The following is a 69,212-nucleotide window of genomic DNA, read 5'->3' as shown; positions in this document are numbered from 1 at the left end:
GAGCCCTTGACAGGGAGGTCGGGACAGAGCTGCCCTGACCGCAGGGCCTGGGGTCTCCTGCTCTGAGCTCAGCACAGCTTGGAAGAGGGGCTGCACACTTGCCGTCAGTGGACTTTGGTCCTGATTCCACCTGTGAAAGGCCTCAGTCCCCAGCGGAGCCCCAATGGGGGCCCCGACTCCAGTGGAGTGAACCTCCGCAAACAGGACTGTGATGTAGGGGGCAGACGGCATCGTGGCTTGCTTCTTGAGTGGGGGGAATCCCACTGGTGACAGTGACAGGCCTCCAGAGGCAGCTGTTGCAAACCAGACATCCCACCCCCCCCTCACTGAGGACGGTGATGCTCTGGGCTGCACTCCTGGGTGACCACGCTCCCAGCAGCCCACGGTGGGAGCACAACAGACAAAGGTGGACACGAAACATGATGGGGTGATGGGACCCACTGCACTTGTCCTGCTCCTTCAAACCTCAGCCTCGCCTGAGCCTCGGACAGAGGCCATGGGGTCCAGCCCTGCTCCCCACCTGCCTGCCTCCCACGGCCACAGGCGCCCTCCTTTCCCAGGTTGTCCAGCAGGGAGGCGGGGCCGGGAGGGGGCGGACAGAGACCCCCCACTCCACTGCAGGGACGAGTCTCCCACGACAGCCCCTCCACCTCCGGGAACCTCCTAGTTCTCCCAGCACCGTGGGGGTGCTCGAACCCGGGGCTCACCTTGAGTCCCCCAACTCTCTGTGAACTAAGAGCCTCCCAACCAGACTGCAGCCTTTGCTTACACTTAAGAACGTGAACAAAGGACAGATGCAGGAAAATGTGAATGGCCAATTTTCATGGCACAGTAGTAGGAGTTCTAAGGTTATTCCCATCCACAGAACTGCATTCTTCGGAGAAATCTCTCTGGATTGTTTTTAGAAGAAACACTATCGAGACTGAATACGTTAACAGAACTCCGTCCATGCCCTGTGAATAGGGCTCATCCCAGGAGCACAATGCGCATTGTGCTTCCCCAGGCGGGCAGTTCAGGGGCCCCAGAGCCTCCTAAATCCTCAGGCACACACCGCGTCAGCCCTGAGACAAAGCCCAGCTGCCTTGTTCGTCCCTGTCCAGCTACTGTCACCGCCTTTCAGGCCGTGTGTTTGCTCTGGGCCTGGCCTGATACTATTGATCACCAGGTAAGGTGGGGCTCCAGGCAGGGCTGGGAGGGCAGTGGTTTTGAGGCCCAAGGGGACCCGGCCCACCTCCAGTATCCTCGGCCAGGGCTCTGTGGGCTTCTTCTCACCCCGACATGTTAGCTGCGTGAGCTTCCCGTCTGGGGAACTGTGTGTGTTCCCCAGAAGCAGAGAATGGGCTGGCACACCTGCCCACACCTGCTGACCCTGCCCCCGGTCATTCTGTTTCAGGGACAGGGACCTGCCACGGTGCACAGCGTGGGGTGCAGACCAGGTCTCCGGGTCTAGCTCTGAGCCCCGTTCACATCCGTGCACTGAAGTGGGTGGCCGCTCGGGGGAAACTGAGGCTTGTCGATATAAGCAAGATCTCACCCAAGGCAGGTAGGGGTCTGGGTCCAGCAGGCTCCAGAGCTTCCATCTCCCATATCAGGCTTCCGATCAGAAATATCTGGGGGCTTCCAGGCTCTTCTGGTTCAAATGGAAGCACGGAAAGCTTCCATTCCAGAGGAGGGGGAGCATCTGAGCTCTCCTCAGGAGGAAGGATCCGCATCCAGGAGAGAGTTAGGCCTGGGCAAACAACAGCCTGACTAATTGATTCCTTCCTTCTCTGGTAACGTCTAGGGAGGCAGAGTGAAGGGGACTTGGAGGGCAGACGCCAGCCAGCCAGGACCCACTCCTGCCTCCCACAAAGACAGGCAGGAGTCGGGGTGGACAGCAGAGGCAAGAGTAAGGCTGCTGGCGGCCCCCACACACCCCCTCTGAGCTCAGACCAGCATTCTGCCCCGGACTCATCCTCCCCATCCGACCAAATGGGATAGGAGCCCCGTGTGTGGGGGCAGGGCCTCCTGAGTCCCCGCCCCCAGCTGCTCGGCTCCACCCCTAGATGTCTCTAGGGGTCTAAAGACCTTGGGGTGGGCAGCCTTGGGGTCTAGATGAAAAGCCACTATGTTGTCTTTAGGGGTGAATGAGCCCTCCCAGAGGGTGGGCCTAGCAGGACTGGGAGCGGGGCCAACAGCAAGTCTCCTGGAAAATGGGCAAGTCCAGGATGAGGCAGATCCAAAGGCTGAGCCCAGCAAACTCAGCTGTGTCGGCAGAGACACACCCCAGAGCTGCCGGGGCCTTTGGGCCTGGGAGGAAGCCCGAGGAGGAGACCTGGATGGTCACTCAACTGTGAGAAGCTGCAGGGACACCAGCGACAGCTGACTTCTGCGTGAACAGGGACTGGGAACGCAGTAATGCAGAGAGGTGAGCTAGCCTGGATCATGGGACCGCGGGTGAGGTCCCAACCGTGGCCGCTGCCTCCTGGACCTCTGCTCTGCATCTCCAGGCTCACGTCGCAGTTGTGCTGTTCTCTGACACTGACCGACGAAGACCCACCTCCCACGCGATGCTGAGCACTGGAGGGCGTGTCTGTGCTGCCCGCAGAGCCCAGCGGGTCCAGGCAAGTCTTTGCTGAGGGGAAGTGAATCTCAAAGGAAGGCCTGGGGAATTAACGAGGCCCCGGGCAGAAGAAAACATTCGAGCACATAGATGCAGAGCAAGTTTATTCTTCTTTGAGCGGATTCTGACAAAGTGACAGAGCAAACTGGAGCTGCGTCCCTGACAGGGACGTTGTAGGCAACGAGAATACACACCTCTGCCGCTCACATCCAGAGCAAGGGGCCCAGCTGCAGACCAGCCAGCTGTGTGTTACTGTTACAAAGAGACGCAGGAAGACAAATCACCTCAGACCTGGTGAGAAAAAAAACTGCACTTTAAATGAATGTGAACATCAGACTTCAGGCAGGAAGTCTTACGAGGGATAAAGAGGGACATTCCATCATGATAAACAGCCAGTTCAGTCTGAAGACACAGCAATCCTATTAACTTGGCTTAAATCACAGAAAACAAAAGCTAACAGAACTAAAATGACAGACAAAGCCCCCATTGCAGATGATGATTTTAACATCTCTCAGTTACCGAAATTAGTAAGAATAGAGCAGGTTTGAACACAATTAACCAATTTGACCAAACGGACAACTGCAGAATACACACTCTTATCTTACTTGGAATATTTACCAAAATAGCCCAGATTCTAAATTACAAAGCAAGTTTTAACAAATGTGAGAAGACTGAAATCATACAGTGTGTGTTCTCTAGCCATGGGGGAATTATGTGAGATCTCAGCCACAAAAAGATAACAGGAAAAATATCCAAATGCTGGGAAATGAAGCAAGTGTCACCTAAGCAACACCCTTCCAGGTGACCTGTGCCACAGAGGGAATCACCATAGAGACGGGAAGACATTGAACTGAGTAAGAAAACTACAACAGACTTCAACCACTGGGATGCACAAAAGGAATTATCAGAGGGAACTTTACAGCTTTCGAAAGAGTCACAAACTAAAAAAAAAAGAACACTGAAAATCAATGATCTCAGCTTTCAGTTCAAGAAGCTAGAAGAAGAACATCAAAACAGAAATGAGGAAGGAAGGGAAGCAGGAATGAAGAAGACTGTGAAACAGAAGACAGAAATACGACAGAGAAACTCAACAAGACCAGTCTGGTTCTGTGGAAAAATTAAGAAAATGGATAAATCTCTAGCAACATCCACCACCACTAAGGGAGAAAACAAAAATTACCAACATCAGGGATAAAAAAAGAACATCACAGGGCCTCACTGACATAAAAATGAAATTAAAAGGATATTATGAATTTTACATCAATACACACGAACTTTTAGATGAAATGGGCAAATTCCTTAAAAACACAATATACCAAAATGGACACAAAGAGAAACAGAAAGTCTGAACAGTTGTATATTTATTAAATAAATTAAATCCATCTTTAAAATTTTTCCATTTAGGAAAGTCCAGGCCCAAATGGCTTCACTGGAGAATTCTCCCAGAAGCATCTTGCACACCTTGTTAGATTTTTTTTCAGGTTTTTTGTCACTTTGATGCTGTGTAAATAGTATTTTTAAATTAACTTTCACTTTCTGGAAAGTGTGTTGCAGTGTATGGAAACGGAACTGACTGGGAATATTGATTTTGTACCCAGCAACCTTGCTGACCCAACTCTCATCAGTTCTAACAACCTGTCTGAAGTCCTGGGCATTCATGCAGGTGACAGTCTCAGCGCTGAGAAGAACTGCTCCTTCCCTTCCCAGCTGACACTGCCTCTCTCTGCCTGGAGCATTGGAAGCGCCTGGTCCCCGGGAGACACCTGCCAGCGCTTCGTCAGGAACCTTCACAGCTCACCAGGTCAATGACATCTGCCTCTATTCTCCATTTGCTAAGAGTTTTCCCTCTCGTATGTTTTGTCATAAGTGGATTTTTAATTTTACCAAGGCTTCTTCCACCTCTGTTGATACATGGTTGACATTCTCCTTGAATCTGTGAACCTGGGGAACCACAGAATAGCTTTTCTAACACCAAACCCCACTTCTCTCCCGATAAGCTCAACGGGTAGCCTGTTACCTTCTCTTCTCCTTGCTGGGCTCAGCTGGTGTCCTCGTGCTGATGGGGGTTCCACTTTGCTCCTGAATGGGGGTGCTTCTCGTCCTGTTCAGCCAGGCCTGGGGGGCTGGGGTCCACACGACCCCATCTGATAGGTTCTTATGGGGCCTCCAGCGAGGAGCTGGGGTGGGGTCAGCATGGGGGTCCCAGGCTGAGCTTACTGAGGGACCTTGGGGACGTCGGGGGGCATGGGCCGTGTGTGAAAGGTGTTCCTCTGGGATCAGGAGTCGTGCCTCCAGAAAGGAGGGGGGCGGGGCCCAGAGAGTGGGGCTTCCACGGAGGGGTAGCCTGCTGGGGGCTGTGACCACATGGCAGGGTCCCCGTGATGACAGTGGGCAGGGTGCAGGGCTCCTGTGGGAGCTCAGTGGAGTCTGCTGTGTCACGGTCGCCAATGGTCTCCAGTGTCCCCAAGGGTGGAGGGGGACAGGCGTAGCCTCGCCCTGGCCAAGTGGGCGCAGATGCAGAGGGGCGCGCAGATGGGGTCCCCTATACCAGGGGTCAGGGTACCCTATATTGGGGGTCACAGTCCCCTATATCAATGGGGTGAGGGTCCCCTATATCAACAGGGGTCGGGGTCTGCAGACAGCCCAGCTCCCAGAGACTGGACTGCGAGCTGCCCTCCTGGGGCCCTCAGGGGCAAAGACTCTGCGGCACCGCCCCCAGCCCTTGCCCCCGCCCGGGCGCCTCGCCTCACCAGGCCCACGACCCCGGGACCTTCCTGTCCTCTACAAGAGCCCCCATGCACTGCCCAGGGGTCTATGGTCCGCCTGCTCCTATCCCCGCCCAGCCACCCTGGCAGTGGACAGTGTGTGGGGGGGGTGACTCCGACCCAGGCCAGGGACTCCACTTCGCAGGATGGGGGACACAGCCCTGGGCTGGGGTCTGCTAGGTGGATGGCATGTCCTGGGGACATTGTGGGTTGAGGTGGAAACGCGGGAGCTGAAGCTTGATAGAGGCCCTGCCTCAGTTTCCCCAGACGCTCCTTATCTGCAAGCCGGCTTCAGGCTGGAAAGGCTCCAGGCCCACCTGAGGTTAAAAGGCACCGAGAGGCAGACCCCAGAAGAGTGACACTCACAATCTGTGAGAAATGTGATTGCACTCTGGCAATCAAATAAGAAACGGTCAGTCTTCCACAGTGGTGACGTCGTCAGCTCCAGAGGCTTCGGATCTGGGTAGGACCCGGCGCACAGCAGGTGCCAGCAGGCGCCAGCAGGCAAAGGAGGAAGGGAGAGCCCAGGGTCCCTGGCTGGGAGCACTACAAACCAGGTCCTTCCCTCTTTAAGAAGAGCTCACGTACGACCACTTCGGGTTAAAAATAAACTTGTGGGAGGAGAGGAACACCTGTGTGTGCACAGTAAACCTCCTAAAGTTACATTAAAAACTTAACCTTCATCTCTTGCTGTTGTTAGCAAAAGCATGAACAGACTCTAAATCGTTTGCCTCTTTATTCACAAGGTGTTTTTCGCAAACTGTGCAAATCAAATGCACAACAAGAAATTACCATGATGGACTAGATGTCATATTTTCCACTTTATTTTCCTAAGCTTGAAGTTCAGAGGCTCCCCGCAGGTCGGGTGCATTGCAGTTCTTTTGGGACTGGTTATTCACATCATTTTAACTTTTTTGAGTGTATCGTACAGTCATGGCTCTTCCACTGGTGCTACGGACTGAGCTGTGTCCCCTCAAAACCCACTTGTCAAAGCCCTAACGCCCACTGCGATGGTGTTTGGAGATAAGCCTTTAGGAGGAGATTCAGGTTAAATGAGGTCGTACGGGTGCGCCGGACCCAACAGGATGGGTGGCCTTAGAAGAAGAAGAGAGAGCGATCCGATTCTCCCCTCCCGCCTGCGCTCCGAGGAACGGCGTGTGAGGCTCAGCGGCCGGCCACAAGCCAGGAGGAGCCTCACCAGCACTGACCGTTGGAGCCCTGATCTGGGACTTGCAGCCTCCAGAACCTTGAGAAAGTAGATTTCTGCTGTTTAGGTCCTGCCTGTGGGATTTTGTCCTGGCAGTCCAAGCAGACTACGACAATGTGTGTGCAGGCCGCCCTCTGGCCTCCCCATCCAGGCCACTGCGGGGCAGCGCTTCTGCAGTTCTGCTCGTACCTGCCTGACGGGCAGTTGTCAGATCATCACACACCCGCAAGGCCTCAGGACACTTCCAAGACATCCCCCGCACACACAACCGGGCCTCTGGGTACATTTGGCCATGTGGCTGTGTGGGTTGTGCAATGCACAACTCTGGGGGGTGCTGTTCATAAGTCTGCTTGATATGGATGGCAGCCCTGGAGTCATGGATGCCACAGCCCTGCCTAAAACCACAACCTGGTTAGAGGCAAAGGGGCCGTGGGGGCTGCCCACCCACCCTGTGGCCCAGTCCATGTTGGGGAGCTCTCACTGGAGAAGTGGGTCAGTGGGTGGTGCCAGTGGCTAGCCATGGGTTTCAGGAGGAGTGAGGCAGTGCACACACTCCACACCCCCTCAGCTGACTTCCACTTGTAAGGGAGGCTGGTACCCTCCGCACCACACAATCGCAGGCACAGGACTGAGCACCACAGCTGCCCCAGAGTCTCCAGCAACCGGGAACACAGACGCTTCATCCTACAGATCCCGCCAGACAGCCAAACTTCTCACCCGAGCAGTGCGTTCTCGGTGTGGTCACACCGTGCTCTCACCTGTGCGGTTGCAGGGGCTTGCTTCCTTTCAACTCTCTTTGTCCTCGGGCATCCTGCGGCCACCTCTGCCTGCAGCACACCGTCTAACGGCCAATGACCCGCATTGGCATTCATTCCGAATCTGGGAGTCCACACACAAAGCTCTGCTCTTCTGCCCTTTGAACTGCTTCCTGGGTCTCAGAAGCAGCCCCTCCCAGGATAAATGACGTGAGCTCTTGGGACAGGCTCTTCCTGAAAACCCCCGAGAGTGAGGTGACCAGAAGGTCACTGGGCATCACGGCACACACTGGTCTGGTGGGAATTTGCCCTTCCTGAGGAATGCAAGGGCACCATCTTCAAAGAGGACAGTCTTCCGAAAGGCTTCACCCAGGAACCATGAGAAAAGAACAGGGAAGTGTGTCTGGGCTGGAGGTGACCTCGATCTTGTCCAGCCAGCTCTGTCTCTGGGACAGGAGGCTGAGAATGGAGCCAGGGACAGAAACATGGACACGGTTGAGCTGGGAGCGACTCCACAGCCCTCCACGGCAGCCAGTCACATACTCCCACTGCCGGGCGCTATGTGCCTGACCTGTGCTCAGCTCGGTCCTGCCCCCCGAGGGTGCTCACAACAACCCTCGAGGCTGGCCCTCCTCTGCCTACCAAGGATCCCTGGGCCACCGCAGAGGCCCTTTCAGCTGGAAAGTCCTCAAAGGACGCACAGTGAAGACTGAAGCCCTCTGCAGCATCCTCCCAAATGGTCGCCCAGCTTCACCCGCCATTCAGCGCTCAGCCACTCAGCCGGGCCACTCAGCTGAGCACGATTTGACCCCACTCTCCCCCACTACACTACTGATGGCCGCCTCCCACCAGCAGGAAACTGGGGAGAACCCACGGAATAAAGTCACCCAGCTCAGCACTGTCCTGCAAGCCTCTGGGACACTGATGTGTACTCAGATATTAGAAGATGCATCCATCTGTCCACCCGCCCATCTGTCCATCCATCCATCCATCCATCCAACCAGTGCTCCCGTGTGCCAGGCACAGTTTCAGGGATGGGGATGCAGCCATGAGCCTCCTGGGCTTTGTGGAGCCTTCACGCCTGGAGCAGACACTCCACAGAGAGGGCAGTCAATCAACAGAAAAATCGAGGGGCCGGCATGTCGGGAGGAGTGGAGGACCACCAGCTGAGGGAGGGGAGCGCAGATATCACAATTGTGAGCTGAGAGATCAGCTATGTGACGAGGAGAAGGTGACATTGGAGCAAAGACTTTAGGGAGCCGAGGAGTGTGCGAGCAGAGGTCCCCAGAAGGGAGGCTGGGAGGGGGTCAGGGAGGGGCCTGAGTCCTGGGAGGACTTGGATCTTCCCTCTAAATTGGAAGGTCCAATAGGAGGGCCCAACAGGGCAGGTGAAGGCGGTGAGGCAGGAGGCCTTTGTAGTAGCCAGGGGGTGCCAGGAGGTGCTGAGCAGTGGTGGGGTTCCGTTTGTATTCTGAAGGTAGAGCAGAGACATATGCTGAGAGATAACGGGGGAGCTGAACAAGTCAGGCCTGCCTCCTAGGTTTGGGGCAGAACAGCTGGAAGACGGAGCTGCCCAGGCTGAGGCTGCAGGGTGGGCTTTGGGGGGAAATGAGGGGGCGCGTTTACCTTGTGCAGCCTGAGATGCCCTCGTGAGCCATCCCTTGAAGGCAGCGCAGGCAGGAGGGGGTTGGGGACAGAGGTCCCACCTAGATGTCCATCTGAGGCCAAGCTTTTGGGGAGGAAGGGTATTCCAGTCCCAATGTTGGCCGCCTGAGTGGCACCGCTGGGCACCGAGGTCAGGGGAGGAGGGGTCCCTCACAGAAGGAACAGGGGCGACCCAGCCTGGGCAAGGGATTCTTCTCCACCCGAGGCTCAGGAGGTGGGGCCCTGGTTTCTGACAAGTTGTTCCATCCTGTTATGAAATGCAGGTTCAGTGTTGAACCTGCCGGGCAGGAGGCTGGCAGCCTGGCCCCCTTTTGGACCCTCAGGCTCCTGGTGGGGTCTGCACAGCCCCAGGTCCTGCGTTTACGGATAAGGAGCGGCCGGGGGCCAGTGTGCCCACAGCTACCCTAGGCAACTCCGGAGCTGAGCCGACGCCACCAAGGGGCGCCCGAAGCACCGGGAGCCCACCACCAGGCAGCCGAGCCGCAGGGACCCCGGCGCGCAGCCACCCCCAGTCCCGGTGACGCGCTGAGCTGCGCTCCCAAGAAACGCGGTCGCCCCGGCCCACGCCGCGTCCCAGGGCTCGTCCATCTGCTCGCGGCCGCGCGGACCTCCAGGCCTGCGCCCTCCAGCCCCGGGCTCCAGGAGAGGGCCGGCGGGAGCGGGCCGGCCAGTGGGGGAGGGGAATAAAGGGGACTCCGCGCGCGGGGGTGGGAGGTGAGGTCAGGGGTGCGGGTCAGGCCCGGGGTGGGCGTGCGCAGGCCGGGCGGGCGTGCCAAGAGCGTGCGATGGTGTCTGCGGTCGCGTGTGCGCGGCGGGGGCGGGAAGGCCCCGCCCCGGGGCGGGAGGGGGCCGCCCGATTAAAGGCCAGCCCGGCGGGCGGGGACCGGGAGGGCAGCCCGCACCCGGAGCACGCTCGGCTGAGCGCCGCCCGATGCGAGTCCCGCCGGCCCAGCGCGTCCAGTGGCCCCGGCGCAGCGCGTCCCTCCGAGCGCAGCAGGACTCACACGACATGAGCGTCTGGACCGGGCGCTGAGCGGCGGCGGCGATGTCGGGGCGCGGGGCCCGGGGGCCCGGCTGGGGGCTGCTGCTGGCGCTGCTGCTGGCGCTGGGCGTGCTGCCACGGGCGCGGGGCGTCGAGGAGCAGCCAGACGGTGCGGTCCAGGGCTTCCAGGTGGTCACCTTCAAGTGGCACCACGTCCAGGACCCGTACATCATCGCTCTCTGGATCCTCGTGGCCAGCGTGGCCAAGATCGGTGAGCGGCCCGGTTCGGCGCGGCCTCCCTCCACCTGCGCGTCTCCGCCCACGGGGTCTGCGGGACTCCCCTGTGCCCCGGGGCAGAGCTGGGCGCCGCGGCCGCCTTCCTCCCGGTCTGCGCCGGCCCGCGGTTTTCCCTGCGGAAGGGGCGCGTCCGGCCCCCGTTGCCCCGAGGTCGGGTGCGAGGAGCGCCGCGGTCAGCTCCGGGAGTTGGGCCTCTGGTCAGGCAGAGCGAGGCTCGGGGGCCGCCAGCCTGGCCGGGCGGGAGTGGCCGTGTGGGGCGCCGAGGGTTGCCGGACCCCGCTGGCCGGCCAGCGCGCGCAGCCTCCAAATCTCCGCGCTCTGGCGTCCCCGTCTCCGCGCTCGGGGCTCCTTCTGCCCCATCCAGGCTGCAGACATCGCGGGCTGCTCCCGCTCAGGGGCTCCTGCAGCCAGGTTTTCTGTCTGTCGGGCGAATGGGCGCCGTTTAATGCACCGAGAGAGGAAATGTTCTTGCTGTCAGGCACTGGAGTGATATTTTGTTCCCAGTGCAGAAAGAAAAACTGTGCCACTCAAGATTAAACCCAGTAAAATCCTATTTATAGGAGTGATTTCTCTTTTAAAATCTTGGTCTGTCAGATTTCTCTTCTCTTGCCTTGCTCCAGTGAGCCAGCAAAGTGGGAATTGCCGGTAACTCCCGGGCAAGGTGATAGGAAGGTCAGCTTTCTTAAGAGCTTGCAAGGAACAAAGTTTCAATGTGCTGGTCAACACCAGGGAGGGTCTTACTTGAGGGAGCAGAGATGTGATGGCATGTGTAGCATACTAGGTGGAGCCCGGGGGAGGCCGATCAAGGGTCCTGAGGACCCCCGCCCCGGAACAGCAAGTGGCAGGGGCAGTCCGCAGTGGTTTTGGAATGGAGAGGGGCAAGGCAGAGCAGAGAGAGCCCCTCTGGGGCCTTGGGGGTCACTGATGTCCTTAGCAGGACGGGGAGGGACAGGCTTTGAGGAGAGATGGCTAGAGGACTTTGGACCTGGCTTTGGGGTTACCTGGTGTACCTGGCAGCGGTTTGGGGGTACCTGGTGTACCTGGCAGGTATACCTGGTACCTCTTCCCTCCAGCGCTGCCTGTGGTGTGTCGATCTCCCTTTGAGTTCCTCTCATTTCTGCTTTCTGGTTCTTAAAATCTCTCCAGGTCCCTCTGCCTCCTCCTTTTTCCTGGGCATGTTTCGCTCCCTGGCCCTGCTGCCTGGTCTCCATGCTCAGTCTGTCCCCCGCTGGGCTTTCCAGTGAGGGTTTGTAACATCAGGAGTGAAGTGCCAGCACCCATGGGGTCTCGTGTGATGTGTCTCTCGGGATGCCTCTGTGATGGGGGAATTGCCGACACTGGCCACGTCCTATGGGTCGTTGACTGGGCAGGTCCAGCCTCAACCGGGGCTCTGGGAGCGCCCCGACATGACACGCATGCTGCTCCCCTCAGAACTGACCGGTTTCTGGGCGCCGTGGGGGTCTCCTCCTCTGCCACCTTGTCTCTTCTGTGAAACCACTGTAAGGGTGGTGACATGTGCAGGGTGGACGTGCCACACTCTGGGGTCTGCGCCTGGGGCGTGCAGCGCCCCTGTTGTGTGAAGCGAACGTGTACTTTCTGTGCAAGCTGGGCTGCTCCTAGTCCAGCCCCGGCACACAGATGTGGAGCCTGGCATCTGAAAGTCCAGTGACGGCCTCAAGGGCACTGGCCGGACAGCCCTGCGTGGGGAGGCACTGACCTGCGTACTTGCCTGGCCCCAGATCTGTTCCTCCCCCGGGAAGACCATGGCCTGCTGGGCTCTGGGCACTCGCACTCGTCCCCAGAGGACCTTCTTCAGGGTGGGGTGGCCACTTGCTCAGCCAGCTCCATCTCATGGGCAGGGCACCCCCACTGTGACAGCACTCTCATACGTTGCTGTAATCCTGGGGTTGTTGGCTCCCCTTGAGGGGTAAGAGGTGAGCATTGGTAGAGGCTTTGGGGGGACTCTGAGGACAACATGAAGACGAATCTGGAGACAGAACCTTGGGGCTGACCACGCTTCCCCTGGATGTCCTCTGCCCTGAGCCCGGCCTTGTCCCCACCCTGCCCACACTGCCCTTCTGCATGTGGAGGCTCCCACCGTGATGGCATCGGGGTCTCGCCCATGATCAGGTGGCACGGCAGAACGACTCGGTCTCCTCAGTCTAAAAAGTAAGCCGACCCTCCACATGCCTGGCCCGCTCCCAGCCTTGTCTTCTCCCTGTGACTCACTGCCCTCCCTCCTGTCCCCTGGAATCCACTGTGCTGACCCTCCCCAGGTCCCCAAGGCTCTCCTGGTGGCTCAGTGTGGGCCTCACGTGACCCCACCTCTTTGCCCCTCCCTCTGGAGTCCCCCCACCCCCTGTCCCTGTCCCCGTAGCCCCTCGGCTGCCCCTTATCCATCCACCTCGGCCTGGGTCCTAAGCCTCCCCTGACCCGCTCTCCCTGCTGTGTCCCACGCCCAGCACCTCCAGGTACCTGCCTGGTTCCTGGGGTCCCACACCTCCAGCCAGGGGTTCTCCGAAAGTGTGGCTGCCAACCAGGCATCTGCATGGACCTCCTCCCAGCTCCTCAGGTGGACCCCTGCCCCTCCCACCGCCTCTGGGCCCTCTAGGTCTCAAAACTGAAGCTCAGCCAACAAGCCTGACCCGCCTGGTCACTCAGCCGCAGTCCCTCATCCCAGTGGTCCAGACACTCTCCAGACCAGACCCCACTGCGCTCCAGCCCCCTCCACAGCTCAGGGCCCCCCAGATCCACTGTCCAGTGAAAAGTAGAGATCTGACCTGGTCTCTGCCGGGTGAACCCCAGGGGTTCCCCACTGCCCAGCCCACCTCCCTGCCTGGCCCTCTGCAGTGTGGCTTCCTCCTTCCTCCCTATCCCCTGAGAACTCTGGACTTACAGCCAGGTCCAGACCCACGGAACTGGACCCCTTGGACATCTCCCAGACCCTCCCTGGGCAGGCAACCCTAGTGCCCCGTCCGGCCCCATCCAGCGAGCCACCACAGAGCACTCTTACCCAGGCCTCACCCTCATCCCGGCCGGGCCTGGGGGCTGCGTGGGCAGGGCGTCCAGTCTGTGCACCTCCTCCCTGAGCTCACTGTCCAGGGTTCACACTTGTTTAGGTCGTCCGTCATTTAAATTGGTCCGGAGAGCCCAGACGACTTCAGTCTCGAGTTACAGGCACAGAAGAGCTGGGTTTCTGTTGTTTCCAAACATTTGTTGAGTGTCTTACGCATGGGTCTGAGTGTTGAATTTGCACACCCACCTTGTGCTGAAGAGGTCAGGTTTCTTCCAGCCATTTCTAACCTGATTGCGGAAATAAGATGCTGGGACCCTGAAACTAAGGCAATAATTCGTCCCAATGTTTCGAGGTGGCTTCTCACCTCAGGCAGCTTGGGACAGAGAAAGGCCAGAGGGCAGGGTCACAGCCACTAGCGAGGTGGCCAGGTCTCGCCACTGGGAGCTGCTGCTGGAAGCAGCCCCTTTGCACAGGTGAGGAACAGGTGTGGCAGGCTCAGCACAGGACTTGCTGTGAGCTCCCCACTTTTAGGCGTTTGGGCCTCCAGGGGTCCCCTGCCTGGCACTGCATCTTTAGGAAATTCGGAAGGGGAGGACGGGGCTGCTGAGGCCAAGGAGCCCGTCCACATCACGGGGCCGGGTGGAGCCTGCAGGGCCTGACAGGTGAGGACCCTCCTGCAGTGGGATGGTATCTGCCCCTGGGTGGGGGGTCCTTCCTCTGGACCAGCCTAGGACCCTGGGACATGTGCTCCCCTGGGGGTCCTGAGCCTGCAGCCACCCACACCAGGATCACTTTAGGCGTTGGACGAGGCTGGCCTTTCTCACTCTCATCGTGTTCTCTCTCCTCGGGCCTCCCCTGGGGGCCACAAGCTGGGCCAGCACAAGGCTCAGTGGACCCATATTAGCCACGCAGAGATCATGAGACTGTGGGCAGCTTGAGGGAGGGCCCACCTGGGGGTGGGGATCCAGGGACTTCTGGAGACAGAGCCCTGGAGGTGACAGGGTGACCACGGAAGGCGCTCCTGGCGGAAGAGGGAGATTGGAGTGTTGGAAGCCAGAGGGGAGGCCGGAGGGGAAGCCAGAGAGGAGGCCAGAAGGGAGGCTAGAGGGGTGGCTAGAGAGGAGGCTGGAGAGGCCAGAGGGGAGGCCAGAGGGAGGTGAGAGAGGAGGCCTGAGGGGAGGCCAGAGAGGAGGTCGAAGAGGAGGCCAGAGGGGAGGCCAGAGGGAGGTGAGAGAGGAGGCCAGAGGGAAGGCCAGAGGAGAGGCCAGAGGGAAGGCCAGAGAGGAGGCCAGAGAGGAGGCCAGAGGGGAGGCCAGAGGGGAGGCCAGAGAGGAAGCTGGAGAGGCCAGAGGGGAGGCCAGAGAGGAGGCTGGAGAGGCCAGAGGGGAGGCCAGAGGGAGGTGAGAGAGGAGGCCAGAGGGAAGGCCAGAGGGGAGAGCAGAGGGGAGGCCAGAGAGGAAGCCAGAGGGAAGGCCAGAGGGAGGCGAGAGAGGAGGCCAGAGGGGAGGCCAGAGAGGAGGCCAGAGAGGCCAGAGGGAGACCAGAGAGAAGCGAGAGAGGAGGCCAGAGGTGAGGCCAGAGGGAGGCCAGAGGGAGGCCAGAGAGAGGCGAGAGAGGAGGCCAGAGGTGAGGCCAGAGGAAGGCGAGAGAGGACGCCAGAGGGGAGGCCAGAGGGGAAGTCAGAGAGGAGGCCGGAGAGGCCAAAGGAGGCCAGAGGGAGACCGGAGAGGAGGCCTGAGGGGAGGCCAGAGGGAGGCCAGAGGGGAGGCCAAGCCAGCCCAGCCACAGACCTTGGAGGACTTTGATCTCTGCCAAGGTGGCAAAGAGGGTGGGACTTGGTCAGATCTGAGTCCTTAGACTATTGCCTGGGCGTGGGGCAGAGAATGGACAGGAGGGCACCAGAGGGGATGCTGGGATGGGGGTAGTTCTAGGCTAGCTGGGTCCATTTGTCCCCAAGCACTGGGCCGGGGACACTCAGAGGACAGAGGAGGCTCAGGTGTCCAGCTGACGTGCCCATGAGTCCCAGGGTGAGAGGTGGGCACTGAGTCGGTTCAGTGAGGAGGCTACCGAGGGGGTGGGAGCAGTGATGGGGGGTCGAGACCCTGCCAGGGAGGAGGCCTGAGCCACATGTAGGCCCCTGCACAGAATGGGCTGGAGCCGATGGAGGCGTCTGGTGTGACCTGGTGAGACACCCAGCTTGAGGACGTGCTCTGGAAGTAGAGCGCTCAGCGCTGAGGGGTGGGGGTGAGGGCACCCCGACTGTGGCCCGAGCCGCTGGGGAGTGGTGATTTCACTTCTGAGCTGGAGCGGCCGGATGGGGGGGCAGGTGGGATTTCGTCATGGAGCCCTGGAGTCTCTGTGGTCTTCACCGCACCCTCTCTCAGGAAAGAGGGCAGCTCCCCACCCACAAGGAGGGAGGGGGCTGCCCCCAAACCCCGACAGAAACACCCCGAGGTGAATCCAGTGCCCACGGGCCTGCCTGGATTCGAAGGACGGAGGCTGGGGTGGGTGGCGCGGTGGTGTCCCCCTCCCTGTCAGCGTTGCGGCCTGCCCAGCAGCGGTGGGGCCTCTGAGACCCTCAGGCCCTTCCCGCCTTGCCCCTGGGGCTGCAAGGCTCCCCATTGGTGCGCTTGGCCCCAGTCTTGGAGGAAGAGATCCCCAGAGAGGGCTCTTGCGTAACCAGCAGGAGCCCAACACCAGGCGACCCTGGGCCCGGCGAGGAGCAGCCGGGACTTCAGGTCAGGCGTGCGACGTGGAGAGCCTCTCACCAGGTCTGCGCCTTGCAGCCATGCCAGACGAGGCTGCCGCGCCCCACTTCTGGAGACTTAAGGTTCCTCTCTCCCAACTGTGCTCCAGGGGGAGCGCAGCCTTGGGATCACCCCCTCTTCTTCCCACATGTCGACAGCTGCCTGTCAATCCAGACTTTCCCATTGCCAGGCCTGGACCCCAATTCCCGTCATTTCCAAAGCACCCTCCCCCGGGCTTCTTGTCTGGTCAGCACGATCACTGTCCAGCCCTGGCCCTTGCGGGGGGCACAGACCCCCGCGCTGGGACGCACGCCCTCTGTGGTCTCACTCAGGGCGCTTGGGGAGCCTGGGCCACTGGCTCTGTGACTTCTGTCTAGATCTCTGCCTAACGGGTACAGCCGTCGCTGGGCACTGGGCGTCTGCCCTGAGCCTTGTTCCCAGGCTACAGGGAAGCCATGGGGTGGTATTTACCTCCTGGGGTTGAAACCAGAAGCTCGTAGTTTTTATTTTACATGCTCTGATCCTAGGACCAGGAGCCCCTGGCACTGTGCCCGACCTCTGTCCTCGCTCTGTCCTGTGGGCTCCTGGGCATTCTCTACCCTGCTCCCGCTGAATTTCCTTACTTCCCTTGAAGGAACGCATGAGTGGATCTGGAGGGCAAGGATGACTTAGAAGGGTGGGATGAGTATCAAGAGTCCCCAGTGGACCCCAGTCCTCCTGGGGTAGATGAATCAGTGGACCCTAGTGGACCCCAGTCCTGGCAGGACAGATGGAGTCAGTGGGCCTGGAGTCAGGACCCAACGTCCAAGGCCTGGAAGCAAGGACTTTCCCAAGAGTCTCTGTGGGAGGGAAGATTCCGTGCTGAAGGAGTCAAGTCTCATTTTCAGGAAGTGCCCCTGGAGAATTAGCCGCCAGCTGTAAAACAATCCATGGGCGTTTGGAGCTGAGGTATTGCCTGGAATATCCTGAGACAGAGGGGCAAAGGTTGGGAAGTGCTGATAGCGTCCTGTCCTACCTCCTCCACAGAGGGGACTCCCCAGGGAGTCTTCCAGGGGCCAACTTCCCGTAAGAGAGACCAGGCCCTCCTCAGAGTCTGGACCCCAGAAACCTGTGTGGCCAACCCCTCTGGGGCTTGCACCTCACTCTGTGACCTGTCTCTGGGCTCTCCTGACCCCGTCTCACCTTCTGTTTCTTTGCAGACCTGTCAGCCCCCTGACCCTGCTGAGTTCTCACCCCTCCAGGAGGGGCTGTTGTTCCTCTCTGCCCCGCTGGGGTGGAGGTGGGTTTTCCCTGGCCCCTGTGCAGGGCCCTCGCTGTGTGCTGCTCAAGGGCCAGGGTCTCAAGCTCAGGTGCGCTCCCATGTGTGTTTGTCTCCCCAGCGTCCGAGGCCAAGTCCCTTCCGACAGAAGTTTTTACCCGGAGCTGTGCACCTGAGGGGCGCTGCAGAGCGGGGGCAGTGGGGGATGGACCTGGCCTGCCCAGGTCAGGGCCAGCTCTGCTCTCTGGGCTCTCCACCGGCCGTGCCTGGGCACAATCTCGGAGCTTCTCTGAGAAGAGTACCCCCAGCTCTGCCCCCGCGGGGGTGCAGAGACGGGCCTGCTCCCGGGACCATAGTGCCCAGCTCTGAGTCCGGGAGCTGGTCCTCTCAGGTGCCGGCTCTCAGGGCAACAGGTCTTAGGTTGCTGGGTCTTGGGGTGCCGCATCTCAGGCACCAGGTCTTGGGGTGCTGGGTCTTAGGCATCAGGTCTTGGGGTGCTGGATCTTGGGGTGCAGGGTCTCAGGCACCAGGTCTTGGGGTGTCAGCTCTGAGCAGAACCAGCTTCCCTACACTTCTCTGCACTGGAGCCAGAGCGGGTGATCCCCTGCCCAGGCCACAGCGGGCACAGCTGGGGTCCCTGTCCCCTGAACCAGGAAACCTTCGAGGCGGCTGGGGCACTTTCCCCGCATGAGGGCCTGAGCAGTCCCAGGTCTCTGCCCCACCTGCACCTCTGCTCCCATCAGCCCCTTCCACCCCGCCCCCCCCCCCCCCCGAGATCCAGCCCTCCTTCATGACCTCACTGTCTTATCTCCTGCCCCTTCTCCACATCTTCATACCTTGTCTTCTGTCTCTTCTCTCTGCTCAGGGCAGGGGAGAGGGTGCTGGGTGAGCCCAGGTGCCTGTGGAGCTCCCCCAACTCCTCCAGAGCAGATTGGACTGGGAGGGGGCGGGGACAGATCGGTAGTGGGCGGGGCTGGTGGGGAGCAGAGGCCCCAGGAGCCGTCGCAGCGGGGAGCAGAGAGGCAGCGTGGTGCATGGCGGCCTCCCACCCCCCAGCTGTGGGCCTGCTGTGCGTGGCTTCCCTGGGCTCCACCCACATCACCCCCTGCATCTCTCCTGCCCCACTTCCTCTGAGCTCCGAGCTTGCCAGCACCCCAGCCCCCGAGGACGCCTCCTCTACACCGAGCTCTCTGGGTTCAACTAGGTCAATGCTCAAAGGCAGCTTGTGCCTGTTGTTCCCACTGTGTCCCCAGTGCCTGGAACCCTGCCGCCCCAGCAGTGCCCGTGGATCGGGGAGCAGGAGCGCATGAGTGGACCGGTGAAGGAACAAATGGGTGCGTGAACGAACACATCTGTGAATGTCGGCTCCCGTCTGTCTGTAAGCTTCGTCAAACCCTCTGGGCGCTGGGCCCGGGAGAGGCTCCCTGAGCTCCTTAGCTGAATTCTCCCAATTGCCACACAGTCTCCGGTGAGCAGCGTGCCCAGTGACAACACCCTGGAGGCAGGTGGACCGTGACAGCTGGCATCAGCTCAGAACACTGTGAGCATGCAGGGTTCAGGATGGGGAGCACCACGGCCCCACATAGGGCTCGCCTGGGCAGGCAGGTCCCCAGGATGTGCCACCCATGCTTGTGCAAAGCTGGCCTAGAGCACGCTCCACCACGTGCTGGGATCTGCAGCCGATGCACCCCCAGTCCTGCCTCCTGGAAGGACACGGAACAATCCTCCCAGTCCTGACACGCAGGCTCCCAGAAACACAGTCCCAGCTCATACACCCTCCTGGGACAGAGCCCAGAACTCGCGCCCTTGCAGGTCAATAGCTCGGTACAGTGGCTGCTCTTTGGGGCTTGGACAGTTTGGTTTATTTTATCAATGCAGCTCTCTAGCACCGCTTCACTTCCTAGCAGTCACGGCTCTGGGCGCCAGGACTGCTCTCACCAGTTTACTATTCATTTAACAAACGTTGTGCTGCCTCGTGTCTGGCCCTGCTACAGGCCATGAGGATGCAGCTTTGCACAGAACAGACTCAAACCTCCCATGGAGGGTAGTATTCCTGTGGGGAACCGACAGACAAGATCGTGCCACGAGGTAAATGCATTTAGTGCTATAGCTAGTGACGAATGAGAGAAGGCGGAGAGCGCAGGTGGGGAGGCTGTAAGGGGAACAGCATCTTCAGGGCAAGATAGCCAGTGCAAAGGCCCTGAGGTGGGCATGTGGGCCTGTGTTGGAGGAGCAGCTGGGTGGAAGCCAGCCTTCCCCCCAGGGGAGGGGTGGGAGATAACGTCAGAGGAGCCAGCAAGGTGACCTGCCACGTGTGTCCCAGGGAAGGGGGGCCATGGCTTCTGAGTGGAGGTGCATGCTTGACCCCACTGGGAGGGACGAGACTCCAGGGAGAGATGAGGGCAGCTCAGACCCGTCACCCCCTGAGCTGAGCCTGCCCCAGGGGGATGTAGTGTTGGCACAATCCCTCTGATTTTATAAGATTCTTCCCATAAACATGTTCAGAATGAACAAGTCAGAGAAGCAGGGCTTCTGTGCTCTCAGAGGCCAAGGTCCCCTCAAAGGTGAAAGGCTTCCACCTACGAAGACACGTGAGACAAGGCCTCTGGGCATTGAAGGGCCCTGGCTAGGCTGTTCTGTTTTGGCCCCTGTGCCTCCAGTGTCCCAGAAGGGCACAGGACTTGGGGGACTCATGGTGCCACCTCAGCCCAGACCCCCAGCTCTGCCAGACCTGACCCACCTGCAGGGGTGGCATCTACACAGGCTGACCGGTGACCGGGCCAGGGCTGTGGGTCCCCACAGGTCCCCAGGTGGCACCTGTGCAGGTGAGCACTGCGCTGGCCATTCTCCAGGGTGGGCAAGGCGCCCGCTGAGCCTGGGGTCTGGCCCGGAGCTCAGCCCCACGCTGGCCTTTCCTTGGAGCTGGCTGCGTCTCAAGTCCACATCTAAAACCCAAGTGTTCGTTCGTTCATTGGTGCTAGAGAGGCAAGAGCCCCATGGTTTGCTGGACACAGGGGTCAGAGTCCAGGCTGAGGGGTCAAGTGGCGGCCGGAGTGCCGGCTTCCCGGGGGCGCAAGGGGGGCAGTCCAGGTGGGCCACAAAGGAAGGGAGGGGCCAGGCAGGTGGCACCAGCCCAGAGGTCCCCCGGGGGATGGTCAGGGCCAGACAACGGAGACTGGAAGCGGGCAGCAGGGTGTGGACTTCGCAGGTGGGGATGTTGAGCCAGTGGTCTCCCAGGCCCCGGACAGAAGCCTCTGCTTCAGGCACAGACGTGGCCCTGGCAGGGACACCGACTGTCAGCTCCAGGAGGGCGTCCTATGAGCCAGCCAGGCCCGGACCTCTGGCCTCTGGGCAGGGCAGCCAGCGTCCTTCCAGGGCTCACGGGGGGAAGGAGCAGGGCACGGGACCGTCGGGTTCTGCTTCTTCCCTTCCCAGTGCGGCAGGAAACCTCGATGAATTCACCACCTGCCGAGCTCTCATGCCAAAGTCCAGCCGGTTTTGAGCTCTCGGCTGGGAGAGGGCTTCCTGCAAAGGCAGATGGGAAAGTTGGAAATGCCTGTTCCTAATGTCTTCTGGGAGAATACAAAGGTGAAAACTCCCTGCTCTCAGGGCTCTGTTTCTTCGTGGATTTCACAAGCCCCAGGTGTTGGGGTGCAGTGGACGCAGGTCTGTGGCCTCCCAGGACCTACTGTCCCTTAGGACTTGGCCCTCACATGCTGGGTGCTCGGCGTAGTTCACCGTCGGCCTGCCGGCTAGGCATGGACCCCAACGGGACTGGGCCACCTGAGGAGGCCCACGTGTGTGCATTTGTATGTGTGTGTCCATGTGTGGTTGCATGTGTGTGTGCCTGAGTGTGCACTGTCCTATGGGCTGGTTCCTGTGGGGTTTGAGGGTTTCCCCTGTGACACTAAGATCTATTCCCCACGTGGCAGTAGATGCCAAGCCTGGGTTTGAATCCTGGCTCTGTCACTCCCTGGGGGCCTGAGGTCCCTCATTTACCTCTGGGGCGGCACCGACACCTCTACGAGGGGTCTATGAGGAGTGAGTGGAATGCATGGCCAAGACAGACGCTGGCAGGTGCCCAGGGGTGTCTGGTGAAGGATCGAGGTGTTGTCACCCTCCACACACCTCTGAGGGAGTGTTGGCACGGCGGCTGTCACACCCTGGACACAGGGTCACCAGGGAGGCTCCCTGGCGCCACCCCAGAGGGAGAAGCTGGGCCCCCAGGGGACTGGGCTGGGAAAGAGCCTGGGGTGGGGGAAGAGGCTGAAGCCGCCCCTTGGCTGCCCCTGCTGGAGGCTTGGCCCACTGAGAGCTGTGTTGTGGGGTCACAGACGCCTTTCTAGCTCAAGAAGCCACCAGGCGCCCCAGGCCTGGGCCCCAGAGCAGACCTGGGAACGGGCATGCTCAACACTGGTGCACTGGGGGGCTGCCGCTTCCCGCTACTTCACAGAGGCCACCGTGGAGGCAGGGTGTCATCCCCACACAGCAATGGCAGCAACTCAATAACCAAGCAGAATGTGCTGGAGAATCAAGCCACATCTCCACATGTGGAACTGCTGTGCATTCCCGTGTTCTGAGACAGGAAAACCCTTATTCTGCTCCTTCAGCTGAGAATCCAGACATGGGACCTGCTGCCCATGTAGCCTGGGTGGACGTGTATCTGGCCGCTGTCTCCTCAGCAGCACCTGAGAAGCCTGGTGAGAGCTTCAGTACTCGGTCCAGTTTAATCTCCTGGGGCCAGCTCCAGACATCTTGAATCTGAACTTCTGGGGGTGAAGCTGTGGCCAGGACCCTCGAGCTCACAGGTCTCCAAGGTGGGAAGCAGGAGGGAAGCGATGGTCATCGTCCCCCAGCAGGCGCCACCCCAGCGGGGCCCCTGGAGGCCAGCCGGCCACATACACTGTCTGCCTGTAACTCTCCAGGGCCCCCGCACCCTGGCTCCTGCCTGGTCTGTCACTGCCTCTGGGAGGACTTGTGGTGGCCTTGTCTGTGGGCAGGCTGCTGTCCTCTCTGACGCCTCGGCCTCCTCAGCAGGGATGTGGCCAGTATCCACATCTCCGTGGGGTGTGGCTGTGAGGGTGGACTTAAGCAGGTGAATGAATACACATAAAGTGGACATTCTGTGAACACCTGCACGGTGCTCAGCACAGAATAGACACCAGCAAACAATGGCTGAATAAAACCAAAAATGCCAAGACAGTCACACAACAGCTACAGACACCATGTCTGCATGGACAGTAGAGAGCCGGCACCTCACAGCCTAGCAAGGCCGGCCAGTGTTCTCTGATGCAGGGTAAGGAGGGGCAGGGCAGTCCCACCCTGCACACCTGTACCTGCAGCCGCCTGGTCCTCACCCATCCTTGGGGTGGCAATGGCTCTGTGGCCTCATCCTGGTGGGTACTGAGTTCCCAGCGAGAGAGAGTACTTCACAGAGCTGGCCAGGCCTGTGAGCAGTGGACCTCTCGAGACTTGGTTGTCGGCCCCATGCAGGTGTGCCTCAAACCTCGGCCACCAGTTTACCTTTCCTTCTTTCATAGCTTAACAGTGCTAGGTTTGCTGGTGGTCTCCGGTACGGTGTTGCTAGGACTTGTGGGGGATCCCACAATTTGTGTGCATGTGTGGCAGGTGCAAGCACACCCTCTCCCCATGCACCTCCCCGCCCATACAGCTTACCTTTCTGGGGATACACTGGAAAAGGAAGGCAGTTTTAGGTTTCTGAGAAAGCCCCGGTGTGAAGACTACAGCCTCTGCTGTCAAAATCCTTTACTCATTAACTCAACAATGCCGAGAGCCCTGGGCTGGCATGAGCCTGGCCCCACACCCTGCATTTCAGGGCCTGAGAGGAGCACATCCTGGCCCAGCACCCCATCTGGCTTACCCGGGGTGCCCCCCACGGGAGGCATTGGTAGTGCAGGATGGGCACAGGTGGCCGGCCGCCCTGGGCACGAGGGTGGGCTCTTTTCACCAGAACGGAGAAGCCACTCCACCCCCTGACCACCAGCTCAGGGTCAGGAAAGATGCCCCCAGCCCAGTACTCTGGACCCTCTTCCCCACCCCCGTGGCGTCCTCCAGCTGGCGCGGGCGGAAACTAAGGGGATCCATCTCTGCCCTCCCCTCCCCTGAGACCCCTGCCTTGCCCCCGGGCTCCTGACCCACGGGGCTGGCCCTGTGAGCTGCACCTCCTGCGAGCTTTCCCTCATAATCTGGTTTTCTCAAGCTCTCAAGATTAGTTTTGGTGTTAATGAGCTGAATGTAATTGGGAAAGTAAGTCCATTACCAAGAAGCACAGGGCCCCCAGCCAGGTGCTGGCAAGTTGCTAAACATGCCGTGTGTCGTTGCAATCCTGAGTTGTGCTCGCGGCCGTGGTCAGCAGAACCCGGCAGGGTCTCCAGGCAGACCCACTGAGGCACAGTGGTGTCTGTTCCTGGAGAGGAGCAGGATGGAGGCCGGCTGCTCTGGAGGCTCCGGCCCTGGGGAGGCCTGGCCCCTGACCCGCATCTGAGGGGGCCGCCATCGGGGAAGAGACGCCCGCGGCTGGCGGCCCTCGAGTCAACAACTGTCTTCCAGCCTAGCTGCCTGCACAAGCCTACAGGCCACGTTTAGCTGTTCTCAGCCTAAATCCGTGATGCAGGCCCCAGCGCCTAACGGCAGGAAGTTAAAGTTAAACGAGATAGATCGTCCGCCTCCGGGAACAAGGTCCTCCTGCCTCATAGCTTCCCGGGGGCCGGCCCCGCTCCTTCAGGGAACAGGGGCCAGTCTGCACGGCTCAGGCGGCCTGGCCTGGAGCTGACCCTCCTGGCCATCAGAGCCACTCAGAGAGCCCGTGCCTGGGTCCACGAGGGGTGTGTGTGTGCCGGGGTGGTGGCATGGCAGTCACAGCATCGGTGGAGACCTTAGAGTTCTTGACGCCCCTCGAGCTCCCTGTCCTTGGAGGGCCGTGTGTTGGACTGTTTTCGGGGAGCCTCTGTCAGAGCAAGGAGTGAACACGGAGCGTCCAGGGGCCCACAGTGAGTAGGGTGTCTGACTCCTGTATCCAGGCATGGGCAGCGAGGCCACGGTGCTGTGGACCGAAACTTTCTCCCCAGGGAAGTTCCCTCACCTCAAACCAGAAAGGAAGGGAGCTCACAGCTCTCTCCTGCAAACGTCAGACTCCAAGGGGAACGAGTGACCTGAGATGAAGTCATTACAGGCCTGGAAGTTCGGGGGCTATGTCCCAAACGTGACACTGGGCTTGCCCTCGGTGCAGCCCCAGCAGCTGGCTTCTTGAGATGGAGGTTCCCCTGGCCACAAACGCTCGCACTCACATGCACTCACACCCCCCATTCACCCCACTGGCTTACACTCACACTCTCTCACACTCGTGCACGTGCACACTCATTCACGTCCTCCCTTGCCCCTGGCTCCCCTGACCCTCCTGCCTTGCACACCAGCAGCAGCGAGGCTCCTGGGCACCACGGCACCCCCGTGCCCCCCGTCCTGGCATCAGGACCAAACCGTACTGCCCTGGTCACTGGAACCCTCCCTGCAGGCAACAACAACACCCTTTCCTCCTGTCATTTCACAGTGAAAAGTGGGACATTGACTGATTTAAATTCTGGTGAAACCTGACAGCAGTGTCAGCACGGTGGAATGATAATAGATAGTTACCCAGCTGGCATGAAATTGCAGGCCATTCGCACCTGGTTCTCACTCTGGGTGAAGAGCAGGTGTGTGTCCCAGCCCACCCACCTCCCACTCTCTCGTCCGTAAAATGCCGTCACGTCCGTCCCTGGCTTGACCTCTTAAGGCCACGTGAGAGTGTGAAGGCACCCCCCCCCCCCAGAGGAGCACCCACCACGGCCTCAGAGATGCTGTTTTTTCTAAAATTAATGGACAGTATTTTTAGTACAGTTCCCTCGGCGCCACCACCCCTCAACCTCACTTGCCTGCAGTTTCTGTGTTAACATCTCACATTGGTGCAGTACATTGTTACAATTGATGAACCAATATTGACACATTATTATTAACTGAAGTCCATAGTGTACATTAGGGTTCACTCTTGGTGTTGTACAGTCCATGAATTTGAACAAATGGATAATGACATGTATCCACCATTATAGTTTCACTGCCCTAAAAATCCTCTGTTTTCCATCTATCCATCCCTCCATCTCCAGCCCCTGGCAACCACTGATCTTTTTACTGTTTCCATAGTTTTGCCTTTTCCAGAATGTCGTAGAGTTGGTTGGAATCATTCAGTATGTAACCTTTTCAGATTGGCTTCTTTCACTTTGTAATATGCATTTAAGTTTCCTCCACGTCTTTTCATGGCTTGATAGCTCATTTCTTTTTAGCGCTGAATAATGTTCCATTGTCTGGATGGACCACAGTTTATTCATCCCTTCACCTACTGAAGGGCATCTTGGTTGCTTCCAAGTTTTAGCAATTATGAATAAAATGCTATAAACATATGTGTGCAGGTTTTTGTGTGGACATAAGTTTTTGACTCGCTTGGGTGAAGACCAAGGAGTCTGATTGCTGGATCGTACAGTAAAAGTCTGTTTAGTTTTGTACTTCCAAAGTGGCTGCTCTGTTTTCCATCCCCACCAGCAATGAATGAGCATTCATGTTGCTCCACATCCTCACCAGCATTTGGTGTTGTCAGTGTTCCAGATTTTAATCATTTTCATAGAAAGATAGTGAGACCTTGTTGGTTTAACTTGCAATGCCCTGATGACATATGATGTGAAGCATCTTTTCATGTGCTATTTGCCATCTGTGTATCTTTTTTGCTGAAATGTCTGTGTAGATTTTTGGCCTATTTATTAAATTGGGTTAGTTGTTTTCTTATTGAGTTTTAAGAGTTCTTTGTATATTTTGAATAACAGTCCTTTATCAGATGTGTCTTTTGCAACTATTTTCTCCCAGCCTGTGGCTTGTTTTATTTTCTTGACACTGTCTTTCACAGAGACTTCATTAATTTTAATGAATTCCAGCTTATCAATTCTTTCTTTCATGGATTGTGCCCTTGGTGTTGTATCTAAAAAAGCATCCCCAAACCCAATGTCATCTAGGCTTTCTCTGTGTTATCTTCTGGGAGTTTTATTGTTTTGTATTTTACATTTAGGTCTTTGGTCCATTTTGAGTTAATTTTTGTGAATGTGTAAGGTCTGTGTCTAGATTCATTGCTCTGCACTTGGATGTCCAGTTGTTCCAGCACCAATTGTTGAAGAGACGGTCTTTGCTCCGTGGTATTGCCTTTGCTCCTTTGTCAAAGACCAGTTGGCTATATTTTTGTGGCTCTATTTCTGAGCTCTCTATGCTGTCCCATTGATCTATTTGTCTGTTCTTTCACCAATCCCACACTGTCTTGAATACTGTATCTCTATAGTAAGTCTTGAAGTTGGGTGGTGTCAGCCCTCCAGCTTTGTTCTTCTCTTTCAATATTGTGTTGGCTATTCTGGGTCCTCTCCCTATGAACTTTAGAATCAGTTTGTTGACACCCACAAAATAACTTGCTGGGATTTTTATTGGGATTGCATTGTATCTATGGGTCAGGATGGGAAGAACTGCCATCTTGACAATATTGAGTTCCTGTCCGTGAATATGGAATATCTCTCCATTCATTTAGATTTTCTTCAATTTCATTCATCAGAGTTTAGTAATTTTCCTTATATAGATCTTGTACATATTTTGTTAGATTTATACCTAGGTATTTTTTTTTTTTGGTGCTAATGTGAATAGTATTGCATTTTAAATTTCGAATTACATATGTTCATTGCTGATATATAGGAAAGCAATTGACTTTGTATATCCTGCAGCCTTGCTATTATCACTTCTTAGTTCCAGGAGTTTTTTGTTGATTCTTTGGGATTTTCTTACCCCGGCCCCTCCCTGCCCAGAGAGGCCAGCCAGCCAGCATGCTCACCCTGTGGCTCCTGGCTTTGCTGACGTATGTTGGGCATTTTAGGCTCTCTTGGCCAGGACCTCACGTGTAGGTGGGCAAGGTGGGGAGGAATTGTGATGTGACCTTACCAGATGTGGGGCTCTGGCCAGGGAAGACGTGGGGGGCCCGCCCCCACCCCCGTATGCTTGCTCTCTAAGTTCTGGTGTTTCCCACCAAGCACTGTGCATTATTACGACTACACGACGTCCTCTTGGCCATGGGATAGCACAGGATTGCTTTTCCATTTCCCATACAACCTTTTGTTTTACCTGAAGTTAATGATTGCCTATTGGTGGTGGTGCAGTTTTCTCTGTACTTAAATAATTCTGCCCAAACTCCTGGCAGGCTGCTGTGCTCTGCTATGTGCCCGAGGCCCCGCACCGTGTTCGCTGGTTTTCTCATGAGGCTTTGGGGTAGATCTGGTTTCTTCCATTGTGCTGAGTCCCTGGAAACACAAGTCCTTCATTCTGGAAACGTGTGTGGTTGTTCTGTCAATGTTTCCTCTGCTCATTCCTTCTGAAAGTCTTGTGCTTTGACTGCTGGGCCCCTGTGCCCTCCTCAACTCCTCTTACGTTTTCTCTTCTGCATTTATATCTTTGTCTTATTCCTCTGTCTTCTGAGAGATCTCTTCAGCTTCGTCTTTCAACTCTTCTGCTAAGTTTTTAATTTCTGCTCTTATGGTTTCTCATATTTTTATCAAGAGGCTTTAAAATCTCTGAAAGTACTTTCTGGTCAAGCATACAGTGCCGTCCCTTAGCCGTGAGGGTTGTGACGATGACATTTGAGGCTGCCTCTCTGCAGCGTTTCCTCTCTTGCTTTGGGGGTGCTTCCTGAGATCCAGCCGCTGGTTTTCACGCCCGAAAGCCCCCAGAGGCAGACTCGGGCTAGGTGCCCATGTGTGGGAACAGGACGTCACAGCCCCTGGGGAGTGTGGGGGCCATGGGGTGGGGGGACTGGGATGCCAGTGTCTTCAGACCCCTCCTTCCTGTTGGCCAGGCCAAAAACTAAAAGAAAATAAATGACCCCCTTCCCCTTTTGCTTTCATAGGGCTGGAGAAGAAGCCCTCAATCTACCTTCCATCTTTACAACAGCCTAGAGAGGTCTAGACCAGGATCCCACAACAAGGAAACCAAGCCTATAACTTGCTAGTAAGCAGCAAGACAGGTCCTTCAGAACAGAAAGCCCTCAAATGTGCAGAAACTGTGACTTCTGATCCCTCCGATAGGTGCCACTCCATGGGGTGGCCCCAGCACGGGGAAGGATGCCCCAGGGCCAGCTCCCAGCCTGGCCACTCAGCAGGGCCTGCCCTTGGCACCTGACCCTCCTGCCTTTGGGGTAAACAATGGGAACCTGTGAGGGGTGTCTCGGCTATGCTGTTTGCCTCCAGGAACGGTTTACATGCCTCAGTCCAGCTTTTCTCCAGATCTGGTGCCCATGCAGGCCTCTGGGCTGGTGGCCATCTTATGGTCTTCCCATTTTGGGAAAGAGGAGTCCTTTGTCCTCTTGCAGCTCAGCATCAATATCAAATATCAATAGTCCCCATCACTTCCCACTACTCTGTGTCCAGGCAGTGGCCTGTGACAAAGTCCTGGCTTCCGGGGACAGTGCTGGGAGCGTCCTGATGGTGGTGACCTCAGCGACAGGGCAGCCACGTGAGTGGGCACAGGCTTGGTTTACAACGCCTTGGGACATTGCCACACATTTTATCTGCACAAAAGATGTCCTAAGAAAATAGCCTTGCTGGAATTTTTCACATGAAGGTATAAAGGTCAAAGAGATCTAAGCTTGCTCCCTGTGGGGAATCTGTTTGCAAACTCCTTGTAGCCTTTTCGAGGGTCCCTCACATGCCCCCAACCCCACCCCAAAGTGAAGTATCTTTGTATCTCTGCTTCGGTGGATTTTACAATGAGTTTGATCATTACAGTCAGTCTTCAGACAGCCAGTCGACCACCAACCCCATTTGAGGTTGAAGTTTTTCTCCTCTCACAACGGCTTCGGACAGTGGACCTGACTTTTTATGTTCTTGAAACTTAAAACTTTGAAGAAGAATGCTTTTTCTGGTTTGTCGAGCCTAGCGGGCCACCAGCCTTCAGTCTGCACATCCTATAAAAGCAGGGTCACCAGATACATACCGTTCTCCGGCCCTTTCTACGTCTCGTGCAGAGAAAGGGGGTTGGTGTGGTGCTGCTCGGGGATCTGTGATTCTCGTGTGGACGCCTTTACTTCTGCCAACCTTCACCGTTTCTGCCGGTGCACCTATCACAGCCAGAGCTCAGTCAGGTCTTGGTGACCCAATCACCGTGACTTCAGCATCCTGCCCTGTGCATCGTTAAATCGACCCCATGACTTTGATCTATGGGGCTCTGCTCTGGGTTGGGCTGGGGGCATCTCCTCTGCCTTCCCTCTTCTGAGGTCCTGGCCTGGCCCCAGCTCCCACCCAGCTCACCACGAGCTCCAGGCGCTCAGGCACCTGAGCCCGCACTTCACCTCTGACCTGCAGCTTTTAGGCCCCTCCCCGCCCAAACTTACCTGTCCTGGGCCCTCAGCTTTTCTCACACCTATCCCAGCTGCACTTGAAGATAGATCAATAGAAATCATCCAATATGAAGAACTTCTCAAATCTATAAATTTATGTCTTTCATCTAACTGGGGACGTTTTGGGCCATTATTTCTTCAGATTTTTCCTACCCTATTCTCCCTCTCCTCTCCTTCTGGGACTCCAATTGCACATATATTGGACCTTTTGATATTGTCCCATGGGCTGCTGAGGCTCTGTTTACATTTTTGTCTTTCTTCCCTTTGTCCTTCTGATTGGATCATTTCTACTGATCTGTCTTCAAGTTCACTGTCTCTCTTGTCATCTCTATCTGCTGGTAAACCAATCCTTTGAACAATTTATTTCAGATATTAAATTCTTCAATTCTAGATTTTCCGTTTGGTTCTTTCATATATCTTCTGTTTCAGGGGTCAGCAGGTGACAGACCCTGGGCTGGCCACCCGTTTTTATAAATAAAGTTTTATTGGAACATAGCCACGCTCATCTGTTTAGGTGGCTCATGTGCTGCTGTTTTTGTGCTAAATGGCAGAGCTGAGTAGTTGCAAAACAGACTGTATAGCACACAGGTCTAAACGATTTACAATCTGGCCCTTTTAGAAAAAATTTGCCAACCCTACTCTGTTCTACTGCTGAGATTTACTGTTTGTTAATTCATTACAAGCATGTTTTCCTTTATATCCTTGAGCATAGTTATAATAGCTGTTTTTAAATCCTTGTCTGCTAATTCCAATGTCTGGGTCATCTTGAGGCCTCCATTGATATATGGGTCCCATTTTCCTGTTTCTTCATATGTTTAGTAATTTTGGATTGTTTCCAGGACATTGTGACTGATACATTATGGAGACTCTATTCTGTTATGTTCCTCTGGAGAGCATTGATTTTTGTGGTTTTGTGGCTGCTGCATTGTTGTTTTACCAGGACTGGACTGAAACTACAAATACGTCTCCTGTGGTGACAGCAGTGAAATCTCTGTCCAGCTCTTTTAGCTTCTGTTAGTGGCTTGAGACCTGCCTCTCTCATGTGTAATTCGAGGATCAGCCAGAGACTTGGAAAGAGTTCATACACAGAATTTGGGGTTCAGCCTGTCTGGCTCTTTCCTGTCTGGGATTTGCCCCATACATTTCAGTTGCCGTGGTCACCCTGATCTCTGTCCTCTGGTTTTCAATCCAGTGAGACTACAGGTTTCTATTGAGTTGCAGCTTCTCTGCAGGGCCCCAGCTGGGACTTGCCCTCTGGAAAAAGTCATTAAGAAAAGGGAAATTGCCCAGTGCTGATCCCTTCCTCAAAGTTTAGAGCCCCCTTCATTTTCTGCCTCCTTTTGGTCTCTCTTCAGTGTCTTAAGTGGTTGCTTTACATATTTTTTCCAGAGTTCATGGTTGTTACCTGGAGGAGAGTTGGTACAATAGGAGTTACTCCACCGGTACCCAGCCATAAAGATGTAGTTCTCACAAATCCTTCTCTCGAATGTTTAAGTTAGAGCCAATCGTGAAATCATAAGAAAGCAAATCTTACGATATGTAATCCTTTGTACGTGGAGTACTTTAGGAGTAGACTGACACAGAAGAGGGATTGAGAAGGAGAAGGCACTGCAGTGTGCAGGGGCCACTGCTGCAGGCTCAGCTGGTGCTCTGGCTCCGGCTCTGCGGGTCACATGATAGGCCCAGGCCGTTCACTCATGGGTCCACTTGACAACACTTACTACTTACTATTATTAATGTGTATAATCACGTATGATATTATCAATAACACCCGCTGGGTGGTTGCTGCCTGCCTTATAACGGGGGGCATCTGGTGTGGGCTCCTGTGAATACAGGATGACGGTTTTATTTTTACAAAAAGCTCCTCTGGGTCTCTGTCTAGTGCTTGACGCTGGCTGGGGCTGCCTGCAGGAGGCTCCGCCTTCCTCCTGTCCTCACATCTGTTGTTCACGATGGCTCAGAATTGAAAAATCTGCTGCTTCCCTAGGAAGCCATTAACAATTTTCATTTTTTAATTTAAAAATTGACAAACCTTGGGGCCAGCCCGGTGGCGCAAGCAGTTAAGTGCGCGCGCACCGCTGCGGCGGCCTGGGGTTCGCCGGTTCGGGTCCTGGGCGTGCACCGATGCACCACTTGTCAAGTCAGGCTGTGGCGGCGTCCCATAAAAGTAGAGGAAGATGAGCATGGATGTTAGCCCAGGGCCAGTCTTCCTCAGCAAAAAAAGAGGAGGATTGGCAGATGTTAGCTCAGGGCCGATCTTCCTCACACACACACAAAAAATTGACAAACCTTGCTTATGTTTTGTAAACGTGCGATGTTTAAAACATTTGTGGTTTGTGAGCAGAAGGGCCAGTCCTGAAAGGGCTGTGTTATTCTCGAAGCCCTGCGCACGTGGTGCAGGATGCAGCCACCTTCCGACATGGCCGGCACCACCTGCTCAGGAGATCAGGACTCCCTGCACAGCCCTCCCCAGGAAGAGGCCGGGGCCAGGCCCTGTCTGATGGTGGCCTCGGAGCACCCTTCTGGAACATCCTTGCAAGTGGGTGCTGTGGGGTCTGTTAGATAATATTTGCAGACACTATATATATCTTTACCTGCTACCCTGGGCTCAGTGGATGACACAGTTACTATAATTCCTTGCACTATGCTGAGTGACCTCATCCAATGACGTGGAGAGCACAGAGGCGTGGACTGTTTGGAGGTGGAGCAGAGCCAGCCCCTGTCCTGGAAGAGTGCCAAGGAGACCCCACACCTTGTCTGTAGAGAATGCTAGAGAGTTAGTGCTGGGGACCTGCGTGTGTACATGTGTGTGTGTCTGTATCTGTCTGTCTGTGTGTGTCTATATCTGTATGTTGTGTGTGTCTGTATGTGTCTGTGTGTGTGTGTCTGTCTATATCTGTGTGTGGTGTGTGTCTTTATGTATCTGTGTGTCTGTTTCTGTGTGTCTGTGTCTGTCTGTAAGTATCTGTGTGTGTGTCTATCTCTGTGTTCTGTGGTTCTGTGTGTGTGTATGTATCTGTGTGTCTGTCTGTGTTGTGTGTGGCTGTATGTATCTGTGTGTATGTGCCTGTGCATCTGTATCTGTGCGTCTGTGTCAATCTGTATGTATCTGTGTGTCTGTATCTGTGTGTCTGTGTGTGTCTGTGTTTGTCTATAGCTGTGTGTGGTGTGTGTATCTGTGTGTCTGTCTGTGTTGTGTGTGTCTGTATGTATCTGTGTGTGTCTGTGTCTGTGTGTCTGTGCACCTGAGTGTGACATTTCTGGTCCAATCCAGACCTGCTCATCCTAATACGCCATGTCGTCCCCCTGTGCTTTCCGCTCTTTTCCCTGGAAAGGGTTTCACTGTTCGGTCTGGTTATTTGTCAAGCAGGTTTAATTGACCACGGCTCACACGTGTTAAAGTAAAACCAGAGGATTTACTGTGCTGTTGCATTTGCATGGAATCAGCTGGATCCTGTTGAGAGGTCCTTGGAGGCAGCGGCCATGCAGGGCCTGACCCCAGGGCCTGGGTCTCCAGCTTGTTCCAAGGGGCGTGACATACGTCAGCGATGACCTTCCCAAGCCCCCGGCACCCGCTTTGTCCTGGTCCTACTCCAGAAATGGCTGGCTGGCCGGCTGGCGCCTCCTGACCTTTGACATTGGTCAGAGGGTTTGTAATTAGAACTAAAGCGTGTGTTCCCCTGTCGTTACCATCCTGCCGCCGAGCCGTTCGTGCTTAATTAGCCGGAACTCCCCAGGCTCGGCAATCAGTTACCTGTGGTTTGGAAGTCGCTCCATTAGCGCTCCCCTGTCGGAAGGCACCAGCCAAAGGAGTGGCGCTCCGGACCCACCTCACCCAGCTCTGCCGTGGCCTCTGCATTCTTGGCATGCTTTGATTGTCCTGGACGACTCTGTCCCATCTCCTACTGTCGTCCTCGCTCTGTCTCCTCAGTCCTGGACGTGTGTCTCTGTGCTGCGCCTGCACCAGCACCTTAGATGTTCGCAGTCGTAAGCTGCTGCCCCTGATGTGTCCACAGTGTGCGGGGAAGCCGGCTTCTCTCTGCAAAACCCCGTCTTGGCTCCAGCTGAGCCCAGTGTGGGGCCGGCACAGCGACACGCCTTCTCTGCCCTCTCACACAAGGCACACGGCGAGCAGCTGGTTCTGTCTCTGTTTTCCTCAGGGTCTCAGACTTCCTCGGCCCTTCCAACCTAAAGAGTTTGGCTTTTCCCCAGCAAACACAGTGGAATTTTGATGCAGAAGGTTGCACCACATACTCGCTTCCAATCACGCCACCCGGAGCTCTGAGGGCGGGTGGCCTGAGGACCCTGGCTTTTCTCTGTGTCTGTGGCTCAGGGTCTGAGACAGGCTGGATGTGGAGACCCCAGAGCAGTGGGTCCTGAGGAGGTGCGTGGGGTTGCTGCTCAAACTTGCCTTTGCCGAGCTTTTCTCTTTGGGAGAACGGCCACCGCTGGAGTCTTGGTGGCCAAGCCCACCTGAGCACGTGGCCCCAGAATACGGACAGAGGTGCCAGGTTTTCTGGCGACAGGGACACTGGTGGGAGTGGGGTGGGAGCTGGGAGCCTCACCTCACCAGCCCTCTCTCAGTTTCGCACCCCCACCACCGGGGTCCCCTCCCGACATGATTCCCCAGAAGACCAGGCTTCCTGGGCGGCAGGAACCCAGCCCTCAGACTGGAGGTTGCCACAGAAATAACTGTGGGTGCCTCTCCGCCTTCCCTCTCATGGGCCACAGGCCGTGGGCAGGGTGTGCAGGTAGAAAGAAAGGCCCTGATGTGCAGTTCTCAGTCCTCCCATCATCTCAGTAAGCGTTCACGATAACCCTGCAACACAAGTGTTACCATCGTGTCCTGATAATGTGCAGGCTGGGTAGGAAGGAAGCATCTGTCTTGCAGTGACTCGGGCCTGACCAGGAGCCGTGTCCCTGCCTGTGCCGTGGACAGCACCACTCAGGCTGGGCCCAGTTCCAGCCGGAGAGCCCCGCCACCGGCCAGCAGCAGGAGCCAGGCCCGCAGGGCACTTGGGGCAAGAACTTGGCTTACAGACTCCTAAAACGCCATTATGTGCTTAATTGCTGAACCACTAGCAAATTGCCACTTAAAATCAGTTGAGTCTTCAGTTTAATTAACTCATTACAATGCGGACTGCCGTCTGAAGGGGAGTCACGGGAGATGGGGAGAGCCGCCCGCGGGCCTGACTGGTCCCAGGCTGGCGGGACATGCTCGTCAATTCCCATCAACCAGAGACCCTCGAGTCCTGGATAAAGATGGAGAACTAGACCAATCGAGACTGTCGCCCTCCCTTCGTCCCCGAACCACAAAGATAAACCAGTTACCAGAGGCCAACGGTCCACTGGCAGGCCCACCCGGCCTGGGCTGGGCTGGAGGGATCAGCAGAAGGCCCAGAAGGCCCAGCCCTCAGGCTGGCCCCGTGGCTTAGCGGTTAAGTGCGCGCGCTCCGCTACTGGCAGCCCGGGTTCAGATCCCGGCGCGTACCGACGCACCGCTTCTCCGGCCATGCTGAGGCCACGTCCCACATACAGCAACTAGAAAGATGTACAGCTATGACATACAACTATCTACTGGGGTTTGGGGGCCAAAAAAAAAAAAGGAGGAGGATTGGAAATAGATGTTAGCTCAGAGCTGGTCTTCCTCACATAAAAAAAAAAAAAAAGAAGGCCCAGCCCTGGCGGGGCCAAGCTGCCAACTTGACGCCAGGTGAGGGCACAGAACAAGGGTCCAGTGGAGCTCTCCTCACTGCCCACCACAGAGCTCTCCTCTCAGACCACAGGAGAAGGACATAACTTCCTGCCCCAAACTCTAGCTCAAGAGGAGACACATGGACCCAGATAACTCAGCAAGTGGAGTCAGAAAATTCTGCCCCACAGACGAGGGTGCAGAGAGAGTACAGAGCTGCCCTGTCAGGCAGGAACAGGGCAAGAAGAAACACCTTGGCAGCCATGACGGGTACTGTAGAAAACAGGAGGGCAGGCGGGGGCCACCTGGGATAAAATGTAACCCGAGAAACAGAAGAAAAATCCCCAGAGAGCTTTACTTCACGGAGGAGGGTCGTATACAAACCCAATAAAACAGGAGCACAAACTGAGACAATGAAACGGTGAAGTCACAGAGGGTTTTCATAGCTAAGAAAACTGGTGAAGAACTCACACGGAGTTAGAGAATAACATCAGAGAAGTAAGCGAGAAGCCAGGGACAGGATGGAGCCGGCGTGGAGTCGAACCCCCGCCAGGACAGGAAGGTCAGAGAGGTTTCCGGTGAACGCAGAGCAGAAAGGACAAGACAGATGCACTGATGGGGGGCCGTCCCGATGAAGGAGAAGCCGTGTGGTCCAGCGGAGGCCACAGACGTAGACTCCTGCACTGAGGCTGGAAACACCCGCTTCGTGCGGTTCGACAGGCGTGTGCTGCTCCCACTGTGCACAGGGCATAGTTCTAGGCGCTTGTGCCACTGGTGGACGAGCACACGGGGTGCCGTGTGTTGCCCCGGAGTCGACAGTGAGCGATGAGCATGGGGCCTGCGTGGACCACACGGGGCGTCAGCAGATGCTGCGCTGGGAGAGGATCAGCAGAGGTGGAGCCAGTCGGCTGGGCTGGGGCTGTCGGGGGAATTAGGACGTTCCAGGAAGTGTCCTTGAAATGGAAGAAGAATAGACCCTGCAGGCTGCAAAGATGTTCCCAACATCAGGGGGAAGGAGGAAAATTAGGTTGAGCTTTATCCTTGCTGTAAGGATGCTCTCAAGGATGAAAAATTTCTTCTGACAACTAGACAGAGAAAACAAGCAAACAAGCGACCCCCTGGCTGAAATAAATGAGTAAAAACCAGGCTGGTCTGGCCCTTCTGCCATAAACCTCTCAGGGCCAAAGGCCACGGCAGCGCCTGTGGGAGGTTCTGGCTCTGCGACCCCAGAACACAGCCCAGTGCTGTCCGGTTCCCATGCCGGCATCAAGCAGACATCCCCAAACGTGAGAGGATGAAAGCCAGCCACCCGAGGGAGGAAGAAAGATACAGGTTAAGACTTGGGAGCAGAGCAGCCGTGGTGAGTGTTGAATCCATGCAGTCGGAGAGAAGAGGTCACGATGCCACGCTGTAGAGACACAACTGCCTGACAGCAGCAGGCCAGCCTCACAGGAACAACGGGTTGTCCACGGATGCTGCTGCCCGAGAGCCACGTGCAGACCAGAGGGACGTCGGGAACAGACATCTGTGTGGGAGAACTTTCTCTCTGGGGATGGGCAGGTCCTTCGGGTTCACGACTATTTTTAAATATTTTCTTTGTTCAATTCAAGTAAAGTTAAATTGAATGTTAAAAGTTTAGTAGAAAACAGAGGAGTCTTTAAGCATAACACAAAACTCAGAAGCCATAGAACAAAAAGCCAATAAGTTTACCTAAGTAGAAGGTGTCTCATGCACCAAACAACGTAAACACAGTAAAAAGAGAGGTGACGGCACCTTTGGACGTGAAGACAGCCCTACCTCAGCCCTACCCCGTGTGTGTGGCGCCAGCTGTGGAGGACAACCTGGCGAAGGAGAAGCGAATGTCCACAGAAAAGGGAGGAATGTCTCCCAAACGTGGAACGATAACCACACCTCACTTGTCGTAGGAGAATGTTAGATTAGATCTGCCGGGAGATGCAGTTTCTCCCCTGCCTGGGATGAGGACAGGCACGCCCCCCACCTGGCAGGTGTGACAGGCGAGCTCTGTGCAGGACACAGGTGTGCTCTCCACTTTGAAATGCACACGCTCCCACCCGCTTCTAGGGGCCTAGCCTTCAGGAAGGGCGTGTCCACTGTTGTGATGGCCAAGACTGGAAACCACAGGCCCACCCCTTGCACTGTGTTTGTGTGTGTATGTATTTCTCTCTTGGTGTGTGAAAAGTCCACATGATTCTTCCTGTGCATTTTCAGGGCTTACTTCTGAGCACGGGCATGTGGTCGTGAGTCAGCCTGTCTCTCCTGCACCCGTTTTTCTAATTAATAAGATTTTATAGTAACCAGCCATCACGCAGGAACGGGGCACAGGATTAGCCGATGGTGTCAGCAAGTCCTTCGAGTTCCTAAAGTGCAAAGTTCTGTTGTTGTTGTTCAAGATGAGCCTGGCTCCTCCGTACCTTCCTGCCCCGCTGGCCCCAACGTTGTGGAAGGTAAGTTCACAGTGATCAGGATCCACTGCGAATCTCTAGTTTTGGAGGAGACTATGGCTGAGGACTAAATCCTGAAGCTGAAGCCAGCTCCAGGCCATCCCTCACTGCCGCCTCGGCAGGAGCTCTCGAGAGCCCAGGGGTCATCCGGTGCTCCCTGAGCCCGGCCCCGGGCCCTCGTCTTTTGGTCTCCAGATTCCACCTTCCGAGAGGCCCACAGCCCAGCCGCTCCCGGAGCTTCACTGGGCAGGCGCCTGGTTGTGACCTGAAAGAGCGAAAGGAGCAGGTGAGAGGATGTCACAGACGTAACCCCACCAAGCCCCACCAGGCGTGAGGAACAAAAGGAAAACGCACCCTTGGAAGAAAAAAGCAGCTTGGGGGAACGTGGTCAGAGCTCTGGGGGGTGGCCCTCCACACGGCTGTGGGGGGCTGGCTGGGAATCCGTGGGGACAGGAGAGGACATCGTCTCCACCCTAGAGAAGGGCACCCCTCACCGACGGTCCAGAGGTGTGGGCTGGGGGCAACCGTGACCCCGAGAGGGCCACACCTGCGGGAGAGAGCATCTCTGGGCAGGGACCACCGGCCTTCCACCAAGCCCGTTAGGAAAGAAGAGAAGAAGATGAACCCAGCTATCTGTGGACATTAATAAGCCGTTATGGAGGCTCCAGATGGACGGGACACATGCCCAGTCCTTCCTGTGACAGCAGATGGGGTCCAGAGTCCACCACGGAGACCCCGCAGCGTGACTCCCGAGTGGTCATTAGCATGCAGGTTCCTGGGCCGGCCAGGCCCTGCTGAGTCTGGTGTCCGGAGTGGGGCCCGGGACCCACAGGGGTTCTTGCACCGCTCTGTGGGCTCGGCCGGCCGTCAGGCCCGTGAGCCATGGCGGGGGCAGGGACTCAGGCTCCCAGGTCTCTTACCAAAGCACGTGGCAGCCTCCACCATCACAGGGCCCACCGGGGGTGCGGCCATCACGGGAAGAAACTAGTTTCTCTGTGCCCTTGACCCTGCGCCTGGGTCTAGGGAGCAGGTGCTGCCGAGGATGGGTCTCGGGCATCGTGTGTGAGCAGAGGTGGGCCCGGGAAGGCGTGCCAGATGCCTGCCCTTCCTTCTCAGCATCCTGGCCCCTCCCAGGCTATCAGAGAGTCTCCTTCTGGGGGGCCTGAGCCTGCAGACCTCAGTGAGGCCAAGCCCTCTGATGTTTTCCTGCTAAGGAGCCTGGGCGAGCAGGCAGGCTGCGCCCAAAGGCAGGGCCCCGGGGACCTGCCCTCTGTGTTCAGAAACAGCCTCCCTCATTCGAGGCAGGCACCCTCTGGTGCCATTCATCACGTGTGCCTCGACGTATTGGTAATTGTTAGTCACGTTGCAACATTGAGGAACTGGCCTCCCAGGGCCTCAGAGCTCCATGAAGGTGGGACCTCCCTCTGCCAGCTTCCCTGGGGACTTTCCTGGGGGGAACAGAGAGGCTGCCCCCTGCCATGTGTGAAAACTTTCAGAGGGAAAAACGGAACCTTGATCGGCATTCAGGATGTGCAGTGGGGGCACGGGGGCTCTGGAGGGCCTGCCGGGCACTAGGGGCAGGGACCCCCAGCGGGTCCTCAGATCCCCGGAGCGTTAACCCATACTGCCTCTACTGGCTGAAAGCTGATCCTTCCCGGAGCTCAGAGCGGGACTGTCGCTGGTGACTGAGGGGTCAGGGAGGCCACGGTGCACCTGGAGGATCCCCTCCTGCACCTGCCACTCTCCTCCTCACCCAGACTTGGAGAGGGCTGTCTCTGGGGATAGAAGGATGATGTGGGCCCCTGTCCTGGGGGAGCCCCTCGAGAGCCAGCCCCTCACCCCTGCAATGACCCCGTAATTATAGGTGAGGAAAGAGGGAGGGTGCAGAGCTCGGCGAGGCTGCCTGGTAGGAAGGGTGGGGCTGGATCAGAGCCCGCCAGACCCAGCCTCACCCCAGAATTCCTCCCCTGAGATGTGCGGGTTAGACGGGTCAGCCTCACCTGCTGGACCCTTGGCCGCTGGACCCTCGTGGGATAGTGCCCTGCGCTCTGCATCCCCGTTCTCCCAGCCGCTCTGCAGGGAGCCGGGGTCCTGGCGTCTCAGGAGACAACTCTCCTTAGAATGTCAAAGAAGATCTCTCAATAAACAGAACTTCGGGAAATGAAAGAGACAATTATCCCAAATATTTAGGCCAAGGGAGTTAACCTCTTCTGTCAACATTCCGACTATTTTGAATCAGGCTTAACATAGGAATTCTCACCACTTTTTTCCCTGGGTCTTAAAATAGAACAAAGGAGGGATTGGGCCCCAATAGGTCTGTGCAGGTGCCTCACTCAGAGGGCAAGGACTCTGACCCTACGGCCCTGGCGAGGCTGATGGGCCAAGGGGCCCAGGGGGCAGAGGGGACCTGCCGGTGGAGGGGGGACCTCTGGGGCCCCACTGTCCCCAGAAAGCTTTAACCTGGGCAGTGAAGCCTCTTCCTGTCTGGGAGCCCCAGAGACCTTGGCATCAGAAGGCTCTATTCCTAGGGGGCTGTGACCCCAGGAGAACCAGACAGAGGGGACGGCCTGTGTGGGTCCCTCCAAGGGAGATTACAAGGCAGCTGGGCTTCAGGCTGGGCACGGGCTCTGCGCCTTGACGAGTTAGTGCGAGGTTAGGTGGCAGTCACCGGATGCAGCACCGAGGGACGAGGGAGGGAAGGGCCTGGGGACACGGGCGCCCCGTGCTCCACCCAGCATGGGTTTCCTCCTCAAGCCCCAGTGCAGTTCCTCCAGCCTGATTCCATCCTGGGGGCTCTGCCTGCCCGGCAGCCACCTCTTCACACACCCTCATGGGCTCCCCGTGGGGGGAGGGGGCCGTTCTCTGAGCTGGAGATGGGGAGACACTTGAGGAGGGCGTCCTCTGGGCCAGGTGGCCTGGCGGGGCCTGCGGTGGGCCAGGGGAAGCATTCACAGACCTGGAGGCGGGGCGTTGCCTCCCAGACCATGTCTGTCCTGTGGTGTCAGCATGGCCCCTCCGGGGGAGGCCGGCGTGTGTGTCCACAGAGCCACTGGGGGGACCACTGAAGGCGTGGCCAGCTTGGCCTCTTCCCGGGTGTGAACAGGGAGGCCCAGAAGGTGGGTCACGGCGTCGCTGGCAGAGCCCAGTTCTGTCCCCGTCAGCTTGTGTGCAGCTTGGGGAGGGGCACCGGCTTCTGGGGGGAACCTGCCCACCATTCATGTCTGTGCTGGCGGCGCCAGAAGTGGGCCCGGTGGGCTCTGCAGATGAGTTGCCTCCAGGGTCCTAAGCTGGCCCACTCCCCGGGGGCCTCCCTGGGTGGGCTCTCGGGCCCTTAGTACCCTCTCCCCTCCCCTGAAGTCCTCTACCTGACCCCCCAGGTCAACAGCATATCCCCAACAGAGTCCCGGCCTCCTGACCCCTCTGTCCCCTGCAGGCTTCCACCTGTCCCACAAGGTCACCAGCGTCGTCCCGGAGAGCGCACTGCTCATCGTGCTGGGCCTGGTGCTAGGTGGCATCGTCTGGGCGGCTGACCACATCGCCTCCTTCACTCTCACGCCCACCGTCTTCCTCTTCTACCTGCTGCCCCCCATTGTGCTGGACGCTGGCTACTTCATGCCCAACCGGCTCTTCTTCGGTAATCTGGGCACCATCCTGCTGTATGCCGTCATCGGCACCGTGTGGAACGCGGCCACCACCGGCCTGTCCCTCTACGGCGTCTTCCTCAGCGGCCTGATGGGTGAGTGGGTGTGGTTGTCCACCTGTCTGCCAGGTGGGCTCCTCCAGGGGGGCTCTGTGGGGTGGGCTCTGGGGAGTGGGCGCCCGTCAGGGTGGGTGCCATCAGAGTGGGCTCTGCCAGGACTGGCTCTGGACAGGCTCTTTTAAGGAAGCTCAGGTGCAGAGCACAGACCTAAAAAGGGGGTGAGTATTTCAGGTCAGCGAGAAGCGTCACCAGTGGGTCCACTTAATCCTCCTGGTATGTTTAAAATAAGGTTTAATTCATAAGTAGCCAGTCCACATGCAGCTCGTCCAGGCATCCCCAGGCCCAGGCACGTGTCCTGCTTGGGAATGGATTCCTGTCTGACCAGGTCAGCAGGCTGGTGGGTGGGGCAGGTGGGAACAGACACAGCTGCTGTCCCTCCCCCTTGCAAGGGAGGTGGGGTCTGGCCTTACTCCCCTGTCACCAAGCCCCCAGAGAAAGAAAGGAGACCCTCCCCCCTCCCCCCACCCCCGGCAGAGGCCAGCACCTAAGCCCGGGATTTCAGAGACGAGCTAAACACACACCTGAGCAAAACCTGGTACATCTGGGTGTCGCTCTACTCAACCTGTAAGAAAAAGCCTCGCCAGCTTCTCTTCTGTCACCAGTTCATCCAAGTCTCTGCTACCTCCCCTGCTGGTGCTTCTCACAGTTTGCGTTACTCAATTCAGTCCTGGCCTCACCCTGAGGGGCGCCCCACACCCCTGGGAGTCGTCCCAATCTGCCTGGGAAACGAGCAGACCAGGGCCTCACACCCCGTGCCGGCCTTTCGAAGCCGAGCGCTGCCCGCTCTGGGGTTGCTACGGCTTCTCATGTATGTCCGGGGTCTGCAGGTGAGAGGGTGGGTGTTGGCACCCACATGCACTCAGCCTTGGCGTCAGTTCCGCCAGCCAAACCAGCCTCAAGGGTGGGCCCAGTGGCGCTTTTCCATCTGATTGAAAGAAGAGCCTTGCGCCACCCTCCCCATGTGGATCGAGACCTTGAAATCCTGATGACAAAGGAGATGCCTCGAGAAAGAGGGGCCAAAGTTCCCCTGATTGGAATGGTCATCTCGCCTGGCACATTTGTCACCTCAAGACTTTGTCCTGACCCCACATGAAGCACACTCCCTCAAGCCCTCTCTGCCATCTGGCACTGCCCACCAGGCCAGTCCAGAGAAACCCACCAAGGGTGACGTGGGGCCGTGCGCGCCTGGCCAGGCCTTGCAGGGGCGTAAGCTGCAGGTCCCTCGCAGATGTGATTGGTTGACATCTATTGGTGATGTCTTTAAGTGTCCGGGACATACCTAAGACGACATGGTCACCTCCAGCTGCTGGGCCCAGGGGAATGTCTCTGGTTTAAGCAGGGACTCCTGCTTCCTGAGGGGCCACAGCACCTGAGGCCTGTGACGCAGCTGATCAAGACTGAGCATCGGCTGTGGTCATGCAGCAGAGTCCATGGGCCAATGAGTCTGTCCTGTTCCCGAGCTCCTGGAGCCAGGAGCTGGACGGAGCTGGGAGGGCAGGGGTGGATCTCTGCAGACCAGTGGCTGGGCTCTGAGGTACGGCTCAAGGCCAGCCTGGGTTGGGACACAGGTAGGCCTGATAACAGGCATCCTGGGCGGGCGTCCAGGCGGGTCAGCCCAGGATAGGCCCTGTAGAAGCTCCAGGCGGTCGGAGAGTCCCCACAGGTGGGCCTGTGGTGGCGAGAGGGGCTTGGGACATGCAGCCCCGTGGCCATGAGCCCAGAGTCCGGTCCCCGGAACCTTCGTGGCAGGGCCAGTGGGTGGTGGACTGTCCTGCTAGGGAGGAGGGCAGGCTGCTCCTGGCCCCAGGACACTTCCTGCCTGGAGTGGCTGCCTTCTGGAATGTACTGTCGAACCTCTCGGGGTCCTTGGCAGCGAGAGGCCAACGTTCTGGGAGGTGTTTAAAGATGAACTGGCCCAGGGGCAGCCCCAGTGGCCTAGTGGTTAAGTTCTGTGTGCTCTGCCTCAGCAGCCCGGGTTTGGTTCCCAGGTGCAGACCTACACCACTCATCTGTCAGTGGCCATGCTGTGACAGCGACCCACATACAAAATAGAGGAAGATTGGCAACAGATGTTAACTCAGGGTGACTCTTCCTGGGCCAAAAAAAAAAAAAAAAAGATGGACTGGCCTGGAAGGTGAATGTTGTCTGGAAGCCCCCAGTGTTTGGACCCAGGAAGGTCTGAACGTTCTCACCACAGCATCTGGGGACCGAGAGCAAAACCTGGGATGCCCATTCCAAAAGAGACATTTTAACTCATTGGAAGCTGGTTCTTCTAACACCTGTCACTTCTTCAAGACACAGTGACACTGGCGCCAGGCTGTGGGGTTTTAAGAGCTCACAGGAAACTCCCTTGTGGTCCTGTCTCTCTGCACAGATGACCTCTCGGGGACCGGGGCCAGCTGGACCCTGAGGGAGGGTTGGGAGGGCCTTCATCCAGCCCGTGGCCTTGGCCTCTCCCTGCTCTCCCTCTATCTTCCCTGCTCCCTAGGCGGGCCTCTCGCTGCCCTCAGGCCTGACTGGCCCCCAGGCCCCTGGGGTCCACTGGGGTCCACTTGGGCTGGAGAGGGGAGGCCAACACAAGAAGGCAGCAGGAACGCCCCTGGCCAAGGTCCTCTTCCGACCGAGCCCAGCTGAGAGCAACTGTGATAGGGCACAGAGCTGGGACGGGGCAGCCACATGCGGCCCCCTGAGGTTGTGGGTCCAACGGACCATCACTGGGAAACAAGTTTGCCTGTGGCCTGTTGGTGATCTGGAACCTGAGACGAATCTGGAAGGATTACATAGGATGGAAGTGCCTTTCAGCAAAACCTCCCCAGCCGAGGGCACCCAGGAACCCCTGAGCAGGGGCCACTCGGCCCAAGGAAGTGGGCTGGACTGTGCTCCACGTGGACCCCTCCTTCCGAGGCCCTTTCCTCCTCCCTGCCCCCAGCCCCTGCTCCCCTCCCAGCACCCCCAAACACATCATCCATCGCCCTCCCCTCTGACCCTCCTCAGTCTCCCATCTGTCTCCTATCTCGCCCAGCACCCCCCACCCGCATTCAGCCCTGATGGAGGCCCTGGGGCTTTCCCCAGGCCAGTCCCTCCCCTGTGAGGCCTGTCCTCCTGTCACCTCCCTTCAGGCCAGTCCCGGATGCTCCAATCTGGGCTGAGATGTCATCCGGGGAGGCCTTTCCCCTGACCCCATCACATCCCTATCACCTTCCCAGCACGTCTGCCATCTGCATCTACACTCACCTTACCCTGGGCTGCAGACTCCCCAGGGCCAGAGTCTGGTTCCATGCTGTGCATGGCCGGGTGCCCCCAGCCCATCGTCCTCCTGTAGCGGGCTCCCTTGTAAGCTGGCCAGGAGGGGACAGCCAGGCCCAAGGGGGGACGAGGGAGAGGACCAGGGCCCATCAGGCTCCTGTGGACAGACTGGGACTCCCCCCACCAGGAGTGAGACCAGCCTTTCCTGAAAGGCTGTGGGAGTCAGTGGGAGGAAGGCAGGCAGTCTGATCCCGGTTTCCACCCCAGCCAGCCCCAGACCTGAGAGAATCGGAGTCCCCACCCTGGGGGGCTCCCATCTCAGCGTCACCAGGCCAGCAACCTGAGGCAGCCCCGAAGGCCAAGGAGAAGAAGTACACTGCCCTCCACTCCCCACAGCAGCGTTTCTCTCCCTGGTCCTGGTGGCTTCGAAGGGCTTCCCCCCAGCCCCCAAGGGCTCTCCCCCCATGGCCCTGATTGTCTTCCAGGAGACCTGAACATCGGACTGCTGGACTTCCTCCTGTTTGGCACCCTGATCGCTGCCGTGGACCCAGTGGCCGTGCTGGCCGTGTTTGAGGAGGTCCACGTCAATGAGGTTCTGTTCATCATCGTGTTTGGGGAGTCGCTGCTGAACGACGCTGTCACAGTGGTAAGCACGCACAGGTGGGAGGTGGAAACATTGTTACCACCCTATGAGAGAACCTAGGCATCCCCTGGGCACCCTGCCGTGCCCCTCATGCGCTTAGCAGAGTAACCACGGGCTGATGACCTCTCCTCCAAGGATGTGGTCCTCGCTCCCTGGCTGGCACCCTGACGGCTCCATGCACTCAGCAGTGGCCCCACACCAGCTCCTCTCTCGGGATCCCACTCCACCTAACTCAGGACGACTGGCTGTTTTCATCAGGCTTCTCCATTCACTCTTTCACAGTTCTTAGATCCCCCCCCATACCCTCACAATTGAGGATTTCTCTGTTGAAATCCCACCGTCACTGTTCCCAGAGCAGAGGTCTGTAACTTTGGGTCCACAGTGGTGCCACCCATTACTGATTTTCCTAAAAGAATTGATAAACAAACAAAATCTCACAAGATTAAGGCAGGGAAATCTGCCAGCACTGACAGCGTGCCCGTGAAGGCAGTTATACGCCAGGAGGGGGCGTCCCGGGAGCCCGGCAGGGCCCATGGGTTGACGGGGCTGGAGGGTCCTCCATCAGGACGCGAGGCAGCTCTCTGTAAAGTGAGTACAAGACTCACGGAACCTGAGGGACACTGTCTCCACATCACGGTGGCCACAGGAAGTTTTCACAACCCATCCCCAGACCGGGCCGCTGCCTCCGTGGATGCGAATTATTAGGTAACGTGCGTAGTACGGAGTTGCTGCCTCAATACGAGTCAGTCAAGGGGTGTGTCTAGGCCAGGCCCCCCGCGCAGCCCACTGCCCCATCTACCACCTCGGCCCCTAAGGACTTTGCAGACACAGTGGGTGTGAAGTTCCCCCTTTGCTCTAAAAGTACCTGTGGCCTCTCTAAGAAATTCTCATTTCTCATGTTCCTTCAGGGTTTAGGAGAGTGAAAAATCCTAAGGGTGTGTTGCACCAGATTTCTTATGTAGTAGATAAGAGCTTCTTGGGGGAATCTGAGACTTAATGAGAAACGTAGCACCAGCTCCTCTGAGCATCGAGGCCTACTCTGCACGGTGGCCTTCACGTCTCCACAGAAGCATGAACTTCTGCCCTAACCAGGGGGTCTTCAGTGATTTCCTACATGAGGCTCCATCTTCTCTCCCACATACGTTTTCACAGAGGCCGGGCAAGCTGTGGTCTGGTTCCCAATGACCTTCGTGGCATGCGCCCCGTCCCTGTGCACACAGCCTGTGCGTCGTCAAACCTTTTGTAAATACAGCTTTACACCCCGCCCCTTGGGGGTCTTCTCTCCCCTTGAACAGACCGGGAGAGCGCAGACTGGGGGGCACAGAGACGAGTGTCTTCCCGAGAGGCCTGTAGCCCACCCAGAGCAGCCCTTGGCCCCTCGATGTGGAGCCCCAGAGCATGGTGTAGGATTGCTCAGGCTCAGAAAACATAGCTGTCTCCACGACTATGGCCTCAGATAAGGTTCCTGGGCTTTTTGTCTCAGCGTCTTGGTGGGATAAGGTTTAAACGCCAACATACAGAGACGCCAGGGGGTGCGATCCCACAATCTGGAGTCAACATAACAGTGAAGTCACTGACATGAAGCTCTGGATTTGTCTTGGAAAATGAAATTAAGAATTAAAACGCAATACGTTAGCTTTGTGGTTGTCCCTGCTTTGCCTAGAGTACAAAGGGGCCAGCTTTGCTCCTGAAGGTTCAAGTTCCTTCTAGAACATTGTTCTGCCTCCCATATCCCACCTGCTGGCTCGTCTTTGGCCTTCTTCCTATTGACCATTATTGCCTTGTGATGATTTTCCTCCCAGTGGTTTTCAGTTTCCAAAATAGATGGCTCTTCACTCCAGCCTCAAGTCCACAAGGCCTAGGGCCTGAGACACGGAGAGGTCAGTGCTGACCCAGGGCTGACCTGATGTTTTGTTTGCTTCTCTGTCCCCCCAGGTCCTGTACAACGTGTTTGAATCGTTCGTGACACTGGGTGGTGACAAGGTGACTGGCGTGGATTGTGTGAAAGGCATAGGTATGTGGCTGGCGGGTCTGTGAATCAGGGGTGTGGGGAGCCGGATCTCTTCTCTGGAATGCGGACCACCTCGGGGGCGGCGCCTCTCCTGGGCGGGGCTGAGCTCCAGCACCAGGCCTGCCCCTGGGACCCACAGCCGCTGTAAGAAAAGGTGTTTCCACTTCAGAGTCTCTGTGACAAGTCCTTCCTGTCCCTGGTGTGTTTCACAAACACAATTGCGTCAGGTCCCAGCCACCTTGGGAGGCGAGGGTCATTGCCCCGTTAGACCCACGAGGACGTCTTGTTGGAGGATGTGGATCTTGGCATCCTGGGGGATCCTGAGTGTTTCTCTAGGCAGAGAAGCGTGGCTATTCCTGGGGGCCCAGGGCCCGGTCCTTGCTGCCAACCCACGCTTGTCTCTGTGCTGTCTCCCTGATGGGGGTGGGGAGCGGGCCTCCTGTGGGCCTTGGGACAGTCGCCTCCCCTGCCTTCCATGTTGAGGCTGGGATCTTCAAGAGAGAATCGACCTCTTGTTTGCTGAGCTGTTGGCGCCTCTGTGGGGGGGTTACCAGGCAACCCTGATGAGGAATGGTCTGGAAGGCCAGCCCAGGCCAGTCTCGCCCACGACGCATGGGCCAGGCCATGCTGCCGGCTACAAAGGGCCATTCAGGTGGCCTCAGCGTGGGCGTCCTTGGCCTTTGCAGTGTCCTTCTTTGTGGTGAGCCTGGGGGGCACGCTGGTGGGGATCATCTTCGCCTTCCTGCTTTCCCTGGTGACCCGCTTCACCAAGCACGTGCGCATCATCGAGCCCGGCTTCGTCTTTGTCATCTCCTACCTGTCCTACCTCACATCCGAGATGCTGTCCCTGTCGGCCATCCTGGCGTAAGTCTTCCTTCGCTTGAGCAGGCCCTGGAGCTCGGAGCCACCCCTCCCGGGGTCCTGGCGGGCCCTGCTGGGTGGGGTGTGCTGGCGCGCTGGGCCGTGAAGGGCGAGGGGCAAAGGCTGCCACAGGCCCATCACCACAACCCGGCCAAACAGCCGAGCAGCCCCACCCACTACCCACACGACCCGCCCAGGGGAGAGGGCAGGAGTGACACCTTCGCTGCCACCCACACCCCACCCTCCCCCCACCCCGCGGCCTTTCACAGGCCCTAGCCACCTGGCCCACTTCCCAAGCTGGTGGAAATTCACTGTGGAGCAAAGAATTTGATCTATCTGGCTTTTTAACTAAGGCTCTGGCGGTTTCACAGAGCTGCAGCGCATGCTCTGAGAGACGAGGGAGGGGCTCTGTGGCGTCCCCTGTCCACACGCAGCCCCTCCCAGGTGCTCTGAGTAGGGAGGGCAGCTGCACCCCCAGGGCCCACGTCTGCCCTGTGCCCCTGTCTGAGCCAGCTGGCCTGGCTGTGGACAGAAATTGAGGTGGCCTGTCTGCAGCTCAGGGCTCAGGTGGCGAGAGGCCCATAAACAGTGGCTGTAATGTCGGGTGTGGGGGCTGGGGTGTGGGGGCTGGGTGTGCCCAGCTCAGGGCTCTGATCCCCAGGAGGAGCCCCATGTTCATGAAGAGAAGGGCTGACCCGTGAGGTGGACGTTTGCCCAGGACACAGAGGCCCTGAGGTGCTGCTGGGATTCGAGCAGGCGCTGGGCCTTGGAAATGGGCCCCCTCGGTCCCAGGCCCCACAGGGTCTGTGGGAGCAGAGCCTCAGCCCCTCGGCCTCACGACACGTCCATCCTGTCTCCAGCATCACCTTTTGTGGCATCTGCTGTCAGAAGTACGTGAAGGCTAACATCTCAGAGCAGTCCGCCACCACCGTGCGCTACACCATGAAGATGCTGGCGAGTGGGGCCGAGACCATCATCTTCATGTTCCTGGGTATCTCGGCCGTGGACCCCCGCATCTGGAAGTGGAACACGGCCTTTGTGCTCCTGACCCTGGTCTTCATCTCCATATACCGGGCCATCGGTGAGGGCACTGGGGGGACTGCAGGGGGACAGGGAGATGGGGGAGTGGTGGGAGGTCAATGGGGTTATGGGGGATGATGGGGGTGGGGAGATGATGGAGGAGATGATGGGGGGATGGGGTGACGAGGGGGGTGATTAAGGGGAAAATGGGGGGACAATGGTGGGGTGATGGCGGGGACCGGCTGCGGGGAGTCCATGGGCACCGGGGACATCGCTTTTGCTGCCAGCCCCCTTGGAGTGCACCTCAAAGCCCAGAGAATGGCAGATTCAGGAGCCCTTGCGGGGGGGGGGGGGCCTCAGACCAGCCTGGCCATTGGTCATCCTCAGGGAAAGTCTAGGCCTTCTCACAGCCCTGTCGCCTCATGACTGAGATAGTACAACTGGAGGTCAGGTTGGAAGGTTCCGGAACCCCAGGGAACCCATCTGGTTTCCCACTGATTCACTCTGGATGTGGCCACTAGTCGATGATGGGGACAGCATCACCCACTGAGGAAATGGACTGTGGTCCCTGTGAGTAGGAGGCCCCGCTGCCCACTCCCACCACGGGTTACTCGTCCCTGGTGTTCGGTGCCTCGGGGGCTGTGACCAGGGGCCAGCCCCAGAGGACTACCACCCGCTCCCCGCAGTTGCTAAGGACTAAGGGCTCCATGGAGCAGACACCATGGTGGGTGGGGTCGCTTTCTCCCTGCCGCCCTCACTGGGTGGCCTTTGATCCTGGAGCTGCCACAACGCCAGGTCTCGGTCACGTAGAGCCACAGTCAGGCCGAGACCTGGGAATTTCCAGAGCTGTTGGGAGCAGCTTCCAAAACTGCAAACATGGGGTACATGGAGTGTCCACAGGGGCAGGGTTGACCCCTGGCTGAGAGAGGGCACAGGCCTGGTTCCAAGGTGGACAAAAGGATGTGGGGTCAGGAGGGCTACAGGGGGTTTCACTGTCCCATAAGTGGGACGCAGCCTTTGCCTATCGCCACGTCCCAGTCCTAGGAGGAAATCCCCAGACGTCATCCCTGAAGGGAGGGTGATGCAGGGGCCTTGCCTGCGTCCCCCCCGGGGAAGTGCCCGTGGGAGGAGCTGGGTGGCTGGTGGGGCTGAGCGCACCCCTGGCCCTGCAGGTGTCGTCCTGCAGACCTGGGTTCTGAACCGGTACCGGATGGTCCAGCTAGAGATCATAGACCAGGTGGTTATGTCCTACGGCGGCCTGCGTGGGGCCGTGGCCTACGCCCTGGTTGTCCTTCTGGACGAGAACAAGGTCAAGGAGAAGAACCTCTTCGTCAGCACCACCATCATCGTCATCTTCTTCACCGTCATCTTCCAGGTAGCGCCTCGGCGCCCGCCCTCCTGGTGCCCCAGTGCCCCTCCAGGAGCCTTCCCAGCCTCCGGGCCCTAATTGCTTTTATAATTTTAGTAACTAGGAGCCGTTTTGTAGGTTTTCCTGTGGCCCCACTGGGGACGCAGCACGATTTGGCCTAAAAATGTCCTTCCTCCGCCGTCTGGTTAACGAAGCCCCAGTCGACGCTTCCTGAACCAGACGCGCCCACGAAGGCAGCCCAGTTCAGATTAGCTTTTGGCTAATCTGAGGAGCCTATTGCAGGGCCTCAGGGGGCATCAACATGACCCGCAGGTGGTGAGCTGTGGCTGGGGCTCCTTTCTGCAGGGAAGCACACAGACCAGCCCAGGTGCCTTCACCCCGTGTGGGTGTGGTGGGCACAGGTGTAGATTCACACACACAGGTGGCTCAGTGGGCCGGAGCAGGGCGTGGGGTGGGGCCTGCCCCACCGTCAAGGTCAGTGCACCGTGTCTTCCAGGGCCTGACCATCAAGCCTCTGGTGCAGTGGCTGAAGGTGAAGAAGAGTGAGCACCGCGAGCCCAAACTGAACGAGAAGCTGCATGGCAGGGTAGGGAGAGGGGAGGGGAGGGAGGAGGAGGGGGAGGGAGAGGGAGTGTCATGTCCTCTGGGACGCACGGGGAGGGGCTCTCCAAGTGATGCTGACCCGCTTGTCTTTCCTTCGAAAGGCTTTCGACCACATCCTCTCAGCCATCGAGGACATATCAGGGCAAATTGGACACAATTATCTCAGAGATAAGTAAGTGGCGGGAGCAGCCCCTGGCTGGACTGAAATGGGGAGATGCAGAGGCACATTTGTCTCCGCCGTTGGTTTCCTCTCCCTCCTCCTTTAACAATGACTGTAGGACCCTCAGGGTATAGCGAGATCCCACAGAACCATAGGACCATGACTTCACCATGAACCTAATCTCACAGAGCCCTGGCTACCCCAAGAATACTGCATTCAGAGGAGCCAGAGGGCTGCTAGCAAATTATCTGGGTCCCCCTCCTACCCCTGGGACTTCCTCCTCTTCCTAGAATCCCCCTCCTCCCCTGGAATCCTCTTCCTCCTCTGGAATCTCCCTCCTCACCCTGGACCCCCCTCCTCCCCCCGGTGCCCTCGCTTCCCCTGGGACCCCATCCTCCCCCTGGAGCCCTTGCCTCCCCCTGGAGACTCCTCCTCCCCTGGGACCCCCCCTCCTCCCTTAGGACCCCCTCCTCCCCTAGGACCAGCTTCTCCCCCTGGAATGCCCCTCCTTCCCCTGGGACCTCCTCCTCCCCTGGAATGCCCCTCCTCCCCTGGGACCCCCTCCTCCCCTGGAATGCCCTTCCTTCCCCTGGGACCCCCTCCTCCCCTGGAATCCCCCTCCTCCCCATGGGATTCCCTCCCCCCCCTGGAATCCCCTCTTCCCTGTGGCATATCCTCCCACCATCTGGGATCCCTCCCTCCCCCTGGGATCCCATTCCTCCCCTGGGATCCCTCCTCTCCCTGGAACCCCCTTCCTCCCTCTGGGACCTCCCCTCCACTCCCTGGAGTGCTTCTCCTCCCTATGGGATTCCCTCCTCCCCCTGGAATCCCCCTCCTTCCCTTGGGACCTCTCCTCCCCCTGGGATCTCCTTCCTCCCTGGGACCCCCTCCTCCCCCTGGAATTCCCCTCTTCCCTGTGGGATCTCCCTCCTCCATCTGGGACCCCCTCGTCCCCCTGGAACCCCCTCCTCCATCTGGGATCCCCTCCTCCCCCAGAAATCCCTTTCCTCCCTCTAGGATACCCTCCTCCCCCTGGGTGCTCCTCCCCCCGATGTCTGGCTCGTGGGGCACTGGGTCTCGTCTAGGAGTCCCTTTTTAAGTCTGGCCTGGCCCACTCCTCTGCTGACCCGAATAGCTAGTCAATGTTCTAACTGTGCTGGATTTAAAGCCTCCCTCTGGCCAGCCTGGTTCTCTCTATGTGTGAGAGCTGGGGGGTTTCTCCTCCCCCAGCCTGTCCCGGTAAAATGTGCCCCCATCACTGCGGCCAGAGCCCCGGGACCCCTGCCCTCCCCAGCTCCACCCTGTCCTCAGCCCACCTTTCTGGAGGGTTAGGTAGTCACTTAAACCTGTTTGCCATATTGTACTAGATGAGAAAACGTAATCCGCCATTTTATGTACATGCTCATGACAACCGCCATCCGTAGGAAGGCAGGAACAAAGGGCGGATGGTGAAATGAGCATTAGGTGGTGAGACTGAGATTGTTATAATGAACAGAAGGCAGAGGGAGCGAGACGGGGCGTCTTCTGTGTCCTGGCCCAGCTCCTGGGAGGCCATGTCTATTGCGAGTCTGAGCACTGGCAGGAGGACCCCTCTGCTCCCGGCCTCCAAATGCTGCTGAGGTCCCGTCTGTCCCGGGGCCACACCCACGGCCCACTGAGAGCTGACATCTGTATCGGTTTGATCCCCCAGGTGGTCCAATTTTGATAGGAAATTCCTCAGCAAAATCCTTATGAGAAGGTCAGCTCAAAAGTCACGAGATCGGATTCTGAATGTTTTCCACGAGCTCAACCTGAAAGACGCCATTAGCTACGTGGCTGAGGTACCAGAACATTCCATTTGTTCTCTTTATTGGAGTCAGGGGCTAAAGCAAGAGATGAACATGGGATGTGAACACCCACTGGGGTCTGGGGCAGTGGGCCGGGGGCCGGGGGGGCGGGAGGCCTGCACTGCACACGTCCGTCTGCACACCCTGAGGCCACAGGGCGGGGTGGGGTGGGGACAGCTGCCAGGCAGCATCCTGCTGTTCTTGACACACCCCACAGGTTCATATGAGGCTCATGGGTCCTCCGACACCCTGAGAGTGGGTTATGTCACAGCTCCCTCTCACTCACGGGAAACTGAGGCACGAAACCCTCCCATGACCCTCTCTAGGACACTGGTGCTGGTGGGTCTGAGATCTGAGGCCAGGTAGGGAGTTGTAGGGCCCCGCCCCCCGACATACATGCACACACAGACATACACATGCATGTGCATGCATGCCTACAAATGCTCATGCATGCACACATATGCACATGCATGCACACACGTGTGTGCACACACCCATGTACACACAGAGAGGAAACCAGCAAGGACATCTTCTCAAGTCCTGTGGGGTAAGCATGGGTCACACCCTACCTTCTCCGCGGACCTGCCCCCAAGTCCCTGAGGTTGATGGAGTGGAGAAGGCTCTTCAGTGACTGGTGGCCAGTGCCTCCAAGGTGTGGGGTAATGAGCGAGGCATGGGGTGCAGGTGGGAGGATGAGGGACTGCCAGCTGCATAGGCTGCACGGTGACTCTCAGGACCTTGCTGTGTCTGATGCCACATTCTCCATGCCAGCCCACAGCCACTCACGGTCAGGACTCGGGCTGTGTCAGATATGACACGAGCCGTGGCGGGTCTCAGGTCAAACCTCACCCCTCATGGGACACGCAGCCCCGCCGGCCCCTTCCCCGGTGGCCACACGCCTCCTGGCAGCACTTCCTGGTTTCTCAGTGCATACATGTGACCATCATGTGGCCATTGCATTGATCCCCCAGCTGCCTCTGTCCCGTGTGTGTCCCCATGCATGCCCCTGGGCCCCGAGGCCACCTGGCGCCTCACACAGGCCTGGGTCCACGTGGACCCCGAGCTTGCTCCTCCCTGCCCCAAATGTCATCTGTAACAGCAACTGCCCTTGCAGGCTGTCCCCACACAGCCCCGCTGGGCACTGCTGCCCACTAAGGCATCCAGCATCCACAGCGATAGAGCCATTCCAGAAACCTGCCTAGGCCTCCTCTGAGGGGCTCTGGCAGGCAGCCCAGCCACAGGGAGCTGTCAGGGCCTGACGGCCAGCCTGGGTACGGGCTCCACCTCTCGAACGGTTTATAACTCGGCAATCCACACCCTCACTTTGTTCCCTCGGAATCTGCACGATTTCATTCCTTCACGTGACTCCAGGGCCTAGGACTCAGCATTTCATTCCTGCCCTTGGTTCCTTCCCAAGTGCTGGCTCAGGTCTGCACAGAGCCTGGTGAGCCCGGGGTCTCACTCCCATCCCGAGGGACAGGACCCTCTAGGAAACCCCATAGGCCTCACACACAGAGGTGCAGTTAAAGGCCTGGAAGTCTCTGTTTGTTCAGAGGGGAAAATGATTCCATCTCCAGTGGGGCTCGTCCACCCCAAATGCGTGGCCCAGCGCCACCCCGGGTCTCTCTGAGGGATGAGGTGCCTCCTGGCAGAGGGAGCCAGGGGCCATTGGGAAATATAGAAGGAGAGCAGCCCCTAAACCATCCACTGAGCCAGCACCACACACAACCCTGCTCCACCCAAACCCAGGCACGTGCTCCAGGCTCCAGCAGGGGCGAGGCCGCCTCAGGGGAGGCCGTGGGACAGAAGCTACTGGAAGATTGTCGTCTGCACCTCTGACCCCGGGCTGAGAAAGTTCAGTGCACGACCCCTGTCCTCTGTGACCATGGACCCTTCGTGGCCTTGGAGCCCGGATGGGGGTGGGAAGGTGGGGGGTGTCCTGATGGCATGGGCTGGGGGTCTCGGGGGTGCCTCGAGATGTGTGTTATCCCGGTGGCGTCCCCCTCCGATGGCCACATCCTCTCTCCTTGGGACACTCCATGGTCCCCAGCCCCCATGTGGGTGACACAGGCTCCTGGCAGGGCCCCCAGCCTCACCTCTGCCTGCTGCCCATCACGTGGAGTGCCCTGACCCCTGACCTATGTCCGTGGGCTCCTCCCTGGTCAGGCCTGGCTCTGCCTGCTCAGACCCCACGAGGGAGTGGCATGTCCACCTCGGCTGTGCCAGTGAGCAGCCGCCTCCTGCAGAGCCACCCACACCATCAGCTCTGCCCTTAGTAGGTTGGCCCCAGAGCCAGCTGCCCGTCCCACCCTCCCCTAAGGGGTCACCTGCTTTCTCTCCTGACAGCCCCCTTGACACAAGGCCCGCACTCCCACCCACAGGAGCTCGGCCATTTCCACTTTCCTTCTGTCAGGCTCTGCTCTGTGCGGTTTTAATCTGATTCAATTCCTGACTTGAGGCTTGGGGATTCCCTTCCCGGGGGAAATGTGGGCAGCAGGTTTGGAGCCCCCAGTGGTACGGGGCCACCTTCCCAACCCCATGGCGGTCCTCCATGTGTTCCCCACACTCCCCAAGGTGCCCACTGACGTGCTGTGTCCTCCACACAGCTCTGTCTTCACTCTCCTTTTCAGCACAATCGTGAACTAACCGCTCAGCTCAGGTGAGGCCTTGGCTGTGGCCTCTCAGCTCTCCAGGGCTGAGCGCTGTCGCTGGATCAGGCGGCCTTGCCCCGCCAATGCTGTGTGTGGGCTGACGCAGGCTGTCTCTTCCTCCAGGGAGAGCGCCGTGGGTCCCTGGCCTTCATCCGCTCCCCCAGCACGGATAACATGGTTAACGTGGACTTCAGCACGCCACGCCCCTCAATGGTGGAGGCCTCTGTCTCCTACCTCCTGTGAGTGTGTGCCAGGTTCACACAGGCCTCCTCCTAGAGAGGCTGCCCTCGCCCGGGCGCCTCTCACCAGGTCCCTGGATGCTGCAGCGGGCAGGGGTCTTCCCTGACCACAGCCGCAGCAGGGCCTCCTCTGGACAGACATCAGCCAGGGGGCATCTGGGCAACTGATAGTCATAAATGGGGAGAGTGGAGGCTCCCGGCTTGGACCCCATGGTGAGGGGGGGCGCAGAGTAGGGGAGGGGTACGGAAATAGGTGTCAGGCGTTCTCCCTGCACAAATTCACCTGTATTATGCAGTCAGCACACTAGTGTTGGCACTGATGCGAGACAAGAGGGACGGGGGGGGGGGGGGGGGGGCGGGGAGGCAGGACCAGGCAGCAGATTTGGGGCCTGAGGCGTCATCTGCAGTTGCCACCCCACCCCCACCCCCACCAACCAAGACGCCTGCACTGGTCCTGGATTTCAGGCCTCCTGCCTCTGCTCAGACGGGCTGCTTGGCTGGGTCGTGTGGCCAGCAGAGGGCTGCTCTCGGCCTCATCAGCAGTGTCCAGGCACTGGGGGAGGCCGTGGGTGCATGGGCTCCGAGGCGGGGCTCACAGCCAGGGCTTTGGAGGGAGATGAATCAGGAGGGGCCGGGTGCACTGCAGGGGGGCAACCTTAAGTAGAAGGCCGGGAAGGCCTCATGGAGGGTGAGTCTGACTAAAGCCCAGGGGAGAAGACTCCAAGGACGAGCCTTCCAGACAGCCAGGTGGTGCCCAGGCCCCAAGGGGCAGGTGGTGCGAGGGGTGGCAGGAGAACTGTGGGTCTCTGATGCTCAGCGTGGTCCTCATGTAGGAGGGAGAATGTCAGCGCCGTGTGCCTGGACATGCAGTCCCTGGAGCAGAGGAGGAGGAGCATCCGTGACACCGAGGACATGGTCACCCACCACACGCTGCAGCAGTACCTGTACAAGCCCCGGCAGGAGGTGGGCACCGGCCGCCCAGAGCACCTCCTGGCCCCAGGGGTGGGGCGTGTCTGCCCAGAATCCTCTCTGAACACAGAGCGTTGGGTGGGGCACAGCTTCCCCTCCTCTCTTCCCAGTATTTAGCACAAAGAACGCTCAGGCAGGGGCCGCACGGTGGTGTGGTGAAGTTCACGCGCTCCGCTTCAGCGGCCCGGGGTTCACAAGTTTGAGTCCTGGGTCTGGACCACGGCTCATCAAGCCATGCTGAGGTGGCCTCCCACATGGAGCAACTAGAAGGATGTAAACTATGACATACACCTATCTACTGGGGCTTTGGGGAGAAAAAAGGAGGAAGATAGGCAACAGATGTTAGCTGAGGGCCAATCTTCCTCAAACAAAACAAAAGAAGGCTCAGGCAGAGAGGGGTTGGAGGGAGGGTGGGGGCTTGGCCTCTCTGCCAGGTGTTCCCCAGGTTCTCACCCAGAGCCCGCCCTGGGGGCCCCCCTGGGGCTGTGAGGTCACCCCCAGCTGTTTCCCTCCCTGTCGCCTCCCCCCAGTACAAGCATCTCTACAGTCGACACAAGTTAACTCCAAATGAAGATGAGAAGCAGGACAAGGAGATCTTCCACAGGACCATGCGGAAGCGCCTGGAGTCCTTCAAGTCGGCCAAGCTGGGGATCAACCAGAACAAAAAGGCGGCAAAGCTGTACAAGAGGGAGCGCGCCCAGAAGCGGGTGAGGGCGCGGGACATGGGGGTCACAGGGGGGTGAGGTTGGGGCAAGTGATGGAGACACCAGGGCACCCCTCAGGGACGAGCCTAGGCAGAGCCTCCACAGGCCTTGGCCCACCTCTCGAGGAGGAGGAGTCTTGGAGGACAGAACCAGCGGGGCCTCTTGGGGAGGGTTCCGGCAGTCAGGGCCCCAGTGTAGCCGTCCCATCCCTGTAAGCGGTTTCATTCTGTTTCTCAGAGAAACAGCAGCATTCCCAATGGGAAACTGCCCATGGAGAACCCCCTGCACAACTTCACCATTAAGGAAAAAGGTACTGGTTGGGGCCACAGCAGAAACACTCGTCAGCAGGACTCGGGACGCGTGTGAGGAGGCAGGCGGAGTGCAGAGGGCTGTCCTTCCAGGAAACCCTTTCCCTCAGCACCCAGGACCCTCCTTCTCAGGCTGCTACCCTGCTTGTTCTGCCTTGGTGGTGGGGGCTGCTGTCAGGGCGCAGCCACTCTGGCAGGCAGTGCCCTGGAGGTGGGCTCCCTGTCCCCTTGTCCCAGGTCCTCACCTGTGGTTGAGCCACAAGACAAGTGTGCACTCCTCATCTCCTGCCTCTGCTGGCCTGGTGGTCCCAGCCCCCTCTTCTCCAGTGTGCCCCCTCCTCAAATAGGCCAAGTGTGGCTGGGGAGGAGGAGCAGGGGGACTCTGGTGTGGTTTTACTTTGCCCAGCCCCATCCTGGCATGGCCACCCAGGGAACCCCTGTCCACTGAGCTGCCCAGACACTGAGGGGTTGGGTGGCAGTGATGACAACCCTTAGGGCATGCTGCGAGCCGATCAAGGGCATTGGTCAAGCACATTGGACCAGGGTCATCTGTGCTCCCAGTCCCTTTCCCTCATGCTGCCCCTTCCTTGCCACCAGATTTGGAACTTTCAGACCCCGAGGAGGCCGCCAACTACGATGCTGAGGAGATGAGTGGGGGGATCGAGTTCCTGGCGAACGTCACACAGGACACAGCGACAGACTCACCCTCAGGTGAGGGGCGGGGGGTGGCCCTCTGTTGCCCCAGAAGTGAGCGTGGTCATTGGACAAGGACAGTAGCACCAGGGAGGTCTAGCGCTGCAGGTTGTACAGTTGCAGGTGGCAGGTGGGGGTCTCTGCTCCAAGAGAAGGGAGCTGTTACCTCTCCTGCCTGTGGCACGTAGAGAGAGAGTCTGGGGTGGAGGGCCTGAAACCCCAAAGGCATGTGACCCCGACCTTCCAGGTCACCTTCCAGGTGATGGCTGCAGGACGAGCTGGTGTCTGACCCATGGGACAGCACCCTCCCTCTGTGCTGTTCGGGGTGTGCCTGGGAAGCTGATCAGCCGCTGCCCTTTCTCGTAGGAATTGACAACCCCGTCTTTTCCCCGGATGAGGACCCCAGCATCCTCTCCAGGGTGCCGCCCTGGTTATCTCCTGGGGAAACGGTGGTGCCCTCCCAGAGGGCCCGTGTGCAGATCCCCTACTCTCCAGGCAACTTCCGCCGCCTGGCACCCTTCCGCCTCAGCAACAAGTCCGTGGACTCCTTTCTGCTGGCCGAGGGCCCCGAGGAGCAGCCGCACAGCACCCTGCCCGAGTCCACGCACATGTAACTGGCTCCTCACCCCCTCCCACCCGCCTGCCTAACACCTGCTCTTTCCTCAGCTCCTCTCTCTCTCTTGCCCTGGATCTGGACTTCTGCAGACTCTTTCTCCAACAGCTGTTTTTCCTCCTTCTAAGCCTGTTCGCAGTTTCTGCTTCTCCAGCTGAGACGTCAAATCCAGAGCTTTCTGAGGATTTGGCTGTTTTAGCTTGTTGACCAGGAGAATTTACTCTTAGATTGTCAGTTTGATTACTAACTACTCCAAGACAAGTGTATAACTCTGGTCAGCCCATGAATCTAAGTCATGAGCTCAGGGGGACAGGGCATAGGGCTGGGCAGGGACTGTGTGGGAAGGGGAACATCTATTGTTCTCCCTCGAGGCCTGGGCCCTGGGAAAAGGCTGTGAGACAGAAATGCAATGAGGAGAGAAGCCATGGGTCCCTTTTACCCTCCTATACAGAAGAGTGCAGGGGAAGGGTGCAGGGAGGGTCCCTGAGGGCAGGCAGAGGTGAGGGGAGATGGGAGGGGAAGATGTGAAGGGAGAAGGTGAGGAGAGACATAAGGGGAGAAGGTGAGGGGGAGACATGAGGGGAAAAGGTAAGAAGGAGATGTGAGTGGAGAAGGTGAGGGGAAGACATGGGGGGAGACATGAGGGGAGAAGGTGAGAGCAGACATGAGTGGAGAAGGTGAGGTGCAGACGTGAGGAGAGAAGGTGAGGGGAGAAGGTGAGGGAGATGTGAGGGGAGACATGACGGGAGAAAGTGAGAGGAGAAAGTGAGGGGAGACATGAAGGGAGACATGAGGGTACACATGAGGGGAAGACTTAGGGGAGACTTGAGAGAAGGTGAGGAGAGAAAGTGAGGGGAAAGATGAGGGGAGACTTGAGGGGAGAAGGTGAGGGCAAACTTGAGGGGAGGAGGTGGGGGGGCTTGAGGGGAGAAGGTGAGGGGAGATGATAGGGAAAAGGTGAAGGGACGACGTGAGGGAGACATGAGGGGAGAAGGTGAGGGGGAATCATGAGGGTTGAAGGTGAGAGGGTGATGTGAGGGGAGAAGGTGAGGTGGAGACATAAAGGGAGAAGGAGGGGGTAGACTTGAGGGGGAGACATGAGGGGAAAATGTGAGGAGAGAAGGTGATGGAGGGACGTGAGGGGAGACATGAGCAGAGACATGAGTGGAGACATGAGGTGAAAAGGTGGGAGGAGACATGAGGGGAGAGGTTGAGGGGAGATGTGAGGGTTGAAGGTGAAGGGGAGATGGGAGACGTGAGAGGAGAAGGTGAGGGGATACGTGAGGGGAGAAGGTGAGAGGAGACATGAGCAGAGAAGGAGGGGAGACGTGAGGGGAGAAGGTGAGGGGGGATGTGAGGGGAGACATGAGAGGAGAAAGTGAGGGAGAGATGTGAAGGGAGACATACGGGGTGATGTGAGGGGAGAAGGTGAGGGAGAGACCTGGAGGGAGACACAGGGGAGATGTGAGAGGAGGAGGTGAGGCAGAGAGGGGGGGGGAGGAAGGGAGGAGAGAGGTGAAGGGAGAGGGTGAGGGGAGGGGGTGAGGGGGAACATGAGGGGAGAAGGTCAGGGAGAGACATGAGGGGAGATGTGAGGGGAGAAGGTGACAGGAGGCTTGAAGGGAGGAGGTGAGAGGAGACTTGAGGGGAGAATTTGAGGAGAGACGTGAGGAGAGAAAGTGAGCAGAGATGTGAGGGGTGAAGGTGAGGGAGAGAAGTGAGGGGAGAAGGTAAGGGGGAGACGTGAGGTGCAGATGTGAGGAGAGACATGAGGGGAAGAGGCAAGGGGGATATGAGAGGGGAGATGAGAGGAGACATGAGGGGAAAAGGTGAGAGGAGAGGGTGAGGGAGACCTGAGGGGAGATGTAAGGGGAGAAGGTGAGGGGAAAGTGAGGGGGAGACCTGAGGGGAGAAGGTGAGGGGGAGACCTGAGGGGAGAAGGTGAAGGGAAGACATGAGGGGAGACATGAGGGGAGAATTTGAGGGGAGACCAGTCGGGAGAAGGTGGTTGGACAAAGTGAAGTGGAGACATGAGGTGGCATTGTGAGGGGAGAAAGTGAGGGGGAGATGTGAGGAGGAGATCTGAAGGGAAAAGGTAAGAGGGAGACCTGAGGGGCAGATGTGATGGGAGACGTGAGGGGAGAAGGTGAGGGAGAGTTGAGGGGAGACGGTGAGGGAAGACTTGAGGGGAGAAAGTGAGAGGNGTCATGAAGGGAGAAGGTAAGGCAAGAAGGTGAGAGGAAAGGTGAGGGGAGACTTGAGGGGAGAAATGAGGGGGAGACCTGATGGGAGAAGGTGAGAGGAGACTTGAGGGGAGATTATCAGAGACATGAGGGTTGAAGGTGAGAGGAGACATGAGGCAAGAAGGTGAGGGGGAGATCTGAGGGGAGGAGTTGAGGGGGAGATGGGAGGGTTGAAGGTGAGAGGAGACATGAGCAGAGAAGGTGAGGGAGACAAGAGGAGAGAGGTGAGCAGAGATATGAAGGGAGAAGGTGAGGGGAGAAGTGATAGGAGACATGAGGGTAGAAGGTGAAGGGAGAAGGTGAGGCAGAGATATGAGGGGAGAAGGTGAGGGGAGACATGAGGGGAGAAGGAGAGGAAGAGACATGAAGGCAGACATGAGGGGAGATGTGAGGGGAGAGGGTGAGGGGGAGACATGAGGAGAGAAAGTGAGAGGAGCCGTGAGGCAAGGTGAGGGGAGAAGCAGAGGCAAGGTGAGAAGAAAGGTGAGGGGAAAAGTTGAGGGGAGAGGTGAGGGGAGACATGAGGAGAAAGTGTGAGGGAGATACATGAGGGAGAGACATGAGAGGAGAAGGTGAGGGTTGAAGGTGAGGTGGAGATATGAGGTGGAGAGGTGAGGAGAGAAGGTGAGGGAGACTTGAGGGAAGAAGGTGATGGGAGATCTGAGGGGAGAAGGTGAGAGGAGACTTGAGGAGGAAGTGAGAGGAGACTTGAGGGGAGACGTGATGGGAAAATTTGAGGGGAGACCTGTTGGGAGAGGGTGATTGGAGAAGGTGAGGGGGACCTGAGGGAGAAGGTGAGTGGGAGATGTGAGGGGAGAAGGTTATGGGGCGACGTGAGGGGAGACAAGAGGGGAGCTGTGAGGGGATGGGGAGGGGAGAAGGTGAGGGGAGACGTGGGCGGAGAAAATGAGGGAGAGTCGGGAGCAGAGAGGGGAGGGGAGTCGTGAGGGGTGGTGGGCCAGGGGTGAGGCGCCTATTCCGCAGGCGCTGGGGGTGGTCTTGCTGGGTCAGGGAAGGCGCTGTCCCTTTACCTTGGCAGGGAAGAGGGTTCATACTTCCTTGGGCAGGGTTTTGGGTTCATTTCACTCTCCTTTGGATGTTTGGTGGGCATTAGGGAGGAAAAGGGAAGGGCAGCCTTTCCCCCAGCGTAGGTGGGGCTGTCCCGCTCAGGGAAGTTTCAGCTGAAGCGGAAACATGGGCTTGCTCTCCAGTGAACTCCGGAAGAGGGGCGTGTGTCCGTCCATCCCTGCAAGGTGGTCGGAGATTCCAGCGAGTGGAGCGGGTGGGGCACTGTTCCCTTTATGCACCAGCTGCGCTTGCTTCTGGGAAGGCGCACACTGATTGAGTCTGGGCTTGTGGTGTGACCGCGCGGTGGAAAACCTCGGCGCGGTGCGCTCCTCCTGCTCCCCTGCTCCTCCTGCCTCTGGCTTCCCCCTCCCTTCCCCTCCCGTCCCCCTCCCCACCTCCTCGTCCCCCTCCCCGGGGTCCCGCTTGACCTCAGGGCGTGGAGCTGCACCTGCGGGCGGCACGGCGCTGGGCACCTCCCTGCGCCCCAGGTGCCCCCGCGCTCACGCCGGCTTCTCCCGCAGGTGACACGGGCTCCGACGCGCCGCTGACCGGACACTCGTCCCCGCCCGCCGCCGAGAAGTCCGCGCGGCCCCGCGCCCCGCCCACCCCGGACCCGGACCCGGACCCGGACCCGCCCACCGCCCAGAGCGCCGCGCCCGCCGCGCCGCCCGACCGCGAGCCGGGGGCGGGGCCGGAGCGCCGCGGGCTGGCGGGTGGGCACGCGCGGTCTGCGGCGGCCCGCCGCGTGCACAGCCGGCGCTCGTTCCAGCGGCCCCGGGCGCCCCGCCGGCCCGCGCTGCTCAAGCTCGCGTCCTTGCCGCCGTCGTGCCACACGCCGCCGCACGCGCTGGAGCAGGAGGAGACGCCGCTGTGACGGCCGTCCACGGCCTCGTCCGGGAGGGCTCTCCTCCATGGCCTCGTCCCCGGGGGGCCCTCCTCCACGGCTTCCCCTGCCCGAGGATCTCCCCTTCCACAGCCTCATCCCCGGAGGTCTTCTCCTCTCTGGCCTCTCCCCTGGGGTCTTTCTGTCCGCGGCGTGGAGTAGCCCTGGGCACTCATCCATTCTGAGTCTAGGTGCTGGGATCGGGCAGCAAGCAGGATTCTTTGTTTTAGAATGGGCCCCGTGGACCAAATGTGCTGCGAGGCCCCAACCTCTGAATTCCTTGGGGACACCTGCAGAGAGGCCACTGCGGGCCAGGAAATAGACCCTGGTGGAGCCTCCTCCAGCTTCTGGAAGGTCTGGGCAGGTGCACTTGCCAGGAGACTCCATCGTGGGTCCTTCTGTCCACCTGTGCTGCTTTTGAACTGAACTGGCACTTGTGTGTTACTATTTCCATGGTCACCCCGACTCAGGGACAGGAAGGGCCCTGGGCCCTCAGAGGCCAGGCTCCGTGTTTGAGTTCTTGCCACTTGGTATCCATTCTCTCATTAGCACTGCTGGGAAACTGAGACCCAAACAAAATGAGATTTGCCTAACTTCATACCGACCCCGAGATTCCAGGCTCAGGCCAGCCTCTCTCAAAGCCTCCATGCCTCTCACCCCCAGGGAGGTCTGGAGCCCTGACTCCAGGAGCAATTCACAGGCGGAGGGTTTGGGGACGTGTGCGTCCAAGGCCCATGTCCACTTACCAGTTCTTTGAACTACCTGTCACCTTGTAGACTGTAGGTACAATAGCAGAAACATCTTTTTTTTTCTTCATCCCAGATCTCAACACTTGTCCTGCATGTGCTCGGGTCTTGTGTGGCAGTCTCTGGGCACCAGCTGTTGCCCTGTCCCCAAACATCTGGTCTCTGGCCTGAGCTATCTCACCTGACAGTGGCAGATGGCCCAGGCTGGGTTAGAGGTTGCTCTGGCCGCCATTGGTGCATCTGCACAGCTCCAGCAGAGTCGAGTGGAGTCTTCACTTACCAAGGAGCTCTCGTTTAAAATCACAGCTGGTCCTTAAACGGAACTGGGCCAGTTGCCTGGGCCCCTCCTAACCACAGCAGGGGAGGAGCTGGTGGAAGCCCTGCCTATGGGAGCTGGTATTTCATGGACAGCCGAGGGAACTTGGAGGGGGTCTCAGACCCTCACAGGACCCCTGGGCCTGCCCTGAGGATGTTGTAGCACAGACCCCCTCCCACCCCCTGCAGGGTCTCAGGGATATGGCCTTGGACAGAGCCCCCTGGTGCTCTGGAAGGAGACCACTATCAGGCCATCCTGGGGGAGCAGTCGAGAGGGTGGGGTTAAGTGGCATGCCACAGTGAGCCAGGGAAGGGGCTGCTGACTTGGCTCTCATCTGCCCTCGCCCGTTCCTCAGACGTAGCATTTTGTGGGAGAAAGAGGTAGTAAAGGATTAAAGGGACAGTGGACTTCAGGACACTCCTAGAAGCTTTTCTAAAGAAGCCAGGCTCAGCTCTGCTCAGGAAAGAAATTCATGCTGTGCTCTGACCAAGTTCCAGTGGTGTATGTCCTCACAGCCATGAGGCGGGGACACTGGCAGTCTGTAGTGTCTTAATAGTGCACATTGTGTCCCGATGGAGAAGTCTCTACAATTTGCTGTTCATAGCTTTGCTATTGAGAAAAACAAATGGCAGCAGAAGGAAAAGTCACTGTGGCGTTTGTTCCCAACACAGAAGAAGCTCTTCACCCTGATTGGAGTGGATCTCTCATTATTTGAACCATTAGCTCAGGCGTCACAAGGGGGTGACGTTCGGTTTTCAGTAGTTTTTCCCCACACTTTGCAACCATTTTAACCACTCTGTGAGCACAAAATCCAGCCATTATTTGCACAACAAAACCTGCCCATTAGTGATCACAACAGACAGCTCTCTGGCCAGCCTGGCGGCTGAACCACAGCAACCAGTTGCATCTTTAGGAAGGCACATGCTCTGTCCACTCCCTGCAGGAGTGGTTCGTCCAGAGCAGGCTGGGTCCTGCCCCAGAGGGTTGTCCAGGGTCCACAGCCCAGCTGGTCCGGCATCTCCTGCTGCCTTAACAACTCACCTGGACCCGGGTCCGATTCCAGGCTGCAGAGCCAGAGGATGAGTCAGGAAAGTGGCTTGGGCAATTCCCAGACGCCCTCCTCCACACCAGAGATACTAAACTGCCAGGTGGTGAATCCGTTGACAAATTTCTCCTGGACCAGCTCTTCAGCCAATGTTTTCCGTGGTGGGTGGGCAGATTTTCTGTTTGTTGAACTGCACAGGCTAAGCCCAGCTGTAATGGAACCAAAGTTCCAGGCAGGAAACCTCACTGTGGAACCCCACATTTCAGTGCTCCAGAGAGAACTTGGTGTTTCATCTATCAACACAGTGTTATAAACCCTAGTACTGTGGATACATTTCATGAAAGAGAATCCTAGCTGTTCTTGTCATTGTAAAACAGAATATAAACAAAGTCTTGTGAATGTATTTCCTTAGGAAAACTGTTGTAACATTTTTTTATTAGGAAAGAATTCCTATTTATTTAATACTGAACTTTGGCCTACTTTGTGGTGACTATAAAGTACACAAATTTAGGAGTTGCTATTTCTCACTTCTGTGTTTTCTTGAAATTAATTTTGTTACAGTGCTCACATGCTGTGTACTATTGATCTTCTGTTGAGAAAGGAGATTTAAAGGAAGAATTGCTTTGAAAATGGAATCGAAATGTATTTTAAGTTATGAGTGGTGAAAATTATGAATGTTAATTTTGTGAATGTAACTTAGTCAAACTTTGCGTAACCCTAATCACAATTGATGTGCCTTAAAGTGCCACCCTGGATGTGCTGTTCGCAGTGTCTGGGCAGGGGGCCCATCACCGATCCTTCCACAACTGCTTGATCAAGTATATTAAAAAAGTTTCAAGGCATTTTTGGGTGTAAACCCTGGTTTATAAATGAGAAATCATATCCAGGAGAATTTAAAGAGCAGTCTCTTGCAGGTAGACATTGCTCTGGCACCAAAATTAATGTTGACGTGTGTGTGTGTGTGTGTGTGTCTGTGCATGTGTGTGTGTGTGTGTGTGTGTGAGAGAGAGAGAGAGAGAGAGAGAGAGAGAGAGAGAAAGGCGGCCCCATCTGGCTGGTGAGAGGAGGTCCTTGGACACACAGCTGTGAGCACAGCCTGGGCCCTGAGAACTGGTCCCTCCCCAGCAGAGACAGGCGGACACATGCCACTCACTCAGACATGTCACTGCACACAGGGGACAGGCCCCTGGGAAGAGCAGGAGCATCACCCACCCTAAGTGGGAGGATGAAGCACCTGAACATACAAGTGGCTCAAAGGAGGTGGGCTGGGGCTGAAAAGAGAGGTGGGTGGAGACAGCAGGGGCCAGAGCCTGGGTGGACAAGGAGGGGGTGTCTGCAGGGTGGAGATCAAGCTGGTGGGGAGGCAGAGATGTGGGTGGGCCCAAGATGGAGCTGTGCACCTGCCCCTAAATGTCCCTGTGGATCCTGTCCCCCAGGTGGAGCCCTCCCCCATGGAGCCACCTGGGGCCGGCAGTCATCTCTAACAGGTTATCCTTGAGGTCTCGGTGTCACAGAGACACACGTTTATTTTATTATTTATTATTTTATTTTATTTTTATTATTTTATTTTATTTTACTTTTTTATTTTATTTTATTTTAGTGAGGAGGACTAGCCCTGAGCTAACATCCGATGCCAATCCTCCCCTTTTTTCTTGAGGAAGAGTGGCCCTGAGCTAACATCCATGCCCATCTTCCTCTACTTTATATGGGACGCCGCCACAGCATGGCTTACCAAGTGGTGCATTGGTGCATGCCCAGGATCCGAATCTGCGAACCCCAGGCGCCGAAGCGGAGCGCGCGCACTTAACCACTTGCGCCACCAGGCTGGCCCCGCACACCTTTTAATAGTTAAAATTTTAAATGTTTATAAAAAGAAAATAGCACATCAAAGTTTAGTTGTTGATTCTATTCAGAAGAGGAGTCTGACCAGTCAATTTACAGTCATTTCAAAGTTGACAGAAAGGAAAGTCTCAGACAGGCGAGTGCTTGTCTCCTGGGGCTGCCATAAGAAAGCACCACAAACTGAGTGGCTTAAAACCACAGAGATTTATTGCCAGAAGTTGGAAATCAAGATGTGGGCAGGGCTCCCTCTGAACCTGCAGGGGCTCTTCCCAGCCTGTCCAATCTCTGGCACTCCTAGGCTTGTAGAAGCATCGCCCCGACCTGTCTCACACGGCATGGCCTTGTAAGGAGACACAGTCATGTCGGATTAGGGCCCCCCACTTCCACTCTCCCTGGTCGGCTGCCAGAGGAAGCCGTTCTCCTGGCCTCTCCTCGCTCTGCGTGTCGGGCAGCATCTCTGGTCATAGCGTGTCCTACATAGGAGCGAGAGGCAGAGCAGTTGGAAGCCCCCGTGTAGACAGCACCCCTAGTGGTGCTCACCAGCCCCAACTGATTTCCTCCAGATAGAAACCCCCATGCTCTCAGGCTGTTTTGGGGCATCCTTGTTACAGCAGCCCGGACTCTGTGTTAGCAGATAGGAGGGGAACAGCACGCCAGGTGAGGAACAGCTCAACTGGCAAGTGCTCCACGCCTCTCATCAGTTAAACACAGTCAGGAGCCCCTCCTTTTCCACTTTCTGGAAACCCACTGAATAAAATTGAAAGTCAAGGAAATTTTCTAACTTGAAAGATGTTCTTTGAGCTGAATAGCGGAGTGTTTTTACAGAGAATGACCCCAAGACATGATGCAGATTGTGGTCCCTGATGAGATGAGCCTGGCTCCTGGCACGGCCTGCAGGGTGCCTGGTAAACCCATTTCCCCCACAGGCACATGCCAGCCCATGCAAGGCAGGCACTGGCCTTCAGCATGGGTGCCCACTGGCCTCCCACTTAGTGGCCTGGAGACGACCCTCCCCTGGATGTCAGTGTGGACACCACTGCCCACCCACCGGGACATGGCCCTCTGCCGTGGCCCCTCCACACCTCCCAGCACATCCTGGCCACCCTGACTGGCCCCCCAGTCACGTGTCCCCATTGTTTGGAATGTGCTGATGTCCGGCGTTCAGCTCAGGCAGCCAGTGCTCAGTTACTGCAGGTGTCCCCAAAGTGGGCGTGACCAGTCACCATCACGTAATCAGAGCAGCAACACTGGTGGGGCAACATGTGCCACTCAGGTCTGTTGTCATTATCTGAATATTCACCATGGATATTTATGCCAGAAGCAACTTGCAGTGAAAATTCTCAGCCAGTGGAAAAATAAACATACTTCTATTATTATAAGGGGCAATAATTAATGATTGTTTAGATTAATTTCATTGATTAAAAAAATATTCATTGAGCACTTACTATATGCTAGACATGGTTTAAGGCATATCTTTAAGTGAGG

General features: G+C 57.7%; 1 protein-coding gene across 3 annotated transcripts; it reads left to right on the top strand.

Annotated features, from left to right (window-relative positions):
* The first annotated feature begins 9,915 nt into the window (after positions 1–9,915).
* On the top strand, positions 9,916–66,722 carry SLC9A3 (solute carrier family 9 member A3). Of its 3 annotated transcripts, XM_004440029.3 has the most exons (17): positions 9,919–10,247; positions 41,342–41,644; positions 45,400–45,560; positions 47,493–47,571; positions 48,255–48,432; positions 49,290–49,510; positions 50,622–50,824; positions 51,315–51,404; positions 51,523–51,593; positions 53,272–53,401; positions 56,182–56,297; positions 57,131–57,260; positions 57,797–57,973; positions 58,208–58,280; positions 58,876–58,989; positions 59,338–59,581; positions 63,417–63,481. In XM_004440029.3, exons 1-17 carry the CDS (start codon positions 10,040–10,042, stop codon positions 63,418–63,420), a joined length of 2,502 nt encoding a protein of 833 aa, XP_004440086.1. In that variant the 5' UTR covers positions 9,919–10,039; the 3' UTR covers positions 63,421–63,481. The 3 variants fall into 3 exon arrangements, with proteins under 3 accessions (XP_087299203.1, XP_004440086.1, XP_004440085.1); XM_087443077.1 differs by lacking the exon at positions 59,338–59,581 and having other exon boundaries at positions 9,916–10,247; positions 63,417–66,722; XM_004440028.2 differs by lacking the exon at positions 63,417–63,481 and having other exon boundaries at positions 59,338–59,585.
* The last annotated feature ends 2,490 nt before the right edge of the window (positions 66,723–69,212 follow it).

The sequence above is a fragment of the Ceratotherium simum genome, chromosome 18 (genome assembly GCF_057802395.1).
Source record: "Ceratotherium simum simum isolate JZ-2026a chromosome 18, ASM5780239v1, whole genome shotgun sequence".
In the NCBI taxonomy this organism is placed as follows: Eukaryota; Metazoa; Chordata; class Mammalia; order Perissodactyla; family Rhinocerotidae; genus Ceratotherium; species Ceratotherium simum.
The sequence above is the reverse complement of the archived record's forward strand: the minus strand, read 5'-3'. Positions and strand labels throughout refer to the sequence as shown.

Coding starts and splice junctions, on each gene's coding strand:
- SLC9A3 (XM_087443077.1), top strand. CDS start 10,040: ATGTCGGGGCGCGGGGCCCGGGGGCCCGGCTGGGGGCTGCTGCTGGCG. Junction 56,298..57,130: donor GCCTCTGTCTCCTACCTCCT/GTGAGTGTGTGC, acceptor GTCCTCATGTAG/GAGGGAGAATGTCAGCGCCG. Junction 58,990..63,416: donor AGCGACAGACTCACCCTCAG/GTGAGGGGCGGG, acceptor CTTCTCCCGCAG/GTGACACGGGCTCCGACGCG.